The 72,089-nt window shown below is 36.5% G+C and overlaps 3 protein-coding genes and 3 pseudogenes across 3 annotated transcripts; 1 reads left to right on the top strand and 5 right to left on the bottom strand.

Annotated features, from left to right (window-relative positions):
• Positions 1–1,982: 1,982 nt before the first annotated feature.
• On the bottom strand, positions 1,983–3,620 carry LOC148586948 (ankyrin repeat-containing protein BDA1-like). The gene is made up of 2 exons (XM_088514411.1): positions 2,988–3,620; positions 1,983–2,756 (listed from the first exon to the last, which is right to left on the bottom strand). The coding sequence occupies exons 1-2, from the start codon at positions 3,618–3,620 to the stop codon at positions 1,983–1,985; spliced, it is 1,407 nt and encodes a 468-aa protein (XP_088370537.1).
• Positions 3,621–21,064: 17,444 nt separating this feature from the next.
• On the bottom strand, positions 21,065–22,718 carry LOC148586947 (uncharacterized; annotated as a pseudogene).
• Positions 22,719–39,317: 16,599 nt separating this feature from the next.
• Positions 39,318–41,956, bottom strand: LOC148586946 (ankyrin repeat-containing protein BDA1-like). The gene is made up of 2 exons (XM_088514889.1): positions 41,360–41,956; positions 39,318–40,262 (listed from the first exon to the last, which is right to left on the bottom strand). Exons 1-2 carry the CDS (start codon positions 41,954–41,956, stop codon positions 39,492–39,494), a joined length of 1,368 nt encoding a protein of 455 aa, XP_088371015.1. The 3' UTR covers positions 39,318–39,491.
• A 6,028-nt stretch (positions 41,957–47,984) lies between these two features.
• Positions 47,985–49,288, top strand: LOC148586945 (uncharacterized; annotated as a pseudogene).
• Positions 49,289–56,279: 6,991 nt separating this feature from the next.
• Positions 56,280–58,732, bottom strand: LOC148586944 (uncharacterized; annotated as a pseudogene).
• An 11,588-nt stretch (positions 58,733–70,320) lies between these two features.
• Positions 70,321–71,680, bottom strand: LOC132174186 (ankyrin repeat-containing protein BDA1-like). Its single transcript, XM_059585877.2, has 3 exons — positions 71,048–71,680; positions 70,425–70,820; positions 70,321–70,368 (listed from the first exon to the last, which is right to left on the bottom strand). Exons 1-3 carry the CDS (start codon positions 71,678–71,680, stop codon positions 70,321–70,323), a joined length of 1,077 nt encoding a protein of 358 aa, XP_059441860.2.
• Positions 71,681–72,089: the final 409 nt, after the last annotated feature.

The raw sequence follows: 72,089 nt of genomic DNA, 5'->3' as shown, positions 1-72,089 counted from the left end.
CTTTGGAATGATTTAAAGTCTTTCAGAACTAAAAAAGTTGGTGAATTATGTAAATTAATATTTGTTGCCATAAAGGAACTAGAGCCACAAAGTAGTACTCCAATAGAGAGATAAGAAAAGTGTCATTTTGCTACAAGGTAAATCTTAACAATGATAATAGTATGCTTTAATGTTCCCTGGTTCTGCGATCGATCGCACTTGGAGTGCGATCGATCGCAATTTTCCGAAAACCTACTGATGCTGCGATCGATCGCACTTGGAGTGCGATCGATCCCAAAATTTCGAAAACCTACTGATGTTGCGATCGATCGCACAAAAGTTTGCGATCGATCGCAGTTTTTTTTTTTTTTTTTTTTTTTTTTTTTTTTTTTTTTTTTATATGACTATTAGGGTCGACAAATGTGGACCCTAATGGTCTCCAAATTTTGAAAACCTACTGATGTTGCGATCGATCGCACAAAAGTTTGCGATCGATCGCAGTTTTTTTTTTTTTTTTTTTTTTTTTTTATATGACTATTAGGGTCGACAAATGTGGACCCTAATGGTCTCCAAATTTTGAAAACCTACTGATGTTGCGATCGATCGCACACTTGTGTGAGATCGATCGCAGTTTTTTTTTTAGGACCATTAGGGTCGACAAATGTGGACCCTAATGGTCAACTAATCAGCGTCCACTTCAAAGTGGACGCTGATAGTCAATTTTTTTTTAATATTTTTGGACCATTAGCGTCCACAAAAGTGGACGCTAATGGTTTAACTATCAGCGTCCACTTTGATTTGGACGCTAATAGTTATTATTATTATTTTTTTAAAAGGGCCATTAGGGTCCATAAAGTCGACCCTAATGGTTAACTAAAAGTGGACGCTATTGCTTGACTATTAGGGTCGACTTTCGCTTCCGTTTACATCATCTTTAGGGTCCAAACATTGCGACTTTTAGGGGCGATAAAGTGGACGCTAAAAGTGATCATTAGGGTCGACTTTTAAGTGGACCCTGATAATCAGACATTTGATCATTAGGGTCGGACTATTAGGGTCGACACTTTTAGGGTCGAAAAGTGGACGCTGTTGCCAACAGCGTCCACTTTAGGGTCTTTAGGGGCGACTTAAAGTCGCCCCTAAAGACCTAATTTCTTGTAGTGTATGTATGTAGCGTGATTTTCATAATAATATTTTATCCATGAAAATAATTAGTTTGTTGGTTGAAAGGAGCACGCCACATAAACTTTGATATTTCTATTATGTTATCTTGTTTTAGTCTTTTGAAAATATGTTTTTATATTGTTTTGGGATAGATGGGTTATAATTACTTTGAATCTTGCATTTCCTTTGTAATTTTCGATTCCAGTAATTCCATTTAATCGATCTATTCCATTATCCCAATTACTATATATTTCATAAATATAGAACTTTACAATTGGTATAAAAAGTTAAAAACCTCCGTTATCCTACCATAGTAGTGACCAGTGAGTGCACGTAATTGGCAACAACGTACAAGAATTGAAATCTTGACAAAGATTAGTTTTCGACACAAAAGAAATAAAAATAACTACTTTTTCTGATCAATAACGGGAAATGGGAAAAGGAATAATTAAAATAACTACGTTGCTTATTAGCTACGTTGGTGGAAAAGAATAAAGACAAAAATAAAAAAAATAATAATACTCAAGAAACATTCATTAAAGCTTCCTAATACAACACACACAAGTACATCAATCAACAAAAAAAAAATATCATTCTCACCAGAATATATAGCTCCCACGACTTCATGATCTTCCTCGCTTGTCACGCATAATAGTGGCAATCAAATGTGAGTTGTCACCGATTTAAGAAGTCAATTCAGGCACTCCTGTTAGTGGGTACGAGAAGATTAATGTAGAGATACGGCATGAGGAAGGTAATTTGGTTTGTGGAGAAGGGCGGTAAGACTGTGTAGAAAGAAATTAAAGCAACAATAATAAGACGAAAAGGATGGCGGGTGATTAATCTATATGTATATCAAATGAAGAAACACGTTTGACGCGCTTGCCCGGGAACAGAAAGATGAAAAGATAGAGAATAACTAAAACAAAATACACACCAATGGTGACTATAAGAGAAATTTTTATTAACGGACTTGAAACGCAATAGCAAAAAGAGAGGAGTACAAGGAGTGAGTAGAGCACGAGTCCAATAAAATCAGGAGGGACGAGGAAGAGAAGTGTGACGGTTGTTAGGAAATAGGTTATGGTATTAACCAAAAGGAAGGCATTCCCATTTAACATGTTCTTGTTGATGGCATTAGACGCTGCATTGATTGCGTTCCAATAAGCTCTGAGCGGAGCTGTGCTGTTGAATAGATGGGCGAGTGGGTCTCTGCTGGCGTTGATCGGGGCTGTGCCGTCGAACTGATTGGCTTTATCATGAGCTTCTGCAGGAGCGCTGAGTGCTGCTTGGTAGGTGACCGTTAATAGTAGTGCAGCAACAACCAACAATGCATTGCGCCTCTCTTCTGTCATAACTGTTTCCTGACGACGTATTCGTACGAAAAGCTTCCCACACAGACGTTGTACGAAATTTTGGAAAGGGCTTAAAGATAATTTAACTATAGCTATTAAACGACTGACACAACGACAACATGCACGTGGTCGTAGCCTATCTCTCATCCGTTGGCTCTCAACATGTGTTTGGCGTTCCAAGATGTCAAAGACCGTATCACCCTCTAAATTCTTGGCCTTTAAATCAACTAATTTTGTAGCCATTAACAACGACACTACCTGCAACATGTAGAGAATTGGAAAGATGAATAATTACTGATCCAAACAGTCGCCCCAAGAAAAAATAAAAACCCAAATATTGCTAAATAAAATTTTACAACTACCGACAAAAATAAAGGCAAATATCACACCGCAAAGCTTAAGTAAAATTTTCAAGACAATTTTTGATAGACCTCCATTATACCAACTCTATTCTCCTTTACTAGATAACTTTGAGTGAAAAGGACTTACCTCGAGTTGATTTCTGTATACTGCAACGTGCAATAGAGTGTTCCCTTCCACATCTTGCCAAAATAGCAATTTCTCCTCTAACAATTTGGCATCTTTAAACCAAGCCTGCCGAATCCATTTTAGCAGGAGCTTAAAAGCTTGGACCATGCCATATTTCAGGGCAATATGCAGTGCATTCTCTCTTCGAATTGTTACATCTTCAAGAGACTTTGGGCAGACTTGTAGAAATTTTTTCAAAAGAGGGAGGTTTCCTATTTGAGCTGCATAATGCAAAGGAGTCACGCCCTCCCTTCCTCGGATACGGACAAGGTCCTCATTATCGTCAAGTAGCCGGTGCACCAATAGGGTCTGGTGTCTTTGTAAAACACAGTCATTTTGTAACGCATAGTGCTTTTGCAAAGCAAGGTGCATGGGAGTGAAGCCATCTTGGTTAAGCTTCCTAGCAAATGAGGGCTTTAACTTCATGATCTCCATGGCAAACTGGATGTACCCTAAAGATGCAGCTAGGTGTAAAGGAGTTTCAACAAATGGAATGTCATCGATCCTATCCAAAACATTTACATCTTCCCGTATCAATGCGTATAAGGCGTCAATGCTTCCTTGCTCAACAGCATTCCTCAAACTTTGATCCATTAGAATTAAGAGGAAAGCGATAGTCAGGCTAGGAAATCAAAAGAAAATGTTGAAACCGACAACTAATGCAGATGAGGAGAGTTACTAGTTACTGGGGCAAATGAGAAGATTAGCTCGTCTTTCTTTTATAGGATTGGCTGAGTGAACAGTAATGAATCTAATTAATGACGCTAAGATGGATGGATATAGGGATTCGGGAACCGCTGTGACATCACCGACATACAAGTGGAAAAATACATGATACCTGAACCCACCTTCAGATGTGTACAAATCCAGCTTCTTTTAATTGTTTTTTCCGTCGATTTTCTTTTGTTTAACGAATGAACAAAAGAAAAACCGGATGTGCCCTTGATCATAAGCAGATATATATGTGAAAAGCAGTGTCAACAAACGGAATCTTATCCATCCTGTCCAAAACTTTTGCATCCATTGTATCAATTTGTACAAGTCATCAATGCTTCACTAAAACGAGTTGGATTTGGATCAGATCTGCACACGTCACTCAAGCAATGAGTTTTACGTTGTTTCCAACAATCAAGCGTAAAGTACATCCCGTGCGCTTTATGTTTTTTTAAGGAGTAATTTTACTGAAGATTTTAAATTTTTACTTGATTTGGCAAATCTTTTTAAATTTTTAAATTTTTCAATTTAGTCTCTAAATTTTTAATTGCAATCAATTTGAATCCCTTTATCTGATTGTAAACGTTAAATGACGTTTATACTCCTATTTTTTTTTTTATAAAATTTCAATTTTACCCTTAATTCTAAAAAGATTTTTTTATTAAAAAATAAAATAAAAATCAGAGATAATTTGGTCTTTTTTGGTATTTCTAATGGCTAAATTTGACGAAGGGGTTCAGATTGAGAGCAATTAAAAGTTCAGTAAATTAAATTGAAAGATTTTCACTACAAGAATTTAGGTCTTTAGGGGCGACTTTGAGTCGACCCTAAAAGTCCTAAAGTGGACGCTGTTGCCAACAGCGTCGACTTTTGGACCCTAAAGGTGTCGACGCTAATAGTCTAACCCTAATGATCATGTGTGATTATCAGCGTCCATTTAAAGTCGACCATAATGATAACTTTTAGCGTCCACTTTATCGACCCTAAAAGTCACAATTTTTTGACCCTAAAGGTGATGTAAAAGGAAGTCATAGTCGACGCTAATGGTTAACCATTAGCGTCGACTTAAAGTAGACGCTAATAGTTAACCATTAGCGTCCACAAAGTGGACCCTAATGGTCCTAAAAAAATTAAAAAAAAAATTAACTATCAGCGTCCAAATAAAAGTGGACGTTGATAGTTAACCATTAGTGTCCACAAAGTGGACCCTAATGGTCCTAAAAAAATAAAAATAAAAATTATCTATCAGCGTCCACTTAAAGTCGACCCTAATGATAACTTTTAGCGTCCACTTTATCGACCCTAAAAGTCACAATTTTTTGACCCTAAAGGTGATGTAAAAGAAAGCCATAGTCAACGCTAATGGTTAACCATTAGCGTCGACTTAAAGTGGACGCTAATAGTTAACCATTAGCGTCTAAAAAGTGGACCCTAATGGTCCTAAAAATTTTTTTTAAAAAATGAACTATCAGCGTCCAAATCAAAGTGGACGCTGATAGTTAACCATTAGCGTCCACAAGGTGGACCTTAATGGTCCTAAAAAAATTTTAAAAAAATAATCTGCGATCGATCGCAGTACCAGAAGGTGTTCGAGATTTTGCGATCGATCACACAATCGTGTGCGATCGATCGCAGTTCCAGAAGGTGTTTGAGATTTTGCGATCGATCGCACAATCATGTGCGATCGATCGCAGACCCAGGGAACCAAATTACTTACATATGCAAACCAGTTTCATTTCTGAATTTAAGGTCAAATTTCATACAAATTATTAACTTGAGTTATCAAGAATCTCACTAGAACTAACTACTGAAACTAGAAGAAATTATTAACTGAATGACAAACCCGCTCCAAACTATCTAACAACTGGGATGCAAAAGAAACTATTTTATGTCAAGAGGTTTAGTAGATTCAATCCTCCAGCTTGCAATTAATAGAAGTAAATGAGCACTATGACCCTTATTCAAATCTATAAGAATGCGTTCAAGACAAAGTAGTGACAAGTATTAAGAAAAAAACAAAAGAAATATTAAACCGGGTCATACCCTGATCATTAGTTCATGCAAATCAATTACATTAAAAGAAAGCGCAATAGATTATACAAGAAATGTGAAAATAGTGCTTAATTTTAAAAATTAGCTTGCATGAAACAAAGAATATTCACTGCTTATGCAAGGAAAGGAAAAAGGTAGAGTCACATACAGAACTGTTGGTATAATTGCCCATAATACTCCTAAATTACAGAAAGCTTTGTTTTTTACGGATTCTAGTTATAAATCAATCTAACAGTAATGGACGCTACCAACCCAGTTTGTAATGTAGAGAGCCTCCACCATCTCAACGGATCCGTTATGTACTATAGCAACCATCTGGATATGCACAGAAGTCAATAATAGAAAAGAGACCAAAAACAAAACTGGAGCACGTTATAAATTGTCTCATTAGAACAGAAAATTTTATTGTAAACAGTATTACAGGGAGAAAGCATGAAAAATGTTTGCATATGTATGCATAACCAAATTAGATATCAAGTTACACTACAAAAATTAGAAGCTGCTTATATAATGAAAGACAACCAATTATGGCTAATAAAGTAAATCCCAAAAGAGTAAATAAAACACAACGTCAAATAAAGGCATACCTTCTTCCAGTCTGTTCCATATTTCCGATAGGCTTCATAAAAATGCTCAAGCTCCTCCTTTCTCCATTGAGGTCCTAACTTATCAGAATATTTCATTTTCTGTGAATAAAATACAGCAGCCAAAATATTAAAAAAAAAATATATCCACACTTTGAAGCTTTAAAGTCAACTCAACTAAGCCTTAATCTCTGTATACTGGGTTGGTTTATGGACCTCAATAACAAATTATGTTTGCCCACATAAATACATTCCCATGCAAACAAGAGGCTCAATTGATGATCCTATATATTTTGTTGTTCTATCCTATCTGAAATTATCATTTCTATTGCCACAAAGATTGACTGTGTCCAATACAATAGGCCATCATTTTGAAGATCCTATCACATACTTCAAAAATTCATAAAAGGCCCACACTACATTCTACTCTCCATAAAAACCGACCAACAAAGGTTTATTAAACTTGGTTAACAAGTGTAACCAAACCAAGACATAGAGAGTCAAAGCACAACAAAGAAGAATAATGGTTACAAATAAATGAACAAATAATGAGTCAGATAGGTATTAATTAAGTTATAGGAAAAATAGAGGGAAAAAAAAACTTGTTTAGGATCCAAGAGAACATGTTTATTGATTTGGAATGTGCATCAATTCCTAGTCCTAAGTTGAATGTGAAAGCATATTTGATCACCTAATCCATATTGAAAAAGGATCTCTCTGCCGAAATTGTTTCCTTCTGCTGAAAAATAATGAAAGAAAAATGATTGTTTTGGATAACCAAAGCTAACATACCAGCTCAAATTGGCTTGAAATGCAATGCTCAAACTCCTCCACAACCTTACTTAGCACAGATTCAACCAGATTTCCCTCCCTGAAATTTAACAAATTTATTTTGAATTACTATACAAATTTCTATCCGTAAACCATATATGTTCTATCCTCAGCATCTGATGTATGTGAAAAATGGGCTAAAAGTAACAGAAATTTATATTTTAATGAAAAACAGAGATACTAAAGTCCCTAATTCTTTGAGAATCCTGATCCCTGAATACATACTTGTTCCAGATCAGACGCCTCAAACGTAGGAATTCCCATTTCCTGCACAGCCACCAGGAAATTCCTCACATTCTCAGAGTACTGAAATGCGGACAATGCGGCCCCATCAAGAACCAGAGCAGAATCACATGGACTTTCCACCACCTAAAAAGAAATCAAACTACTGCTTAAACATCCCAAATTGAAAAAACAAAAAAGACACAGAATTGAAATGAAGATAAGGATGAGGAAAAGGCTAACCTTGGGCACAGCTCCAGAGTAAACCTTGTTGAGCACATTGTAGAGAATGATCCCACTTCTCAATCCCAGCCTAAACTCCTGCTCCGACGGCTCCGCCGGCAAATCCTTCACCCCCACTACTCCCACCATCTTCCTCAGCCACTCCGCCGCTTCGTTCCTTCTCGACGCTATCAATCACCAAAACAAAACAAACCCATCAACCACTCTCTCCCATTCATTCACCACAACTAACACATCTTATACCTCTTTATCCTATAATTATGAAAATGATATAATACAAAGGGCAAACATATCATGAATAATGGCTTAAAACTATAAAACGACACCTATCATTGGAAACACAAGCAGAAAACCACAAATATTGGTAAAGTTTAAAAGTTTAACACCTTTTAGAAAAGACTACTATGCATTAACACTACTTCACTACATCAGACAACAATCTTCAAACTAATCTAAATGCTCACAAGCAACGTAACTCAAACTGACTAACCTCATCAAAATCATCAAAAATATGTGAGAACTACCCCATGAACCAAACCTGCCAAGGGAGAAAACTATTAAATATATGTTTTACAATCTATGGCCAGGAAAATTCCAAAACCCAAAATAAAGTATTTATCTGCATCCTCTTCCTTGCCAATTCACCCTCATAAGCAATTTGAGTAATCTACCACAATGAACCAATATATAATATCAAAGACAATGAGAATGAAACCCAACATGATAGAGAAAGATATACTAAAAATGTGTTTGTTCATGAAACATATTAAAGTGAGAACCTGCTTGGGTGGTTTAACTTTCTTGTACTCTTATCATCCTGCATACACTTAAAAATAAAATTTAGAAAGATATTACTACTCCCTTGCATTGTTTACTCAAAGTTCTTTAACCTTGATAAACATGTCAAGGGAGATTTACTAACTCAAAAGTTCTTGAACCAAAAATTTTGCGAATATCTTAACATAATATAAACCAAATAAAAAGTACCAACAAATATACATTACCAAACAGATCACGATCAACGAATACTCAAATACATAATAGCAAATAGAAAGTACCAACAACTATCCAAATACATAGTATCAAAAAATATATCTCAAATAGATGGTATCAAAAAGTACATCCTAAATAAATGGTTATTCCAAAGCTCCCTCAATTGTTGGCTTCACTTGATGCACCTCCAAGCAAGCTCCCTCCAGACCTAAGAAGAATAGAATTTCATATAATGATCAATAAGCTTTTTAACGATTACTTAGTATGTGTGTTTTTGTAAAATTAATGCATAGGTATAGTTTTACTAACCCTCCAATACATGACATTATTAACTCAACAGTGGCTTTCAATTTGTTGGTTTCCTCAACGTTGGCTTGCAAATTCTCCCTATACTGATGAAGTTCGATTCTAGTCTGTTGAAGCTCGCCTTGAGTATCTTCTTGTCTTTTCCTACACTCGTCATGGTTGTCGAAGTGGGTGAACGCTTGAAATGAAGTACTTAAAGGGGTAGGAATAAGACCGCATCCCATTCCTCTAACGTGACCAGATCGTCGGCCCCCTAGCACTTGTGTGACTATTTCTTGCATTCGGTCATCGACACTTGTCCCCTCCACACTACCTTCCTCTAAGGCCTCACTGGTTGTTAATTCTTGCATCTGAAGCTACACAAGTCATAGTTGGCCTTAGTTTAATATATACTTCATGCAAGTTCACTATTCATGTTCTTCACTAATCAACTTAATGATCGGAGCGTAAACATTTACTTACATATAGACTTTTGCATTTGTCGTTCACAAACTCTTTATCCTTTTTTCTTGTATGGGTAGCCTCATATAGTTCAACAGGATTGGGCTTCACTTTTGTTTCTTGTTCCTACACATAATACATATAATCAAAGTTTACGCTAAATAATGTTACTTTAATTAAATTATAAAAAAGAGATACTTACTTTTTTATAAATGACGTTAACAAATGAACAAGTCCTAACTGTGTGCTTTGTTTCCAATTTGCTTCTGTTTTTTATATTTCGTTCAGACTTTTTCTATAAAATTTGGAGAAAAAAAAAAACACAATTATTCATAAAATGTCTTCAGGTGCATGCAATTTATATCAATCTGAATTTTCTAATCAGTATAATAATATATATTTACCTTCCATTTATCGTTATCAAATGAGTCACATATTAGGTTCCACTGTTCAGGACCATATCCTGCTGGCACGTTTTCCCTCCCAATAGCCTTAGCCTTGGCAATCCCCTCATCATCGTCTTTATCAATGCCTTCAAAATATTTTTTGTAGTGGTCCCTATACAAGTTCGAACGAATCCTAGCATATGCACGACCCAATTTATTTTCAATAGCTTTGACGTGCTCGTATCGTCCCATATTCAGTGTAAAGTTTGACTGATACATAATAGATAAGAAAACAATGGTAAAAAATGTGTCACATTATTTTTTCATATAAAACATATTCTTAAACATTACATTGATATTCATACCTGAACATGAAATAATAACTTGCTCTTTTCCTCAACTGGGACATTTTTCCATTCACCGTGATGGAGTTCGTACATGTTACGAATAATCTCCCCAATCTTGCTTACAAACCATGATGCATTATCGCCTACAGGTGCCCGGTGTCTATTTGGGATGTTTAGCACTAAGGGACCATTCTTAAGTACGTGCTCACTCAACTTCTTACACTTGGCTTTACCCCTTACACTTCTGACAGATGTGGTAGCTATTACGCAAAACATGGTAACGTAGTAAGTTATATTGTCAAATGTCTATAACCATATAGTATGTTCAATATTTTTGACAAACATACAATAATCATGCTAGTAAAAAAAAAATCAAACACCACAATACATGTATATATATATAGAGAGAGAGAGAGAGAGAGAAAGAGAGCATCAACTTCATTAAATATGCTAATACACTTTGTACTTACACCAAATGTGAGCTTATGTTCAACACATATCATCATCAGATTCATATTCAGAATCTGTATCACTGTTATTTGAAGATGATTGTTCGTGTTCAAAGTCCTCTTCGTGTTTAGAGTCTTATCGTTGTCGCTACATAACTCCTCTTCCTCATCAAAGTTTGTATCATAGTCCTCGTCCGGTAAGTTATCGTTGGCAAACATGCTTGTATCAAGTTGAATATATAATTCATCAATTGCTATTGTCGCATCATCTCTACGTAATTGAGTGTAGGCTTCAACATTTGCTTCATCAACAAAGACCATATTACTCCCAACACATTCACCTTCCTGGTATACGTCATCACTGAGTCTTTCATCATCTTCTGTATTATCTCCCTTTTGTACTGTTGGAATATCATAGATGTCTCCATTGATCCACTTTTGCACCACTTTCCAATTACTACCCAATTTGGGATCATCCAAGTAAAACACTTGCGAAGCTTGACATACTAAGATGAACGGGTCGGATTCACACCATGTACGAGAAGTATTCACAATCGTGAAGCCTTGGTCCATTCGTACTCCTGTTGCACTCCCAGTGTCCCACCAATCGCACTCAAACAAGTACACGAGATTTTGGCCAGGGTAACGTAACTGTAGAATATTTTTTAACTCACCATAATACTCAGTTATTGAGGTTTTGTCCTCACCTAAAACAGAAACACCACTGTTCTGGGTAGTACGAGTTTCTGCACATTCTTTCGTGTGGTACCTAACCCCATTCACGATGCAACCTCTATACGATCTAACATGACGATCAGGCCCGCATGCAAGGTCATATAATTGTTTTGAGCCATTGTCTGCAGTACGCCCACTATTGTATAAACATTTATGGAACCAACGTTCAAAGTTAGCCTCATGCTTTTTATCAATGTCACGGCCGCCTTCTCTTTTGATCATATTATAATGTTCACTGCATGAAAAATAAACGTATTCGTAAATGATCATCAACGCTAAAATTATAACATCTCGTAACAGGTAAAACACAAAGACCATTACTAAACTTACTCCAAATATGAGGCCGTTTCATTACAGTTGGTAAGCACATACCATCGTGCCCTACCAAAATCATTAGCATCCAGTGTTACTAATTTAGCTACTCCTAACGACCAAACTCGTTGGGAGAACACATCCAAGCGCTGGCTCATTTCTACAATATCAACGTCAACATTTCTCCGTTCACGGTTCCATCTTGTCTCAATCCCCCGAAGATACCTAGAAAGAAGGTCAAGCTCTCCTCAGCTAGGTAACACTCGGCAATAGACCCCTCTGGACGCGCTTTGTTACGCATCTACTTCTTATATCTTCCAAGTTCTCTTTCGAACGGATACATCCAACGGTTTTGTACAGGACTGGCAAGCTCGGCATCCCGAGGTAAATGAAGTGCTAGATGGATCATAACATCAAAAAAAGCTGGCAGAAATATTTTTTCCATTTTGCATAAAATTATTACAATGTCGACTTTCATTTGTTTCAGGATATCAACTTTCAATGTCCGTTCACATAACTGCGTAAAAAAGGTATTCAACTCGGTCAATGTTGTTCATATTTCCGACGTAGAGAAATTTCGAATTGCAACAGGAAGCAAGCGCTGTAAGAAGACATGACAATCGTAGCTTTTCATACCCGAAATTTTACCAGGAAGCTTGTTCACACATCGACCAATGTTAGATGCATACCCGTCAGGAAATTTAACACATTTCAACCACTCACATAAACTCTTCTTCTCATCTCTTGTCAAGGTGTACTTCGCAAGTGGCATCCTATAAGTTTCACCATTCGGCTGCACATACAATTATTTACGTATATCCATCAACTGTAAATCTCTTCGTGCCTTGACTGTGTCCTTTGTAACATCCCCAGCCCGTTAAGGCTGAGTTTGCCACTTTTCTTCTTTCAAAAGTTCTTGCAAAGATCTATAAGGTCTATCAGAGTACTTAATTTTAAAGGATACGATAAATGTATAAAACATTATTCAAGAGATTTTATTACAAGCGAAATTAGAAAACATTAAACTTTAGTTGCAGAATATCATATTATTACAATAATTGATATGAAAAGACTTTGAAAGTTAATAATTATTCCCGCCCCATTCCGGCCTTCTATTCCAGCGTCCTTTCTACCTGAAAACAAGAAATAAAACTGAATGAGCCCAAAGGGGGCCCAGCAAGTAAAATCCACAACCATAAATAGTTTTGCTTCTTGTTCTCAGTTTTGATAATTGTTTTTACAAATAAAAAGACATCCAGCCATAATAATAATACATGTATGTACGGTTGCATCTTCCGTAGCATATACGTACTATTATATCTATTATTAGATCATCGTCATAAATCATCTTTATAAATCATCATCATAATGCATCGCTATAAATCATCATTGTAAATCATCATAGTATATCATCATTGAAAATCATCATAGTAAATCATCATTGAAAATCATCATAGTAAATCATTGTTGAAATTATATTATCATTTTCTCATATTAGGGCCCATGTACACTATTGCCCCTGTGTACGAGGGTTGCGGGTCCTTGTGACCATGGCACTGAACTGTGGCCTCAGCCATGCCCGACCGTCAATTAACTCTTTTCTTGGTGCACTCAACGGTCATGTTGATGGAATACCACCTTCTGGCATAGCCTCCTTCAGTGGTTTCGCCTCCATCCGAGTATCGGTACCGAACTCCTCTCATCCTTACTTATCTTGGGGCCAAAAATACTCTCCTCCATACATATGCCCTCATTTCATTTAACTCATTTCTTGTACCTCTCTTTGTACTTCTTTTGATGCATCTTAGGGCAACATGTAGGAGGGTTTATCATCATTCTTCTTTCTTATAATCATCATTATTTCTCAACTTTCTTTTCTCAAAATGGAAACATTTTCAAATATAAACTTGTTGTACTTATAAAGCGTTTAAAGAAATAGAAACTTTCTAGATAATTCTTTTAGAAATGCTTCATGCATGCAACATATATCCATGACAGGTAAATAAAATAATCATTTACAGTTTGATACAAGAATAAATAAATAGCATGACATGAAGTAATTTTAGAAGGGGTAGTGAATTTACTTACTTCTAGACTGAAGCTAAAAGTGGTCAAATGATCTAGTTGCTCCAATCTGATTAACACTACTAGTATATCTTTCAAACTAATTACTCAAGTCCGTTCTCTCTCGTGTTCCTTCTTTCTTGCAACGCTTTGTCTCGCCCTTTCTCTCTCTGTTTCGTGTAAACACTTTCAGAAAAAAGAAAGACCGAGTAGAAAACGGAAGAATGAAGAATATGTGGAAGAGAAGGGAGTGGAGTGGTGAAATTTGTGAAGGGTGAGGACTCTATTTATAGGAAACCATCTCCATCTACCAATCTTCATCTATAAACCTTCATCCACTAATCTCCATTTATAATTCTCCATCTACTAGTACTTATCTATAAATCTCCATCTGCTAGTATCCATCTATAAATCTCCATCTACTATTATACCTACCATTGATTATTCTATCTTCCATTTTACTATCATATTATTTCACCAATTACCATTCTCTAATTATCACTCTCGGTAATATCATAAATTTCCCAAGAATTAACATCATTGCCTAATATGAATATTAATATAATCATAGCATCAAATTAATATTTCTAAAATAAGATTTTCAAAATCTGAGGTGCTACAATCTTCCCTCCTTACTAGAATTTCGCCCTCGAAATTAAAACTTTAATTATCACAATATCCATGAATTTAGATTCTATCATATTCATCAATCAATTAGTAATTATGCTATTCTACGTACTTCATAAAATAAGACTTTACAAGAAACTTACTCAAACAAATGAGGGTATTTGTTACGCATGCTTTCTTCCAGTTCCCATGAAGCTTCCTCTGTTGAGTGATTGTTCCATAAGACTTTCACTACTGATATACTTCTGTTTCTAAGGACTTGATCCTTTCTATCGAGTATTCTTGTTGGTGTCTCCTCGTAAGTCATGTTGGGTCGGATTTGAAGGGGTTCGCTTTCTAAAACATGTGTTGCATCCGGAACATATTTCCTCAACATTGATATATGAAATACGTCATGAATCTCGCTTAAGTTCGAGGGTAATGCCAAACGATAAGCAACCGCCCCAACTTTCTCAAGAATTTCTAAAGGACCAACGAACCTGGGACTCAACTTCCCTTTTCTTCCGAATCACATTACTCCTCTCATAGGAGCAATCTTGAGGAAGACCTTTGTGCCAACTTCAAATTCTAGTTCTCGTCGTCTCGTATCAGCGTAACTCTTTTGTTGACTTTGAGCTGCTGCTAATCTTTGCTTTATTACCGTTATCTTCTCACATGTATCTTGGATGATTTCTGGCCCAAGTAGTTTCCGCTCTCCTACCTCGTCCCAATATATCGGCGACCTACTCTTTCTTCCGTACAATGCTTCATAAGGTGCCATATCAATGCTCGCATGATAACTATTGTTGTAGGCGAATTCTATCAATGGAAGATATTGGATCCAGCTCCCCTTGAAATCAAGAACACACAATCGCAGCATATCTTCCAAAGTTTGAATTGTCCGTTCCGTTTGCCCGTCGGTTTGAGGGTGAAATGCTGTGCTGAAAGTTAGCCTTGTACCCATTGCCTCTTGTAAACTTCGCCAAAATCTTGAGGTAAATCTTGGATCTCGATCTGACACAATGGATACGGGAACTCCATGTAGTCGTACGATCTCCTTGACATAGAGTTCTGCGAGCCGATCCATATTGTAATTCATCTTGATCGGTAGAAAGTGTGCAGTTTTAGTTAACCGATCAACAATGACCCAAACCGCATCTTGACCACTTTGAGCCTTGGGAAAACCAGACACAAAGTCCATCGAAATACGTTCCCATTTCCATTCAGGAATAGGGAGAGGTTGTAAAGGCCCTGCAGGTCTTTGATGTTCTGCCTTAACTTGTTGACACGTCAGGCATCGCTCCACGTATTGTGCGATATCCTTCTTCATTCCATTCCACCAATAGCTTTTGCGTAAGTCTCGGTACATCTTCGTGCTTCCCGGATGGACTGTATATAAGGATTGATGGGCTTCTGACAAGATGACCTTCTTCAGTTCTGCATTATTGGGAACGCACACTCGGTCACGAAATCTTAACACTCCATCCTTGGAGATTTGGAAATCTGGTTGTAGCCCCTTCTCCATTCCTTCACGAATTATAGATGACTCGCTGTCTGAAAGCTGTGCTGTCTTGATTTGTTCCAACAAGGTTGACTCCAGGGTTAGGCTGCTCATGCAAGATTGAATTATCTCAATCCCCTCCTTGTCCAGGTCAAGGAGTAACTTCTGATGCATCGTGAATATGGCTGATAATGTTCCCTCCGTGGTTCTTCTGCTGAGAGCATCAACGACTACATTCGCCTTTCCAGGGTGGTAATTAATCTTACAATTGTAGTCGCTTAGTAGTTCCAACCAGCGCCTTTGTCGCATGTTGAGCTCCTTTTGGGTGAAGAAATACTTCAGGCTCTTGTGATCTGTGAAGATTTCGCAATGCTCTCCGTACAGGTAATGTCGCCATATCTTTAAAGCAAAGACTACTGCGGCTAGCTCGAGATCATGAGTTGGGTAATTGCGTTCGTAGGTCTTCAATTGTCTTGAGGCGTAAGCGATAACCTTCCCTTGTTGCATCAGCACGCAACCCAAGCCTTTAAGAGAGGCGTCGCTATAAATCACAAATCCACCAGTCCCTGATGGAAGAGTGAGAACTGGTGCGGTGACTAGCCGTTGCTTCAGCCCTTGGAAACTTCGCTCGCAATCCTCCGTCCACTGAAATTTTTCATTCTTCCTTGTTAATCTGGTTAACGGTGTTGCCAACTTAGAAAATCCTTCTACAAACTTCCTGTAGTAGCTAGCAAGTCCTAAGAAACTTCGTACTTCATGGGCATTTGATGGTTGTACCCAATTGACTATCGCCTTCACTTTACTTGGATCCACTGCTATTCCATCCTTGGTGACAACGTGTCCCAAGAAAGTCACATTGTCTAACCAAAATTTACACTTTTTGAACTTCGCATAAAATTGTTGCTTCCTCAAAATGTCCAACACCATTCGCAAGTGCTCTTCGTGTTCCTCCCGAGTCTTTGAATAGATTAAGATGTCGTCGATGAATACTACCATGCATGTGTCAACAAGTTCTCGAAATACTCGATTCATCATGTCCATAAATGCAGCTGGAGCGTTAGTTAAGCCGAAAGACATTACTAAGAATTCGTAATGTCCGTACCTTGTCCGAAACGCTGACTTTTGAACGTCCTCCTCCCGAATTTTGAGTTGATGATAACCGGAACGAAGGTCAATCTTAGAGAATACTTACGACCCTTGGAGTTGATCGAAAAGATCATCAATCCTTGGGAGCGGGTATTTATTCTTGATTGTAACCTTATTCAATTCCCTATAGTCAATACATAATCGCATCGATCCATCCTTCTTTTTCACAAATAGAACAGGTGCTCCCCACGGTGATACACTCGGACGAATAAAACCTTTGTCGAGTAGTTCCTGTAGTTGATCCTTGAGCTCCGCGAGTTCTCGTGGTGCCATCCGATAAGGAGCCTTGGATATGGGTGCGGTGCCTGGAAGTAGGTCTATAGTGAATTCGATTTCCCTATTGGGAGGTATTCCCGGCAATTCATCCGAAAAAACGTCGGTAAATTCCCGTACAACGGGTATCTCTTCGATTTTTGCTTCTGCTTTCTCCTCTGTCACGCATGCCAAAAATCCTAAACAGCCCTTCCTGATTAATCGAGTTGCATGCAGAGCGGATATCAACTTAGGCGTGTTGATAGTTCGATCTCCATAAAATTTGAATTCTTCATTTCCCGGCGGTCTAAACATTACCTCCTTGTGGAAACAATCCACGCACGCATGGTACATGGATAGCCAATCCATTCCTAAGATCACATCAAACCCGCTCATCTCGAATATTACAAGATTTACTGGCATGACATGACCTTTAATTGATACAGGACAACGTCTAACTACCGAGGTACATACGACTGTCTTTCCTACAGGGGTAGCCACTGCTAAGCTTACATCTAATGATTCTAGCTTTAGGTTACTTGCTTTAGCAAAGGAGTATGACACAAATGAGTGCGTTGCTCTAGGATCAAAAAGAACGGAAGCTATACCATTAGAAATAGGGAGGGTACCTGCCACCACTTCATTGGACGCTGATGCATCACCAGGTGTTAGAGCATAAACCCGAGCGGTTGCATGGTTCTTCTGTTCCTCAAGGCGTTTCTGACCGCTTAGGTTGTTGGGAGGGGCCTTGCAATCTCGTAGGATATGTCTAGATTTCCCGCATCGGTAACATACCGGTTGCCCAAACAGACAATTCCCGGCATGAAGCTTTCCACATTTCTGACATGGTACACGGTGACCACCATTTCCTTGTTGACGGGGTTGTTGTGGTGCAATATTTCGTTGTGGGGTCTGGTGAAATCTCTTCTTACTGGGTTGCTCTCCTGAGTGGTTCCATTGTGGGACATTTTTCTTCCTCTGGTGGGAATACCCCGAATCTGCATTCTGGTTGGAATACCCCAAATTTGCATTCTGGGTCTGCTCGATTATCGCAGCTTTGTTGATGAGGTCTGATAAGTTTCAAATCTGGAATCCTACCACAAGGTTCATAATGCATGGTTGCAGTCCTCTTTCAAACTTCCTCGCTTCTAGCTCTCCAGTTGACACGAGATAAGGGGCAAATCGTGATAGTTCGATGAATTTGGCAGCATATTTCTCTACCGTCATTGACCCTTGAACTAGGTCCGTAAATTCCTGGGCCCTGGCTTGTCGAACTGTCTGAGGAAAGAATCGTTCATAAAATTCTTTCTTGAATTCTTCCCAGGGAATGGGATCCTCTTCCTTTATTCCTAATCGGCTTCGTACTTGTCCCTCCTTGGTTTCCCACCACCGATTTGCTTGATTAGTTAGGAGGTAAGTAGCATACCTAATCATCTTATTATCGGCGCAGTCCATCACCTTTAGCAGCCTTTCGGTTTGCAGAAACCAGTTTTCTGCAACTTCTGCACCCACATTTCCTTCAAAGGTAGGAGGTTGCTGCCGACGAAACTTTTCGAACGTGCAACCTTGTTGTTCTTCGCTAGTGGATCCTTTCCCGCGTCGGGCCTCGTCTAGCAGGTTCATGAGAGTAGTTGCCAACGTTGTCATAGGGCTTAACTCATGGTTGATGATAACGTTTTCTCCATCTCCGGAGTTGTTGAACCCGGTGTTGCCATCTTGGTTATTGTGAGGCGGGGACGCCATTCTTCACAATCGATAATATAACAACCATTAAACAATTTAGAGAAAAATCTATGGATTATCTAGTAGTGACTACAACGACTAACTATACTTGGCCGGAATGTGGCTTCCTATTAACCCCTTTTTTTTTTTTTTTTTTTTTTTTGAAAAGTCTGCCAGAACCTTATAACCTTTGCTCTGATACCAAAATTGTAACATCCCCAGCCCGTTAAGGCTGAGTTTGCCACTTTTCTTCTTTCAAAAGTTCTTGCAAAGATCTATAAGGTCTATCAAAGTACTTAATTTTAAAGGATACGATAAATGTATAAAACATTATTCAAGAGATTTTATTACAAGCGAAATTAGAAAATATTAAACTTTAGTTGCGGAATATCATATTATTACAATAATTGATATGAAAAGACTTTGAAAGTTAATAATTATTCCCGCCCCCATTCCGGCCTTCTATTCCAGCGTCCTTTCTACCTGAAAACAAGAAATAAAACTGAATGAGCCTAAAGGGGGCCCAGCAAGTAAAATCCACAACCATAAATAGTTTTGCTTCTTGTTCTCAGTTTTGATAATTGTTTTTACAAATAAAAATACATTCAGCCATAATAATAATACATGTATGTACGGTTGCATCTTCCGTAGCATATACGTACTATTATATCTATTATTAGATCATCGTCATAAATCATCTTTATAAATCATCATCATAATGCATCGCTATAAATCATCATTGTAAATCATCATAGTATATCATCATTGAAAATCATCATAGTAAATCATCATTGAAAATCATCATAGTAAATCATTGTTGAAATTATATTATCATTTTCTCATATTAGGGCCCATGTACACTATTGCCCCTGTGTACGAGGGTTGCGGGTCCTTGTGACCATGGCACTGAACTGTGGCCTCAGCCATGCCCGACCGTCAATTAACTCTTTTCTTGGTGCACTCAACGGTCATGTTGATGGAATACCACCTTCTGGCATAGCCTCCTTCAGTGGTTTCGCCTCCATCCGAGTATCGGTACCGAACTCCTCTCATCCTTACTTATCTTGGGGCCAAAATACTCTCCTCCATACATGTGCCCTCATTTCATTTAACTCATTTCTTGTACTTCTCTTTGTACTTCTTTTGATGCATCTTAGGGCAACATGTAGGAGGGTTTATCATCATTCTTCTTTCTTATAATCATCATTATTTCTCAACTTTCTTTTCTCAAAATGGAAACATTTTCAAATATAAACTTGTTGTACTTATAAAGCGTTTAAAGAAATAGAAACTTTCTAGATAATTCTTTTAAAAATGCTTCATGCATGCAACATATATCCATGACAGGTAAATAAAATAATCATTTACAGTTTGATACAAGAATAAATAAATAGCATGACATGAAGTAATTTTAGAAGGGGTAGTGAATTTACTTACTTCTAGACTGAAGCTAAAAGTGGTCAAATGATCTAGTTGCTCCAATCTGATTAAGACTACTAGTATATCTTTCAAACTAATTACTCAAGTCCGTTCTCTCTCGTGTTCCTTCTTTCTTGCAACGCTTTGTCTCGCCCTTTCTCTCTCTGTTTCGTGTAAACACTTTCAGAAAGAAGAAAGACCGAGTAGAAAACGGAAGAATGAAGAATATGTGGAAGAGAAGGGAGTGGAGTGGTGAAATTTGTGAAGGGTGAGGACTCTATTTATAGAAAACCATCTCCATCTACCAATCTTCATCTATAAACCTTCATCCACTAATCTCCATCTATAATTCTCCATCTACTAGTACTTATCTATAAATCTCCATCTACTAGTACTTATCTATAAATCTCCATCTACTAGTATCCATCTATAAATCTCCATCTACTATTATACCTAGCATTGATTATTCTATCTTCCATTTTACTATCATATTATTTCACCAATTACCATTCTCTAATTATCACTCTCGGTAATATCATAAATTTCCCAAGAATTAACATCATTGCCTAATATGAATATTAATATAATCATAGCATCAAATTAATATTTCTAAAATAAGATTTTCAAAATCTGAAGTGCTACATCCTTGGTCTTCCCATCAATATTCATCAACGTACCAAAGATACTTTCACATATGTTCTTCTCAATATGCATTACATCTAAATTGTGACGTACTTTCAAACTTGACCAGTAAGGGAACTCAAAGAAAATACTTCTGTTCTTCCAATTCAACACAACATCTGTGTGCTTTCTCTTTCTCCCGCTTGTTTTTCGAAATTGAAAACCCTCAACATCCCTTAGCTGTTTCAACAATTGACTTGCAGACAATTCTTCAGGTTCCAATCTATACTCCTCTGTACCATCGAACAAATCTCCTCTTTTGCGCCATGGATGCTCTTGAGGAAGCCACCGACGATGACACATGAAGCACACCTTATGCCCATACTTCAAATACCTGAACGATGTATCCTTATTACATACTGGACATGCAAGATTCCCATTTGTAGACCACCCAGATAATTTTCCATATGCCGAAAAATCATTTATAGTCCATAGAAATGTCGCATGCAATTGAAATGTCTCTTTCTTTGATGCATCGTACACGCGTATGCCTTCATTTCATAAATCTTTCAAGTCATCAACCAATGGGTGCAAATTTACATCAAGATTCTTTCCGGGATCTGAAGGCCCAGGGATAATAAGGGACAACATCAAATTTGGACTCTTCATACAAATCCACGGAGGGAAATTGTACACCGTTAACATTACTGTCCATATGCTATATGTTGTACTCATATTACCATATGGGTTGAAACCATCACTTGCTAAACCAAGCCGCACATTGCGGGAATAACTTGCAAACCACTCATGTCTTTTATCAAACTCTTTCCATACAATAGAATCGGCAAGGTGTCTGAGAGTATTGCCATCATCTTCTCGACCTTCTTTGTGCCACCGCATTTCCTTGGCCATTTCTTTTGTCATAAACAACCGTTGTAACCTTGATTTTATTGGAAAATACCGTAAGACCTTTTGAGGAATATTACTTTTTTTGCCTTTGCCATCAATCCATCTTGAATTGTTGCACTTTGGACATACCACTTTGTCTGCATGTTCTTTCCAAAAAAGCACACAACCATTCTTGCATGTGTGTATCTTATCGTAACCGAATCCCACGTGTCGCCTAAACTGTATTACTTCTCTATACGAGCGTGGCAATGTCTCTCCATCTGGGAGGGCCGTCTTTATCAAGTCAATCATCATATCAAACGCCTTGTTACTTATGTTGCAGAATACCTTTATATGAAGCATCTTCAGTACAAAAGCAATTTGTGTAAATTTCTTGCAGCCTGGATAAAGTTCTCGTAAACCATCTTCCCAAAATCGGTAGAAGGAGCTTGTTTGTTCGTGATCATCAGTTGTGGGGCCCTGTGAAGTAGAGGATTCTCCGATGTTAGCATCAACAAATGTCCCCATACATACATCGTCTAACAATTCTTCAACTGCATCAACCTCCTCTATCATTTCAGTTGTATGTGTGTGCATGTTTGTAGAAGTGTTTACCCTAAAATGATTTTCTTCCTCGTGAAATATCCATCGAGTGTATGTCGGAGTAAATCCATTCATATACAAGTGACCTTTCACCTCGCTAATATGAGAATAATATCGATTTGCACAATCACGGCATGGACACTTTGTCATATCACGTGAATCAACTGATTTAACTGCCATTCCCATGAATTCTTCCACACCTTTTTGAAATCGCTCTGAACATCGAGTACTTTCCTGCATCCAACTCCTATCCATATTGATGTCCCTATTAGAGGTTATTCGTTACATACATGTACTCACACAAGGCAATTAGAAGATCAGATTCTTAAGAATTAATAGAATTAAATGGGAGGTCTGTTCTCAAATATTGATGCTAGCTCAATGCCATGTTACCTAACAAAATATTCTAGAAGTGGGTTAGTAGTTTAGAACAAATTTCTATTTGTAATTTATTTACTTGTTTAGCTCAATGACAGTTTTACATTTTTTACCATTGTTGTTAGCTTTGATATTTAATATAGAATGTTGTCTTGCTTCAAGTTTACTGTGCTGCTTTCTTATTGAACTTAAATGGAAAAGACAATACAATCATGTACTATACCAACTTTGATAACATAAGTTGATGTGAACTAGAAAATTAATAACATAATCCTAATATAAGAATAAGACTTAATACTAATAAACAAGTAATAATAAGAGAAGAAGCAAGGGTTAATAGGTTACAAGAGAAGAAGAGAGGTTTAATGCAACCACAAGAGAAGAAGGGAGAGATGCAGTGGGAATACAAATTTTCAGACGATCACGTGTACGATCGATCGCACCACCAGAAAGATTTTACTTGTAGTGAGTGCGATCGATCGCACTATCAGGGGCTTCAGCACGTAGTGCTATCGATCGCACCACCAGAGAGGTTTTTACTTGTAGTGAGTGCGATCGATCGCACCACCAGAGAGGTTTTTACTTGTAGTGAGTGCGATCGATCACACCACCAGAAAGGATTTTACTTGTAGTGAGTGCGATTGATCACACTATGAAGGGCTTAAGCACGTAGTGCGATCGATCACACCACCAGAGAGGTTTTCACTTGTAGTGAGTGCTATTGATCGTACAATCAGGGCCTTCAGCACGTAGTGCGATTGATCGCACCACCAGAAAGGTTTTTACTTGTAGTGAGTGCGATCGATCGTATTATCAGGGGCTTCATCGATCGCACCACCAGAGAGGTTTTTACTTGTAGTGAGTGCGATCGATCGCACTATCAGCTATCCCATAAACAAGTACTACTATAATTATGCTTTACTCCAATCAACACATAGACATATCCACAAACCCCACATTTATACAGGTAAACCATTAATGACATGGCTATACATGACCGTGTGCATAGCTTTTAATCATCCAAGTACTACTATAATTATGCTTTACTCCAATCAACACATAGGCATCTCCACAAACCCCACATTTATACAGGTAAACAATTAATGACATGGCTATACATGACCGTGTGTGCACCCACCCACCCGTGCATATGAATACATACACATAAAAACATGTAAAAACCACTAATCAAACATTTACTTCTATACGTACATTTTTCCTTCTACCACTATCCAACAATCTGAAGCCAACACTTGTTCAGATTAAGACCCTCTATATTTTCTACCCTACAAGTGCTGCAAAGGGTAATATAGCTCTTATTACAAGTTCCTCACAAACTGATGTGGTGGTCCACATGGCACTTATATGGATTACCACATTAGTTACTAAATAATTAAATTTAGTTGTCAAATTTTGTTGCTTAATTTTTTCAGTCATGTTGGTACCACATGGCACTTTGGGTCTACCAAGTTGCTTTTTTTATATGTAATTCAATCTTATTAAAAGCGTAAAGGCAACAATCCTAGTACACAAAAAGTATGCAAGAGAAACCCCCTACTATAGTAAAAAAGAAGAACAAAACTCCAAAAAATCAAGATAAGTAGAAAATGGCAGACTATTTAATGCCGCCATCCATGTGTAAAGTGATTTGAACATAGTATTTTTCAGCTCTAACACCTAAGTATCTTGATCTTCAAAGCTCTTTACATTCCGCTCTCTCCAAATACAAGATTAAACATAAATGAGCCAACCTCCAAACTTCCAAAACATTACAACTTTCCATTTGTCCCCTCCAACTCACCAACAATTCTCTCACGCTTTCAGGCAAGACCCAAACAATGCCAAACAAAAGGAAAAGCGAACTCTATATTTCTCTTTCTATTTCAAAAATGGAGAAATAATATGATTAAAAGATCCCTCACTCTTCTTGCACATACAACACCAATCCAAAACCATGGTGTTCCTCTTTCTCAAATTATCCAAAGTCGAGATTTTCCCTAAATGCCGCCGTCCACACAAAGAATGTCACTTCTTTTTTTTTTTTCTAAGTATAAAAATTTAAAAATTTTAAAAGAAGTGACATTCTCCACACAAAGAATGTCACTTTTAAGAGACCCTCAACATACTCAAATACTCTTCCAAGGAAAATGAGAACTTACAAGAATGGATAACACATGATAGAATGACTTCAATTCAAACTTTCACCTTTTGGTGGTGATCTAACAAATTTCATCCTCTCCTCCTTGCTCACTCTATTAGAATACAACAGCTCAAAGAAAGAGTATTTGAGTTCCATATGTTATGGAAAAGTATATGTTCCAATGTACATTTCTTTTTCGGAATTGTATATTATCCACCACCCACTCATCCTTACAATGTGCAATACTAAACAAATCCGGATAGGAAATCTCCAAGGGTTGCTCCCCACACTAGAAGTCATGCCAAAACCTCACCTTGGACCCATCTTCCACCTCAAATCTAACAAATCTAGAGAAAAAAATATCATCTCCTCCTTATATATTTCCACACTCCCACTCCAAAGAGCCCCCACAACTTAAAAGCTATCCCAACCAATAACCTGTTTTTATTCTCTTTTTCAGTTCTGATGATTTGCTAGAGAATAAAACCATAGCCACAAAGACTAAGGCCTCAACATGACTATAGCAAATCTTACTAGCTTCCCATTTTGTTTTTCTATTACTATAACCAGCTCATTCATTTTGTAGAGCTACAACTATCTGTTCTCTTACATTTGGGCCAACAACAAAACTGTTCAAGATGTTCTTGGCATCCGCGAGGTATGTAAATATTTTAAAGAAAAAAATCAAATTAAGTTATTAGGGTTTTCGTGCGATTTCAATTTTGACAATTAAATCTTTAATTTTTTTATCTACTTTTAAATGTCTCTCTGTCAATATGTCATCCAATTAATTAACCATATGTTACATCAAACTAATCAAATAATACAACATGGCTCTAGTTTGACACTTTATACAACATGGCTCTAGAATGTTAATTTACAGGTAATGTCATAAATTTTATTTTTCATATATCCTCCCCAATTTGCAGTACTATTAATTACCCTGGCCATGAATAGTTAGGGGTGGCAACTTCTTGTGTTTCGAGTTCGGGTTGTGTCAAGGTATGCGTATAAGACTATATGGATCAACCCTAATTTTACACATTTAAGTAAACGAGTCAGACTCTTTAATTATAACTCGCGAAATCCATGTTGAGTTTGTGTCGAGTTTGCAGGTCGTGTCATAAATGAATGACCTTTATGAATGGGGATAATAAACAAAGTTTTAGATGTGTATTTTTCTTATTGCTTGTCTTGCATACTACACACTTTGTTCAAGAATGATCAATTTCTCTCTTCTCTTCCTACATTGTTAATGTTTTGGGTTTGAAGTTTAACAATCTCTAAGAAGGAAAAGAAAAACAAAAGTTTCGTAGTATATCTGTTTGTTCAATGAAATACATAGTTATATTAATGGTCCTCTATTTAATTGTTATCTCTTGGTTTAGAGTAATTTCCATCTAGTACATGCTTAAATATACTTATGTTTCACCTCTACCTTGTTTAGATTATTTAATGTGTGATCCCTTGAACAAAAATCACTGATTTGTAACACATAAATAGCAACCATTACACTAGAAAAAAACGTTGGTGCCACATAATTTACTGCATGTTCACGTTGTTTGTCCTTTAATTTAGTGACTTAATTGTGATGCAGGTTCATTGATTCATGATTTTAAACTGATTTGTTTCAATTTGAACAAGTATGCTTAGGATTACTGCATTTCTGTCATGCATCATACCAGACATAATTTATCTTAGAACTCCCGAATTTCAAACATAGGTGAATGTTATACTACCTTTGGGCAACATATGAATCATTTCAATTGTAACTTTCATGTGGTTGACCACAAAATGTAAAACTCTATTGTATAGATGATATGTGAACTTGTAGCCATTTTAGAGAGATTAAAAAGGAAAAATTCAGTTTGGACCCTTTGATAGATTAGAATTGATGCCGAAAAGAATGATGGAATATATAAGTTGCACTAGTTGGGTTGTTTTGGCATGGGGTTAGCACTTTTAGAAACAATTTAAAATCATATTGTTCTGTGTTTCACCTAGTACCTTACTCTCATTTTAGCTTTGGTTATGTGTAGTTTCTATCTTTTGATGGAACGGTTTGTGAAAAAGAAAGAAAAAAAAAATTAATAAAAAAACTCCAATTTTTTTTGAGTTTTGTATATGCATGCTTGAGATAGTTTTTGCTAATTCTTATTCCTCTAAACTATTGATAAATATGAATATTTTTTTCTTTATTTTTCTGTATCTCACATTTTAATTTAGCCTTTTTACTCTTATTTGTACTCTGTACCAATAAAGGGCTATACTCTACAGGTTAGTAAATATGCCATCAAGAAATCAATTGGATTTTCTCCAGAGACAGTATTGACAACAAAATGAAGAGCAAAATTGAATAAATTTACATCCAACACAAGCTTGAAATGATCAAATATTAGCCTCCTACTATGTTTGAAAATATCCCAATACTAAAAATCACAGGAAACAGTATAGAAACCACAAAAATCAACCATTTTAGATGCAAAACTGCAACCCATCAACAGCAGATGCAAAATAGAAAGAGAAGAAGAGAGGAGAAACTCATTTAAGGTAGAGAACCTTGCGCCAGAGTACTGAGTGAGAGAGAGAGCGAGAGTGAGAGTGAGAGTGATATTAGCTGCAGCTCATGTACGTGGTCGTGGGATTTGGTAAACAAATTTTCTCCGAAAATTTGAGCACCCGCCAGTTTTTAATAGATGGCGGCAAATTATTTGGTGCAACTCAATTAGTGGCTATTTGGGGCATTTTTCTTAAAAAAAAAAAAAAAAAAAAAAAAAAAAAAAAAAAAATTGAGAAAAATATATAAAAAAAAAGGCTCCAAAATAAATGAGAAAAATATAAAAAAACATGAAGCAAGTTGTAATTTATTTTTTGAAAAAGTTTTCGTTTTTTTTTTTCAATTATTTTATTATTTATTTGTTAAAATAATAGGGGTATTATATGAATATTAAAAATAAGTGGCATTTTTATACAATTTGGTTGTTTGGGAGGCTACTTTAGTAACTTTTTTATATTTTTCCCCAAAAAAAATTATACTACCAATTTTTTAATTTTTATTTATTTATTTATTTGTAATTTTTCTCTTATAATATGTTTTTATTATTATAATATTAACTAAAAATTTCCGTTTATAAAATTTTTATGATAAAGATCATTAAGTTGATATTTCTCTTATAATTAGTTATAAAATAATACAAAATCCAAAGATAATATAAGATCAATATAACTAAGGCACTAAGATAACATAAAAAGCTAATTGTTCAATTGAATGTTGGATGAAACCTTCAATTGAAAGTTCAATCTAAATGTTCGATTGAACCTTCAATTGTATCTAGTTTGATCTATCAATTGATCATACCACAGTCAATGGAACTAATTCATTAGGATCGCTCGGATGTTTGATCGAACATTTAATCCTATCACGATCAATCGAACTTCAGTACGATCGATCAGACATTTGATTCTATCATGATCAATCGAACTAATTCATTATGATCGATCAGATGTTTGATCGAACCATTGATCCTATCGCGATCGATCGAACTAATCTATTAGGATCGATCGGATGCTTGATTGATCATTTAATCATATCACGATCAATCGAACTAATTCATTATGATTGATCGGATGTTTGATCGAACATTTGATCCCATTACGGTCGATCAGACTAATATGTAATAGTATCGATCGGAATTGATTTTATCAAATGTTTGATTGAACCTTCAATCATGTCAAGTTGTATTGATTGTATCCCGATCAATTAAAGTAATGCACTAATATAATATAAAATGCTTAGACTTCAATTCAATGGTCGATCGAACATTTAATTTGTTTGAATTTTGTTCGATCATTTGATCTTATCACAATCGATCGATCGAATGCACTAGGTAGGACCAATCGGATATTATCAAACCTTCAATTTCAATTGTTTCAATCATTTGATCTTATCACGATCAATCGAAATAATTCATTATGATTGATCGGATATTCGATCAAACTTTCAATTTCAATTGTTTCAATCATTTGATCTTATCAGGATCAATCGAACTAATTCATTATGATTGATCAGATATTCGATCAAACCTTCAATTTTAATTGTTTCAATCATTTGATCTTATCACGATCAATCGAACTAATTCATTATGATTGATCGGATATTCGATCAAACCTTCAATTTCAATTGTTTCAATCATTTGATCTTATCACGATCAATCGAACTAATTCATTATGATTGATCGGATATTCGATCAAACCTTCAATTTAATTGTTTCAAGTTTCATCGATCATTTGATCCTATCCTGATCGATTGAACAAATGTACTATGATCAAACGGATGTTTGAATGAACCTTTAATTTCAATTGTTTCAATTTTGATTGTCACTTGATCCAATCATTTCATTGTATCACTATCAAAGTTGTTGTACATTATGCAATAAAAATTAAAATAAAATAAAAATAAAAAAATTATATATATATATATATATATATATATATATATATATATATATATATATATATATAATTTACATTCTGCCTCTCTTTTAACATTCTGTTACTGCGATCGATCGCAGTAACAGAAACATCACGCACATGCTGCCCGAATGCGATCGATCGCACAAAAGGTGCGATCGATCGCACTCGGATAGCACACCACGTGACCTATTTTAGGTCACTTTCCCCCCACACCCACATATTTTTCTTCTCCAAGCAGCACCCACCTCCGGCACTCCTCCACCGTTTTTCACCACTCCTCCACTCCTCCACCGTTTTTCACCACCTCTAACACACAGCCACCACACGGTTCTCTTTTCCGACAACCATACCAGGCATTTTTCACCACCTCTACTTTACATCTCATTCCCCATTCCCATCAACACCCCAACCCCGATCACTTCACCAACGGTTTTTTTTCCTCATATTTCTGCAATTGTGGGTGTTCATCCACCCACATTGCTTTGTTATGGTTGGATTTTGCTGTTTTTGTAGGGGGTTTTGAGCGGAGTTGCTTTGTTTTGCAATTTTGGCTATCTCTAGTGCACAACAGGTGTTTGTCAAAAGTCCCCAATCAAGCTCATCATGCCAAGAGCTCGAGCTTCGTCCTCCCGAGGGTCTGATACCCGAGCCATTTGCCCCCCGCCCAATTTTGAGGAGCGGGAGCTGCTATTTAAGACCACCTTTGCCATTCGCGAAGACTTTTAAAATCTTGAGGCGACTCAATGGGCGGTCACCGAGTTCAAGCGACGGGGACTCAACAAGCTTTTCAAGCCGGTCACCACCATTGCCTACAAAAAATTGGTGATCGAGTTCTATGCCAACCTGTCGCATGACTGCAACAACATGGCGGCCCTCTCTTCCAAAGTGAAAGGCAAAGCTATTGACGTAATACGAGCTGACAATGCTGCTGCCCTTCAATGCAATCATGAGCACCCTCCAGAAGCCGCACAACTTGCTGAGCAACCGGCCAGATTCTACGTAGTGGAAATCATTGAGGACATGTGCGATGGGCAATATGCCGATTCCCGTCATAATGCCGGCAGCCGATCGAAGCTACCTCAACTGCTTTGGTTTGTGGACTCCATATTACACCGTAATACTTTTCCCTTGGGCACAAATCTCAGAGGCGGAATCAATTTCTTCAAACACTCTACGCCTTCCATAAAGATGCTTGGTACTCCATTCCCGACATAATTTGGAACCAAATTCAGAAATTTTGGAATGGGGTGCATGTTGGAGGAGCGAAGTCCACACATTCATGGGGGTTGCCTTTCCCATACTTAATCTCGTACATCCTCCGGAAGAAAGGCATCAAGGGTACCGCAGCTAATGAGCCAGTCACTACTACTCCCATATTTGGCATTCGCCAATGGAACAAAAGCTTGTCCCACATGCCTCGGGGACCAGCAGCTGGTGCGGAAGAGAGTGAGGCCGAGCCGATGGCCGAAGATGAACCTGAAGTTGAGCCAGAGGCATCTGAGGAGGAGGCACAAAACTGCTCACTTATTGAAGAAATAGCGGGCCTTCGGAGAGAGTTGGTTGGCCAAAGAAAGGAGGCATCCAAAACTTTCCAATTGATGGACAAACGCCTAGACGCCTTAGAAGAATTGATGCAGTCCATTCTCACCCGGTTGCCACCACCATCTGCAGGAGCATCATCTTCTGGACAGCAGTGAGCAGGGACCACCGTCTGGCTGAAGACGTTAAACTTAGCACTCATGGGAGGCACCCCATAGTTTACCCTTATTATTTTGTTTAGTATGTTTTAAGTTAATCTTTTTATTTGTCTTTAGTTTTGTTTCTTTTTATTTGTCTTTAGTTTTGTTTCAATATATTCATCATATCATATATATACACTATTAGATCTGTAAAATTTAATATGAACTATGAAATGGGAATTAAGAATTAAGTTTTCATTCGGGGAATTAATTCCCATTTGGTTAGGAATCATTTGGGGAATTCACTTAAAACTGAAGTCTTCAAATTAGTCCGAATGAAAACTTTATCCTCCAAATGGAACTCCTAACCAAATGGCAAATATATACAAATTAAAATCTTTCTTTAGGAGGATGGAATTGAAATAGAAGAATTTTTCCTTTTTTTTTTAAAAAAAAAAACATATATATATATATATATTGAAACAACTGTACATATGGAATATTAAGTGAAAGGGAGAGCTTTACTTTTACGGTTAAAATTTTATTTTGTTATATTTAACGGTGCATATTGTGTCACTTTATTTGAAAATTTTAAACAATGCAGTGATATATACACAATTTTAGTGGATGCTATTGGGCATCAATTTTTTTTTATTTTTTATTTTATTTATTTTCCTACCTACTCTTTAGGGTTGACTTTGTGAGTCGACCCTAATAATGGGTCTTCAGCGTCCACTAAAAGTGGACGCTATTCGTAATGAATTTTATTTTTTTATTTTTTTTAATTCCTCTACATAGTCTTTAGGGTCGACTTTCAAAGTCGACCCTAATAATGGGTCTTCAGCGTCCATTAAACGTGGACGCTATTGCTCACGAATTTTATTTATTTATTTATTTTTTTAATTCCTCTGCATAGTCTTTAGGGTCGACTTTGAAAGTTGACCCTAAATAATGGGTCTTCAGCGTCCACTAAACGTGGACGCTATTGCTCATGAATTTTTTTTTATTTTTTAGTTCCTCTACATAGTCTGAAAGTCGACCCTAATGATGAGTGTTCAGCGTCCACTTTTAGTGGACGCTATTGGTGATTAATTTTTTTTTTTTTTTTAATTCTTCTACGTAGTCTTGAAAGTCGACCCTAATGATGAGTCTTCAGCGTCCACTTTTAGTGGACGCTATTAGTGATTAATTTTATTTTTTTATTATTTTTTTAATTCCTCTACGTAGTCTTGAAAGTCGACCCTAATGATGAGTCTTCAGCGTCCACTTTTAGTGGACGCTATTGGTGATTAATTTTTTTTTTTTTTTTTTTTTAATTCCTCTACACACTCTTTAGGGTCGACTTTCATTGTCGACCCTAATGATCGGTCTTCAGCGTCCACTTTTAGTGGACACTATTGGTGATTAATTTTATTTTTTTTTATTTTTTTTAATTCCTCTACAAACTCTTTAGAAAGTCGACCCTAATGATCAGTCTTCAGCGTCCACTTCTAGTGGACACTATTGGTGATTAATTTTTTTTTTTATTTTTTTTTAATTCCTCTACACACTCTTTAGGGTTGACTGTCAAAGTTGACCCTAATGATCAGTCTTCAGCGTCCACTTCTAATGGACGCTATTGGTGATTAATTTAATTTTTTTTAATTTTTTTTTAATTCCTCTACACACTCTTTAGGGTCGACTTTCATAGTCGACCCTAATGATCGGTCTTCAGCGTCCACTTTTAGTGGACGCTATTGATGATTAATTTTATTTTTTTTAATTCCTCTACAAACTCTTTGGGGTCGACAAAGTCGACCCTAATACTTAAGTATTTGAAACTCAACCCTAATGATCAGTCTTCAGCGTCCACTTTTAGTGGACGCTATTGGTGATTAATTTTATTTTTTTTAATTCCTCTACACACTCTTTAGGGTCGACTTTGAAAGTCGACCCTATTGATCTTTTTCCCGCCTCTTGAATATTTCCTGCGTGTATATTAGGGTCAAGTTATTAGCGTCCACTATTCATCTTTTGGGTCGGCTATTAGCATCCACTTGGATGTGGATGCTAATACTTAACTATTAGGGGCGACTTTTGAAAGTCGCCCCTAATAGTTGAGTATTAGGGGCGACTATAAAGTCGCCCCTGATGAGTTAGTTTCTTGTAGTGTTTGGAGTTTAATTATGAGGGTTTGTCAAATCGAGTGGAAGTTTAGGGGTCTTCAGTGAAATTACCCATTTTTTTAACATCGTAATTGGAATCTTATGAGTTTGTCCAAATTAAGTAATTAGCTTTTGTTTGGTTTTTTTTTAGTGTCTTTGTCCGCAAAAAGATAGAAATCCTTTTTATTTCCCAGTGAATGAGATTAGAGGTGTTAAGTGAGCAAGCCGCGAGCGAGGATTGGCTCGTACAAGCTCGACTCGATTATTAAATGAAACGCTCCGTGAACACAAATTTTGGCTCGAATATTAAACGAAGCAAGCTCGTCTCGACTCGGTTAGGCTCGTGAGGAAGCTCGTATAAGCTCGTGTGTGTGTATATATATATAAACTAAGTAACACATAATTAATTATAAATCTCACAATTATTAAAATCTTAAAATTGCATTTATATTTAGGTGTTAGAAAATAAAAAATTCTAGACCCTTCGTGATAAGAGAGAGAGAGAGAGAGAGAGAGAGAGAGAGCAATCATTAAAAATACCTCGATTCAATTAGAGCAGACCCAAATGAATGGAAGAAGAATCAAGCAGAAACTATTGAGAGAGATTGCGAAAGGTAGAAACTATTGAAGAATCAAATAGACCCAAACACTATCACTACCTGTCTGGTGAGCGAGAGTGAGAGAGTGGGAAATGAGAGTTCAGGTGGAAGATGCACTATGACTGGTGAGGGAGATTAAGAGAAAGACATTGAAAAAATATTTTTTTGTAGAGGGCTTTGTCCCAATGCAGTCTGAATACAACCTGTTAACTTGTCCCACATTTATAAGAAAACACCAATCCCCAAGTTTGCTTATCTATAAAATGATGCATATCCTCTCCTTTGAAACCAAGTGCCTTCCTGTATTGACTCACGCTCTATACTCGACTAGCCAAGCTAAGCAAATGCTCATATGCAAGCTGGCTTCTTAAGCCGTTTAAGAGTACTTGAAGTTAATTTTTTTAAAATATATATATATAAGAGCCAGCTCACGAATTGGCTCGGCTCGACTTATTATGAGTTCGAACGAATTATTATTATTTTTTTAATTTTTAATAAGGCAATGCTATTTATAGAAACGTTTCTCACTATAAATTAGTCTATAATGCATTTTTAATAGTATCTTCAAATTTAAGACCGTTCGTAATTGACTGACACATGAACACCGTGGTGGCATCATAAAAAAAAAAAAAAAAAATTGTCAAATTTGAAACAACAAAACGAGCTTTCCAAACCAAACTATTTAAAATCTGATTTTTTATTTGTTTTTAATTTCACGAGTTATTTCCTTTGCCAATGAGGGAATGAATGAAAGATGGGTAAAGTTCATTTAACCCCCTCAAATTATCACTCCAATGACAATCTATTCCAACCCCCAAATTATCAATTGCGACAATTTATCCCCCAAACTACCAAAACAATGACAATGTACTCCCAATTTTTTAAAAATGACGAAATTATCCTTACTAAAATAAAAACAAAAATATTAAAAACTAATTTTTTTTTCAAAATTTTAAGGGTATTTTTCTCTTATTGAAAATTCTATAGGAGTAATTTCGTCATTTTGCTAGCATTGGGGGGGTACATTGTCATTGTTTTGGTAGTTTGGGGGGTAAATTGTCGTAATTAATAGTTTGAGAGGTAAATTGTCATTGGGTTGTAGTTTGAGGGGGTTAAGTGAACTTTACCCATAAAAGGAAATAACTGTCGCTTGGGAAGGTCTGGGCTGGTCCCATTCAAGTCCGGTCGGGTCCCCGGCAGGTCCTGGCAAGGTCCCGAGCGAGTCTTGGCGAGTCCCGGTCAAGTCTCGAACGGATCTTGGGCAAGTTCCAGCAAGGTGCTGGGCGGGTCTTGGGAAGGTCCGTCGATTTGAGAATGAGATGCTCAAAGTCAAAAAATTGTTTACCGTTTTGGTCAAAAGGAAAATATTTGTGGTTGGCCACTATTTTACGTCGAAATAAATACCGTAAAATGTGGAAATCATTTTCTAAAAACGGAGCCTAGCTAATTCACTATATATATATATATATATATATATATATAAGTTATCATCTTTCACCATTATTCCCTATTTTTTTTTTTATATTATATTCAATATAACATTCTGTGTTTTATTTTTGACACTCATGTAGCATAAGACGGTCACTTTGCTCAATACAATACAGAGAATCCAGACGACGTACAAAAAAAAAAAAAAAAAGGTGGAAGATGTTGTGTTTGGCAATGGAAAGGAAAAATGGAGTGGAAGTGTACTGTAACAGATTTGATGGATATGAAAGAAAAAAGTAAGAATATTTTGTACATAAAAGTGAAAAAAATTTATTTTATAGTAATTTTTTTATTTGAATAGTAATAAAAAGTAATTGATATGATGTCAAAAGTAAAAATATTGAAATTTATTTTAAATTTTTTTTTTAAACTTTTAGGTTCAGTCCGATTCGGCCCTTTGCCTAACGGGAAAAGAACAGGGGAACCTCTCCATGTTGCGTATAACAGGAACCCAGTCACCAGACCTACAAAAATGAAAAGAAAAAAGGGAACCCATGGGAGAATTCAGAGGAGGCAGGAAGTATATTCCTATAATTAATAAGCATTTGCATCCCTCCTATCAAGTCAAATAGACAGACGGTTAAAGGAAATGGCTTTAAATGATTAGAAGATTGGCCTTACAGTAGTAGTACTGTATTTAAAGCAACGTGCATGTTTAACGTTGTTTGCTGGATGGAGATGGAGCTCTTTCAGAATGATATCTGCGCCTGCGATTGTGTCTGGTGGCTATTGTACTTAGCTTCTTTTCCTGGGCAAAGTTGAAAGTTCAAACCATGGAATAATAGCCAGAACACCACCGTAACAAAAGAAAGAAAAAGAAGAAAAAAGAAAAAGGTAAGCACCGTGGCACAGGCGAAACAAAAGTGGGTTTCGTGAGGGAATAGAAGGGTCCCAAAAAAAAAAAAAGTGGGCTTGTTATGAAGAAATCCTTTTCAGTATTTTTTTGACCCAATTTATCATGACACTACTTTTTTTTTTTTTTTTTCCTCCGGGTGTGGCCAAAAGAAGATATACATCTACTGATTTACTTCAAGTGTTGCTTTGAATGAACATGCACGATCTATGTAATGAAGTTGATGAATACCATCACACCTTATATTAGGGAGCAAGTAAACCTTCATAGACTATTCTGATTTCTGCTCAATGATAAATTGAAGTAATCTGCCCACAAATTTAAACTCCATCCATAAATGCCACGGCAGTCGGCAGGCAGATGTGTTTAATTTGGAAAAGCACCAAATTGTTTATATTAGGATTAGCAGAGGAAAGGGGTGGTATATGTATTCTCTTAAACTTTTTATATTAATTTTTAATTTTGTAAAACTATTTAAAATTTTATGAGTATAAAGTATTCCAAGTTTGTGGTTAATATACTTTTATTTATTTATAAATTGAAAGCCCTATTGGGCCAAGTCCGGCCTTCATTGATGGAGCAATAGCTTAATTAGGAGGAGCTCGGCCTTCATTTAGGGCCTAGCAGGGCATTTATTTAAAACCTGGCAACTCAAGCCAAGTAAGGCCCTTTTTAAATCAAGTCTCAGCTGAGAAAATGCTTAGGCCCGAACCAACTATATATATACCAAGCATTTTTCCTATTCATTTTACCTCAGTTTCTCACCAACCTCAACCTCCATGGCTCCTTATGGCCACTGGGATGGGCTCCATGGCTCTCCAGGGGAAAGGTTTTTTTGTTTTTTTTACTATAATTAATATTTTTTATAAGTATTTTGTTAGAAAAAATGGTTGAATATAGAAAAAAGTACATCTATTTGTTAAAGTATTCAATTACAAATATCTTTTTTTTTTTTTTTTTACAAATATCTATTTGAAAGTACAATAAGCTTCTTTCATGAACAAACTAACCAACTAGCTAGCATTTTTAGCAGCCTCATCAACCTAGTTTTTTTAACTATTTTGGTGAACCAAATCACTAAAATTAACAAAACACTACTCAGCAACCGCAACAAAATAGCTAATGATTTTCGTTTGGTTCACTCACCAAATAAATAAAAAATAATAAAACTTTTCTCTCTCCCTCCCTCCCTTGTATTTATAGTAATATCCTAAATATCCTAGGATGGCCGACCCTCCCTCACTTGGCCCCATGAGATTTTGATCAGTTTTGATAGGTTAACGTAAACATTGTAGATGAGGTATTGATCGAGAGGAGTATGTGTACTTTTTTCTTTGTTTAAATATTTTTTGTCTAGTGAAAATGAAGGTTAGTTAAATTTATGAATTTGTACAATTAGGATAAAAGAAAAATGACACAAACTATTTATGATCATTCCAGCTAGTTTTGTTTTGTTATTATTGTTCTTATACACTTTGTAAGAGATAAATATTGCATTGATGATGTTTGTTATTATTTTTAGTGGAAGCATTTTTTGTTTTATTATTCTTTTCCTATACACTTTGTAAGAAATAAATATTGTATTGATGATGTTTGTTATTATTTCTAGTAGAAGCTTTTTTTGTTTTATTATAGTAATTAATGTCATTTTGGTTAGTATATATGTTAAAGTTGGTACGGTGCCCTTTTTTGTGTTTGGCTTAGGATCTTGATAAGAATGGTACGTATTGGGTGCTGATTGTTTGTTTCATCATTTCCAGGTAATGCGGAGAAGTCGTACACAAAGAGGAAGCTATTGTACCGGAATGAGCTTTGTCTGTCAGTTTATAGTTGGTAAACTTATAAATATTTTATTCTTGTTTTGTTGATGTTTACCGTTACATGTAATTATATCTAGATTCGGGGTAACATATATAGTTTGGTTGTTTGTGATTTTTGTATAAATTGCATGTTTGTGATACTTGATGAAACTTGCATGTTTGTGATTAATATAGATGTTCATTTTTTATGGATGATTAATGAAAAATTCGTTTAGGGTTTAATGAATTTTTGATGGATGGTTCATTTCGTTTAGTTCGCTCCATCAAGTTTCATTTTTGATGGATGATTAACGTTGTTTCATGAATATATAGTTCGTTAAATGTCTATTAGGTAAACTCCAAAATTCTGCGATAAAAAGTAAATTCAAAAGTGGCCTTTTAAAAAATGAAACGTAAATTGACCCTAAACGCATGAAACAAACATTACAAAAAAAAAAAAAAATCCCCTCGTGACTTAATTTTCTGATGTGGTAAAGTGCCACGTTAGAATATTTTCTGACGTGGGAGAAGTCCCACGTCACGTTTCTGACGTGGTAAAAGTGCCATGTTAGAATATTTTCTGACGTGGGAGAAGTCCCACATCACGTTTCTGACGTGGTACTTTTGCCATGTCAGAAAATTTCTGACGTGGCAAATAGTAGCACGTCAGTAAATTTTGACGTGCTAAGCAGTAACACGTCAGTAAAAAAAAATTGCTAACTCCTATCTTTTTGACCTTCAACACACGTCAGAAACGTTACGTCATAAAAGTTTTCTGACGTGTTAGACACCATGACACGTCAGAAAACTCTGGTCAGGAAAAAATTGATTTTTTGTAGTGATACCCCTAAAAATTTTATAAAATTCCAAATTTACCATTAATTTAAAATTACAAATTAAAAAAAAAAAAAAAAAAAAAAAAAACGAAAATTCAAGAGTAATTTAGTCTTTTTAATCGTTTCTTGCATTAAGAGTTAACGTCAAAAATTGATCAAGGAAGATGTATATTGCATCAAATTAAAAGTTTTTAAAATTTAAAATGATCTTTTCAAAACATATAATAATTCAAGAGTACTTTTTTAAGTTTCGCATAAAAAATTAATTATTAAGTTATTATTCATCTTGTATTGTAATATTGACAAAAGAGATTAGGTTTCCATACAAAAGAATTAAAATGACTGCTTAGCTCGTTCGTAGAAGAAGTTAAAAAGACAAAATAATAATAATAATAACTTAATAAACATTATTCATTAAAGCTTAATTACTAATACAACATACAACACACAAGTACATCACTCCTCACAGAACAACTACTGCCCACAGCAAACAAGCTAAAACCAGCCCAAAACACACCTATACAATAATACAAACCAATCAAAAGAGAAAAACAAAGGAAACAAATACTGCAGATCGAACCCATACGTACAGTAAACAACGAACTAAGTAGCTAGCTAGATGCTTGACTCGGCACCCATCTATGTAAGAGTTGGGTCAAGCACTTTGACTTTGGGTAGAAAGGCCTCAAAAAGTTTCCTTCGCCTAAACCTCACAATGCCTTCCAAAACCGGAACCAACAGAGGAGAAAACATGAAAGCAACTACCTGCAGAGCATCTAACTCAGAAACGAAGTCTAATGGAGATGTGATCAATAATGACGCGACAAAACACAGAGAGAAGATATAAAGGGGTAGGAAGAACAGACCACTTCGAAAACCACTAGGGAGGAGAACGAATATGGTAAAGACTGTTATAAAAAAGGATATCAAATTTAAAACCGCAAGTACAACGAAAAGGTATCCATCCATGATTGCTGTCCCCGCAATGTGTGCATCTTCAACAATAGCACCGGTGGGGGCAATGGTATCGGCCAACTTGTTATCTTGCCAAACTCCTCCAGGGGGGCTGAGGGTTGCTTGAAAGGTGACTGTTACAAGTAGCGCAGCAACCACCAATAAGATATTGCGTGTGTCATTTGTCATTTTTGTTCTTTGACGGAGAAAGAATATGTATATCTTCTCGTCAATTTGGACTGGAGATTTCAAGTAGTCTGCAAAAGATTCAACTCTCGAAAGATGCAAAATACTAAAACATTTGGCACAACGTAGCATGTACTTGATCTGTTGGTTTTGCTTGTCCGGTGTATTCCCTTGTAACATGTCAGACGCTGTGTAACCCCTGAAATTCTTGGCGCTTATGTCAACTTTACAGCGGAAGAAGGACTTAAAATTCAATATCAATCGCACAATCTGCATGATATAATAATGATGCACAACCATGATCTCATCAATATATAATAGCCTATTATACGGCTATACTATTCAACCCCCCAAATGTTAAAGCAAACTAGAAAAGGGACCAAATTAAACAAAAGGGAAAAATATAAAAAAGTCCTACAAACTATCAGCCGTCTACAATATAGCCTCACAATGTTCAAAAAGTACTAAAGTAGCCCCTCAAACTACTAAAATATCACTTATTTTTTTTATATTCCTATAATACCCATATTCATTTAACAAATAAAATAATAAAATAATTGTAAAAACAAACTAAACAATTTTTTAAAAATACAAAAAAAACCAATGGGTGAATAAATACAAAAAATATATATATTTTTGGAATAAATAAATAATTTAGGCCAACTACAGTAACTATTCATGTCGTATTAAAGTAAAATCAAATGAACGGTTCTTGAGATATTCCTAAAGATAAAAAAAAATAAAAAAAAATAAAAAACAATTTAGTCCATGGAGTCAAATTCTGTTAAAAAATTATTTTTATTTGCCCATTGATTTTACTTTAATACGACAAGAAGCAGTTTGTAATTTAGGCCAACTAGAGTGACTAATTATTTATTTATTCCAAAAAACTTTTTTTTTTTTTTTGTATTTATTCGCCCATTGGTTTTTTTGTATTTTTTTACTAATTTTTTGGTTTTTTTTTTATAATTATTTTATTATTTTATTTGTTAAAAGAATATAGGTATTATAGGAATATAAAAAAATATGTGGCAATTTTGATACATTTTGGTAGTTTGAGGAGCTACTTTAGAACCTTTTGAACTTTATGGGGCTATATTGCAAACAACATGTAGTTTGGGGGACTTTTTTATTTTTTTTCCTAAACAAAAGCAAATTATATAAATTAAAGAGATTAAAAAAAAAAAAACATAAAACATCCCTGGCTAGCTACCAAGTTCAAGTAAAATCATTTTAAAGACACTTTTTAGCACGTTTTTGTGATTGAATCCTTATATATAGTAACCTCTTCGCACGTACGTACAGCAAGATATACCTTCATTGTACTAACTCTATCAGAGTAGAAAACATGAGTGTATAGAACTTGCCTGGGGTTGATTTTTTGATACAGCAATGTGCAACACAGTGTTGCCTTCCTCATCCTGCCAATTCAGTAACTTCTTCTCCCACAATGAGGCATTTTTAAACCAGGCCCGCCGAAGCCATCCCACCAAGAGGCGAAAAGCATTGAACATGTTGTGTTTGAGGGCAATATGCAGGACAGTCTCTCTATGAATTGTTACATCTTCAATAGATTTGGGGCAGACTTTTAGAAATTCAGCCAAAAGATCAAGTTCTCCTATTTGAGCTGCGTAAAGTAAAGGAGTCCCACCCTCCCTTCCTTGGACACGAACAAGGTCTTCATCCACATCAAGTAACTGGTGCACCACTTGAGTTTGGTTGTTTTGCAAAGCAAGGTGCATGGGGGAGAAGCCATCTTGATTAAGCTTTCTAGCAAATGATGACTTTAATCTCATGATCTCCATGGCAAACTGGGTGTGCCCTGCAGATGCAGCTATGTGCAAAGGAGTATCAACAAATGGAATTTTTTCAATCTTATCCAAAACATATGCATCTCTCTGTATCAATGAATACAAGGCATCAACACTTCCTTGCTGAGCAGCATCCCTCAAACTCTCATCCATTTTTTCTTAGAATTATTACTAACTTGGCAAAGAAGAAGAGTATTGGCCGTCCACTTTTTATAGGATTGTGAAACTATTTTTTTTTTCTTAAAAAATAATAAAATAAAAATTACTATTCATTTCATTTTTCACATATTTCCGAATATTAAACGAGTGAATCCTATTTAATCGTAAGTATTCCAAAGAAGAAAAGTCGAGAACAAAATAATCATTGAACTTCTCATGGCATATGTTTAAGAGAAAATAAAATCAAAGGTGAAAAGTGGGGACTGAAGCGCCACAAGTGTCATGTGATCAGTTAAACATGGTGAATGTCATATCAAATAGTCATGACAAAAAAAAGAATAAATATAAAATCATTCAATTCAAATTAATTAATTTAAACTTTTAAGATAAAATATTAAAAAGGGAAAAATATTTGTTAGCCTTCAAAATTATCATTTATTTATATTTTAATCTTTTAATGTTTAAAAAGTGATAAAGTAGCCCCATAAACTTCTAAAATAGATGCAATTTAGCCACTCCGTTTGTCAACACTGTCAAATTAGATGAAAAATGCAAAACGACGTCGTTTTGGCAAAGTTAAATTACTAAAATGTCATTTTTTTTTAAAAAAAATCAATTTAAAAAATGCCTCCCCTCCCCCCCAAAAAAAAGGACGTTGTTTCGAAAAAAAAAAAAAGAACGAAAAAAAAACCCGAAAAAACTACGTCGTTTTGAAAATCAAAAAAAAAAAAAAAAAAACCCAAATTACGTTGTTTTAACCTCAACAAAACGACGTAGTTTTGAATTTTTCATCTTATTTGATGGTAATGACTAATAGATTGGTAAAATTGCAACTGTTTAGTAGTTTGAATGATTAATTTATTACTTTATGATCATTAAAGAGCTAAAACGAAAATAACCAATAGTTTGAGAAATTTTTTATATTTTTTCCATATTAAAATTGTATCTCAATATGAAAGTGCTTATATTTTATTTAAGGAAAATGTTAAGGTCACAACATAAATTCAACTTATGACCAACTTCTCTCCTACGTGTCATTTAAATAAAAAAAATTGATAGAGAGGATTTTGAGATGGAAAATGTTAAGGTCACAACATAAATCTAACTTATGGCCGACTTCTCTCCTACGTGTCATTTAAATAAAAAAAAATTGATAGAGAAGATTTTGAGATTCTGAAAATTTGGAAAAAAAAATAATTTGTTTGGCTTAAATTTCAAATTTTTTTTACACGTATGAGAGAAGTTATCATGAATTGAATTTGTATTGTGTCCGTATCAAACCTCTTTATTTAATATTGTAACTCGACTTTGTGGGTATCCATGAAAAAAGGACATGTCAACATTTGCATCCACTTTGGGATTTGATGTTTGTCCTATTGTGCACGATAGACCACGTGGGACAGGTTTTTGGCAACAATGTGTTCCTCGATGCAATACATTATTAATTGCCTTACAGGTTTTTTTTTTTTTTTTTTTTTTTTTTTTTTTTTTGTAACAATTGCCTTACAGTTGAGTAATACTAAAAGGTTGAATTTTTAAAATTATAATTCAACTGTAAATGGTTATTATTAAAATTTGATTTATTTATAATATTAAAAAGTACAGTATATTTGAGTATTATATTTGAGTAGACTTTAGTCTTTCTTATAATTTTACTTTTTATGATGGTTTGGACTAGGATCTTTAATTTTAATATATGTCATTTTTATAAAATATATTAGAGAATTTTTCTAACCTAATTTAGAGAAAAATTTTATCATATTTAAAAATAGATGCAATATTTTATTCAAAGAGGCTTGTGTCTTCTAAAGTATTTCATGATTATCTTTGTTAGACAAAGTAGTGCTGATCAGAGTCACAATTGGAAAGTGGAAAGTTTAGTACACAACTTTATAACTAATTAAAATAAGCTGATAAGCTGTTACCCTTTTATTGTGTGAATACCCTCCTCTCCAAGTCTCCATTGTGACAAAAATATTTTTCCATTATGATTAATTGAATATTTTTCGGTTCAAATGAACTGAAGACGGTCCTAATTTTTTTATTGTGTGGGTATTAAAAAATTTTGGTTCATATATATAGTGCAGTGTTTTTTAAAAATATTTTTGCTAGGGCAACCAGTTCCAACCAATCTGATTCTCATACTTTCTTTTCTTTCTAGCATCACTCAGCACAAAGCACTTGAGCTAAGAAATGAAACTCCACGTGGGCATGCAACTATTATAATATGAGCAATGATATAGAACACATCAGCGTGAATGAACAGTATTTACATTGGTATACTTTATAATATTATTTTTTTTAATATTACTATTTTAATATTTTTTAATATTATTTTTTATCATAAACTACACCCGTGTAAATACTGTTTAATCATGTTGGTGTGCTCTATATGACTACTCTTATAATAATAATGATGATAATGAGTGCATGTGACGTGAAATCTAATCACTATTTTTTTTAATATTATTTTTTATCATAAAGTACACCCGTGTAAATACTGTTTACTCATGTTGGTCTGCCCTATATGACTACTCTTATAATAATAATGATGATGATAATGAGTGCATGTGACGTGGAATCTAATCACTACTTTAGCAGGGTGGAAAGGCCAAGGCTTTGCGGCCCCCCACGAAGAAATTTTGTGACCATGACGCACTTGGTTGTTGGCACAATGACGCACTTAAATTGAGTGCATGGGACTGGATATTAATCCACGTGCCTCATGCTCAACAGTACTGCAAAGCAAATTTTAGGAGCTGGTTGTGGTTTCCGATGATTACCACTCCTCCTGGCCTATACGCTCTCTTCGCATTTTCTTTTTAATTTTTTTCATTTTTCTTGATGAAAATTTTAGTTCCAAGTGGTTGATATCCAGTTGGGGATGCTCTTGAATTGAATATCTAACAAAGAAAGATAATAATAAAATGAGATGTTGTAAGTCGGTCATAGTTAATTTTGCACTGATCAATTGGGCTTTCGCAATATGAATTTTCTCTTTTGCTGTTGAAAATAGGATTATCATCTTGGGTTTCTGGCAGGGATGGAACTAGACATTCTTATGGGGCCAAAGAATACATATATGAAACAATATATTAAAATAAACGGCCAACGTTTATGAACTATATATTAAATCATCAATAATTCTAAAAGCTTATGCTGATAGAAATATGCAAATTTAATTATTTAATTAATACTTTAACATTTTTAATAGATAAATTTTAATACTTTGAAATATTCAATTTAAATAAAATTGAATTGACGGAATTAGAATTGAAAATTAAAACCTCTAATTTTGATACTCTGGTAAATCATCACTTCTCCAATAATTAAAAAAAAAACATACATTGAACTGCAATTTCATTTCTCATTTTGATATCCGAATTGAATGTGAATTATTGGGATGGGCCTTGGCTTTGGGAGTCCTGTTGTCTCTTTCATTTTCAAACTTTAATAATTAAACAAGGAAACCAAGTCAGAAGACAACATAAATTGTTGCTTACGAGAATGTCCTTCGTGGATAAATTATTGCTCTTTAAGAACAGCAACTTTTGGAGAGAGCTTTTGTTTTGGACTAGCTATATGTGTGTGGGTCATAGCCGTTTAATTGACATGGCGACTATTTAATGTCCATGTGAATAATAATGTGATCATTGAATCAGGACAACTTCTGGAAATTAAGGTGTAACACGACACTTATCCAAAATAAATAAATAAAATAAGGATAACATGAAAATTCGTATGTTTAAAAAGATAGGTTTTCGATCAGTTTGATGCAGTTTTTCAAAGATGTTAAGAAATCCAATTCCTTTGCTGAATTACTTTCAAGATTATTTGCACCAACACTTAGTATCTGAACATTTAATTAGCAGGTTTCCTAGATCAGTTGGAACTTGTCCCACAAAATTGTTTTGGGTGAGAGAGATCTCAAGTATTTGAAGCGAAGAGACATTGGAAAGTGAAATTGGGAATGGACCAGAAAATTCGTTAGCATTGATTTGACGTTCAAAATTAGGAGATTAGAGAGAGTGATGCCATTAATGAAGTCGGTTGCCTGCGATTTCAATGATCCTCAAATTAAGTTGATATGTTGTAAAGGGAATAAGCAAGGGAACATACCTGCACACGTCACTCAAGCAACGAGTTTAACGTCATTTGCGAACAATAATGAAGCGTAGATCAAGGCGTCCATAGATTAATTTTTCACTCGTATGGTGTGGCAGTGGCTCCATTAGAAATAGACAAGACTTTTTTCTACAATTAAGAAGAATCTTTACGCTTTCATGTTCCCTCTTTTACCATCTCTCTTTCCCTTTGCACTCATACGAATCTTATTTGTTTTTTTAATTTATGAGATCTAGACCAATAAAAAAGAAAAGAATCATTTATTTATATTATATTCATATGTTATTTTTATTTTATTGAACTGACGTGCTCGTACCAATCCGCCCTTGACATGTTATACTGTGATTTATTTCTTTAACATCTTAGTGTAAGAATTTAATATCCCACACGACATGGCACATATGAGTATTTATTAGACTCCTTAAGTTATGAGATTATTTAATCCTAATCCTTAATAAACTGTTGGTTAATTAATTAAGAGAAGTGGTTTCCTATTGAATTAACTCTTACTTTGATGGGAAGTTGAGTTATAAAGGAAAAAAGGAAACCGGTCCTCTCTCTGCCCTATAAATGTACGCAATTTCCATCATCTTCGTGTACCTTAAGTGGGTCAAGCGAGAGAAACCGATTTCTGGTGTTTATGCTTTCAAAAGAAGAATTAAAAGAAGCAATGGATTCTGGTATGTTTCTTTATTAATTTATTGTGAAATTCATGATAGTTAAGATCTTGTAAGTTATAGTATGTTATGTCAATTTTATGTTTTACATGTGGTATCAGAGCTTGAGTTGTAACTTTCATGATTTTCCATTTAGAAATATGTTAAATATATATAGTTAACCTCTTAATTAAATCTATATCTATCGTAATTTATTTTTGCATATGCCAATGTGATGTTTTTGTATTTGTCACTTGTGTATGCAAAACTAAAACGACTAGATGCTAAATTGAGGTTTCTATAATTGTAGTACATTGTATTTGGAATCTATCTTTATTTATGCATGTCATGTACACCTGTTTCGTAATTATGATATATGACATGTGATTGATTAATGATACTCTTCATGGAACGTCCCAACATATAGGTATATTGGTGATCTCTTTTAGGTTATGATTTCTAAAAGAGTTTTTGTGTGGACAATAAAGAATTGAGACCCTACTACACGAATTGCACTTGCTATTAATTGTTTGTATCATTATGGTATAAAATAAATATTTTGCTGTTACGGTTTCTGCCAGTTTGCTAATATATTCAGAAGCCATTTTGGTACGTGTTTGACATTTATGATTATGAGTTTTTGATTGAGTTTGGCATAAAGTGCATAATTACAGAACATATGCACCATTAAAAGCATGAACTCGTGGTTGTTATGTGCAATAAAGGTTAGTTCAGTCTTTATTGTGTACGTATGAACAATAAACCTTATCAATGTTTATTGTGTACACATGTATGTCTTTATTTTAATATGATTAATCGAGTTCTTTCTTTTATTGTGCAAAACTCTTGGTGCACAGTTTAGAAATATCATTTAGTGCAAATTATAAATATTGACAGATGCAAAAGTTTTATGTAAATATATTTGCTATTCGCAAAATTCATTGCTCCAAATTTACTGCTGCTTTAAAGAATTGAATTAATGTTATGGCAGTAAATGTTGTCTTTAAAAGATTGGTTATTTTATTTCATGTATTACTTTTGTTATCTATAAACATGAATATTTATGTGAATCAATGTTAAAAAGGCATATTATGACTATTCGGTTTGCATTGTCATTATTTCGAATTGAGATCTATATTATGAAATAGTTTGGTGATCACCAAAGTGACCCAACTAAAAGGATACATAGATTTCAAGTCGTATGTTTGAAACTTAATACCCATATCCCAAGTATTAAGATAATGGCATTGCAAATTTTTGACGGTTTTTCTAATCACATGAATATTTTGGATAGGCTCAAAGGTGCACCACCTTTCAAGTGATTGATAAACTGAGATAGGATAATTAATGTGCATCCTTAATTGAGAGTTGGAACCGGATACCCAAAGGTAACGAACCTATCAAATTACGGATACATTATTAATTATTCCTATAGGTGAAAGGGAATCACCATAATGATCATATATATATTTTTAGTATATTGTAATTTCCACCCAAAGGTGAATTGCGGTAGTACTACTTAAAATATTATTTTATGATAACTCATAGCATTAATATAGTGAGCATTTATTTTATTGCAGTGTCAGTTCCTATTTCGCTACATTCGCATGCTTCATCTGTTCCGATTCTTAATGGAACAAATTTCTCTGACTGATCTGAACAAGTTCAGTTTCACCTTGGTGTTCTGGATCTTGATTTGGCACTCTGGACTGAGAAACCGCCTGCTATTACTGATTCAAGCAGTGCGGAAGAAGAGGCATTATACATGTCATGGGAAAGATCGAACAGATTGAGCATTATGTTTATGCGAATGAGCATAGCGAATAATATTAAGTCAACACTTCCTAAATGTGATAGTGCTAAAGAATTCTTTACAACTGTGGAAGAACGTTTCCGTTCAGCTGACAAGTCTCTTGCTGGGACATTGATGGCTGAACTTACCACCATGAAATTTGATGGTACACGTGGGATGCATGAACATATCCTTGAAATGACAAATCGAGCTGCTAAACTAAAGGCTCTTGGGATGAATGTGGATGAATTTTTTCTTGTGCAATTGATCTTGAATTCCTTTCCTTTTTCAATATGGGCCATTTCAAATTCATTACAACACTATTAGAGATAAGTGGAATGTAAATGAATTGGCCAGTATGCTTGTTCAAGAAGAGGCAAGGCTTAAGCAACAAGGATATCATTCTGTTCATCTTGTAAGTCATGGAGCCAAAAAGAAGTGGAAGAAGCATAAAAAGGGCAAAAAGATAGAGTCACCTAAAGTTAATGGACCTCCTCAAGTAATTGAGGTTCATTAAAAGGGACTAAATAGTGTTAAGTGCCATTTCTGCTGAAAGTTTGGGCATGTTCAAAAAGATTGCCTCAAACGTAAGGCATGGTTCGAAAAGAAAGGTAAGCCTTTAGCTTGCGTATGTTTCGAATCAAATCTTACTGTTGTTCCTTCCAATACTTGGTGGATTGACTCAGGTTCTACTGTTCATGTTTCTAATTCGATGCAGGGCTTCCTTACAATCCAGAATTTAAACCCAAATGAAAATTTCATAGTCATGGGAAATGGGGTTAAAGTTCAAGTTGTTGCCATTGGAACCTTTCGTTTGTTTCTAGATACTGGTTGTTACCTAGATTTGTTTCAGACTCTTTATGTTCCTTCTATTTCTCGAAATTTGGTTTCTTTATCTAAACTTGATCTTGATGGTTAGTCCTTTACATTCCGCAATAAAAGATTCAATTTATTTAAAAACACCTCTTTTGTTGGTTCAGGGAATCTATGTGATGGTCTTTATAAATTGAATCTTAATAGTCATTTTGCTGAAAGCCTTCTAACTCTGCATCATAATGTTGGAACTAAACGTAGTCTGATTAATGAAAATTCTTCCATCTTGTGGCACAAAAGACTGGGTCATATATCCAGAGAAAGATTAGAAAGATTAGTAAAAAATGAGATTCTTCCGAATCTAGATTTTACTGATTTTGGTGTGTGTGTGGATTGTATTAAGGGAAAACAAACCAAACACACAAAGAAAGGTGCTATAAGAAGTGGAGGACTTCTTGAAATTGTCCATACAGACATTTGTGGACCTTTTGACTCACCATCTTTTAGTAGAGAAAAATATTTTATCACCTTTATTGATGATTTTTCATGTTATTGTTATATCTATTTGTTGCATGAAAAATCTCAAGCAGTAAATGCTTTGGAGGCATACATTACTGAGGTTGAAAGACAATTAGATAGAAAAGTGAAAATTGTCAGGTCAGATAGAGGTGGCGAGTATTATGGAAGGTATGATGGATTGGGTCAATGCCCTGGTCCATTTGCTATACTCCTTGAAAAGCATGGCATTTGTGCACAATACACTATGCCAGGTTCGCCTCAGCAGAATAGAGTAGCTGAAAGGCGTAATCGTACTCTAATGGATATGGTTAGGAGTATGTTAAGTAATTCCTCTTTACCCATTTCATTGTGGATGGAAGCCCTTAAGATCGCTGTATATTTATTGAATAGAGTCCCTTCTAAAGCAGTTCCAAAGACTCCTTTTGAATTGTGGACTGGAAGGAAACCAAGTTTAAGACACCTGCATGTTTGGGGTTGTCCTGCGGAGGCTAGAATTTACAATCCACATGAAAAGAAATTGGATTTGAAAACCATTAGTGGTTACTTTATTGGTTAGCCAGAAAAATCCAAAGGGTATAGGTTTTACTGTCCTACACATGGTACGAAAATTGTTGAAACTGGTAATGCCAGATTCCTTGAGAATGGTGAAAACAGTGGGAGTGATAAATCACAAAATGTGGTTATTCAAGAAGTTAGGGTCAAAGTCCCACTACCTATAACTTCTAACGAAGCTGTTGTTCCTACAGTTGTACAATTATTTGACAATGTTGAACAACAAGTTATTGATCAATCACTCCATGATGAGATTATCACCAATGAACCAATTATAGAAGAATCACAAGGAATAGCATTAAGAAGGTCTCAAAGAGAACGAAGATCCGCTATTTCAGGTGATTATGTTGTTTATTTACAAGAATCTGATTTTGATATAGGGACAAGTAAGGATCCGGTTTCATTTTCACAAGCCATTGAAAGTAATGATTCTGTTAAATGGATTGATGCCATGAATGATGAGTTGAAATCAATGGACCAAAATAAAGTCTAGGATCTCGTTGAATTGCCTGAAGGATATAAGACAGTCGGGTGTAAATGGGTCTTCAAGACCAAGCGCGACTCACATGGCAATATCGAACGATATAAAGCTAGGCTTGTGGCCAAAGGTTTTACTCAGAGAGGAAGGATTGATTATAAAGAGACATTCTCTCCTGTGTCTAAGAAGGACTCACTTAAAATCATTATGGCTTTGGTAGCTCATTATGATTTAGAGTTGCATCAAATGGATGTGAAAACTGCATTTTTGAATGGGAGTTTAGAGGAGGAAGTCTATATGGACCAACCTGAAGGTTTCTCAATAAAGGAAAAAGAGCACTTGGTTTGCAAATTAAATAAGTCAATATATGGACTTAAACAAGCTTCCGGACAATGGTATCTTAAGTTCAATGATACCATTACTTCCTTCGGTTTCAAGGAAAACATTGTTGATCGGTATATATACTTGAAGGTTAGTGGGAGCAAGTTTATGTTCCTAATTCTATATGTTGACGACATATTGCTTGCTAGTAGTGATCTTGGTTTGTTGTACGAAACCAAGGAATTTCTCTCTAAGAACTTTGAAATGAAAGATATGGGTGAGGCAACCTATGTGATAGGAATAGAAATATTCCGAGATCGATCACGTGGATTGTTAGGGTTGTCTCAAAAACAATATATTGAAAGAGTTTTAGAGAGATTTGGCATGGAGAACTGTTCAGCTAGTGTTGCTCCAATTCAAAAGGGGGATAAGTTTAGTCGCATGCAATGTCCACAGAATGAATGGGAACGTAAACAAATGGAAAGAATTCCTTATGCTTCAGCGATAGGAAGCTTGATGTATGCACAGACATGCACTAGGCCAGACATCAGTTTTGCAGTTGGTATGCTGGGCAGATACCAAAGCAATCCTGGAATGGATCATTGGAAAGCTGCAAAGAAAGTGATGAGGTACTTACAAGGAACAAAAGATTACATGCTCACTTTTAAGAGGTCTAATCACTTAGAGGTGATTGGCTACTCCGATTCAGACTTTGCTGGATGTGTTGATAGTAGAAAATCAACTTTTGCTTATCTATTTTTGTTAGCTGGAGGAGCAATCTCATGGAAAAGTGCAAAACAGACCATCATTGCTTCATCCACAATGGAAGCTGAATTTGTGGCATGCTTTGAGGCCACTATTCATGGCTTATGGTTGCGGAACTTTATTTCAGGACTTGGAATTGTCGACACTATTGCCAAGCCGCTGAAAATTTATTGTGATAATTCTGCAGCTGTGTTTTTCTCCAAGAACGACATATATTCTAATGGTGCTAAACATATGGAGATTAAATATTTTGTCGTTAAGGACGAAGTTCAGAAACAAAGAGTGTCTATAGAACATATTAATACAGAGCTCATGATTGCAGATCCATTAACAAAAGGGTTATCACCAAAGACATTTAAGGAACACGTTAACAGAATGGGTCTTAATTGTAACCCGTTGTGCCCATAATGTTTATGGATTGCATAATGTTTGTTTATGTTATTAGACATTTTTGAGATCTCATTAAATAAGTTTATGATTTTCCTGTTTTCCATTTTGTACATACATATAAGATTGGATGAATGACAACAGGGATAGTCTTTGAAAAAAGACATTTTTGTGGACCATTTTTAGACACTTCTCATTTATGAACCGTGATGGAATAGGTTGCTAGTGTTGTGGTACATGGAAGGGACTATGTCGCCTTTTAATGTACAACTGCAATGACTCACACTAGTAGGTTGTTTAATTATGGTATTTAGGATTGCCAAATTAAATAAGGATGGATTAAATTTTTGTGCACCTAATGTTAACCTCATTGAGTCTGAAAAAAATTTAATGTCCCACATGACATGGCACATATGAGTATTTATTAGACTCCTTAAGTTATGAGATTATTTAATCCTAATCCTTAATAAACTGTTGGTTAATTAATTAAGAGAAGTGGTTTCCTATTGAATTAACTCTTACTTTGATGGGAAGTTGAGTTATAAAGGAATAAAGGAAACCGGTCCTCTCTCTGCCCTATAAATGTACGCAATTTTCATCATCTTCGTGTACCTTAAGTGGGTCAAGCGAGAGAAACCGATTTCTGGTGTTTATGCTTTCAAAAGAAGAATTAAAAGAAGCAATGAATTCTAGTATGTTTCTTTATTAATTTATTGTGAAATTCATGATAGTTAAGATCTTATAAGTTATAGTATGTTATGTCAATTTTATGTTTTACACTTAGAATCTTATGGGTTTGTCCACATTAGCTTTTGTTTGGTTTTTTAAGTGTCTTTGTCATTAGTAACTAATTGCTACTTTTATTATTGTATCAAGTCTGAATGAGATAATCATTGACAAAAAGATAGAAATCTTTTTTCTTTCCCAGTGAATGAGTGTCTCCTTCAACAAAGTTCTTTTATAAAACAATGCTATTTATAGAAACGTTTCTCAATATAATGCTTATTGTTAAAAAAAAAATAAAAAATTCTAATCGTGTTCGATTTATGACCATGGTGGCATTGAAATTAAGTATCCTTTCATACATTTCAGCATTATTTTTGACACTCGTGATATATTTATAAGCAGTATTATTTTTTACACTCATGCAGTATAAAAGACATCTTTCAAAGTAAAAAACTCCCCCAAACCGATTAGAAAAAAGAAAAAGTAAAGAACAAGGAACCTCGCCACATGCTTATAGGGACCTAGATGTACACAAATGAAAAAAAAAAAAAAGAAAGTTGAGCTCAATTAGTGCGCTCGAACAAAATAAAAGTGGGCTCACAAAAAGAGAAATGGAAAAGTAAGGCACTATTGTCTTCTCCGGAGTGACGTTCTTGTTCGTTTTGTGGCCAAAGAATATAATGGATCGAGTTGAATGAATACCATCACACCTTATTACGTCACATTCACATATGTCATGTAGATAGACTACTCTCTGCTCAAGGATAAAGTGAAGTAAAAAGCCATTCCCCTCATGGTGTAAATGAGCCGAGCTTGAGCGAGCTTCCCTTGTTCAGGTTTAGCTCGCTTAAATTTTACTCGATTTCGAACTCAAGGGCGAGCCAAAAAAATCGAGCTCGAGCTAATAATAAGTCGAGCTGAGCCAGCTCTCTTATATTTAATGTTTTTTTTTTAACTTCAAGTACTCTTAAATGGCTTAAGAAGTTAGTTTGCATATGAGTATTTGTTTAGTCTGACTAGTCGAGTATGGAGCCTGAGTCAATACAGTAAGACATTTGGTTTCAAAGAGAGAGGATATGCATCCTTTTATAGATAAGCAAACTTGGAGATTGATGTTTTCTTAACAATGTAGGACAAGTTAACGGGTTGCATTCAGACTGCATTGGGGCAACGCCCCCTACAAAAAAATATTTTTTTAACGTCTCTCTCTCAATCCCCCTCACTAGTCACAACGGATCTTCCACCTGAACTCTCATTTCCCACTCTCTCACTCTTGCTCACCAGACATGTAATGATAGTGTTTGGGTCTGTTTGATTCTTCAATAGTTTATGCCTTTTGCAATCTCCCTCAATAGTTTTTACTTGATTATTCTTCTTTTCGTTTGGGTCTGCTCTAATTGAATCGAGGTCTTTTTAATGATTGCTCTCTCTCTCTTTGACCACAAAGAGTATAGAATTTTTCATTCTCTAACGCTTAAATATAAATGCAATTTTAAGGTTTTAATAATTATGAGATTTATAATTAATTATGTATTACTTAGTTTATATATATATATATATATATATATATATATATATATATATACACACGAGCTTATACGAGCTATTCACGAGCTTAGCCGAGTCGAGCCGAGCTTGCTTCGTTTAATATTTGAGCTAGGATTTGTGTTCATGAAGCGCTTCATTTAATATTCGAGTCGAGCACGAGCCGAGCTTATGCGAGCCGAGCCCGAGCTTGCTCGCGAGACGCTTCGCTCACTTAACAGCCCTAATTTCCCCTCCCGACCCCCATCCATCTGAAAAAAAAAAAAAAAAAAAAAAAAAAAAAAAAAAGGGTAAAGAGCCCATAAATTTAAACTCTAGAAATGTTGGTTTACGTTTTTTTTTTTTTTTTTGTCCTTCTTCATATAAGAAATTTTTAAATCTGTGAAACTCACCGTGAATTTTTTTATATAAAAAAAAAATTATTGAACAAAATATGTATAGAATAACACCAAACACAGCCCTTATTTACATGAGGATTAGAAGAGGATGGGTGGTATTCTGGTTGGCTTGGGAAGTATAGCCTTAAGGTATACAATGGAATTTTCTTCCTCTCAAAGGAGATCAATTGTTTCTTTTGGTTGGATGATTCTCCTTGACTACTCCATCATTTTCTTCGCTCTAACTGCCATATGACACTTGAGGCAAAACACTATTTTACATATTTTCATTAGTGTATCAGCCTTCTCTCACTACAAAAAATGATTTTTTTTTTTTCTTTACAGGCTATTTTTGACGTGTAAGGTGGTCTGACACGTCACTAAACTTTATTGACGTGTGTCGGGCGTTAAAATTATGGGTATAAAAAACGGTGGTTTTTTGACGTGTCATTGTTTAACATGTCAATAATTTTTGACGTATCAAAAAGTGGCACGTCAAAAATATTTATTGACGTCTTATTTTCTGACACATCAAAAATTTCTAACGTGTCAAATTGCCACGTCAACAAACTATTGTCAAATTGCCACGTCAACAAACTATTGACGTGTCAATTTAACATGACAATAAATTTTCTGACGTGACAGTATTGACACGTCAAAAAAAATTTTGACGTGCCACTCCTGCCACGTCAAAATTTTTGCTGACGTGCCAGCGTGTCAAGAATGGCATGTCAGAAATTTACTGATGTGTCAAACATTATGACATGTTAGTAAATTGTGACGTGTCATAACTTGACACGTCAAAAATAATGGTCATTTTTAAATTTGTTTTTTTGCTTCCCCCTATATATTTTTTGAATTTTTTCGGGGCTCTACCCGAATTTTGGATTTAACCAGACTAACCTGATATACAACTTACATATGTACTACAATGGAACTATCTATCGATCCATGCAAATAACATAATACATATCCATCAACGCCGATCACAAACATACAAGTTCGATGTACATCTAACAAACTATCAGCCAAAACCAGCTTCAAGATACAATAAAACTATTTCTATTATCACAAATAAAGACATATACACCAAGTGTGAATGGCCAACCACAAAAACTATACACTACAAATAAAGACATATACACCAATAAAACTATTTTTGTTATCATATATATCTAACTACATCAAGAAAACTATCACAAATACAATCACATCAACAAAAAAATTGATGTAAACCAAGTGCGAATGGCCAACCATTTGTTCAATTGAAGTCATCATTGATATCAATAGCATCCTCTCCATGATAGCCACTAGCTGCAAATGATAAAACAAATAATCACCAAACAATATTCTAGAGTATTATCAAGTCTTAATCATTAAGCAACGTCACTATGTAAACAAAGGTCATCATACTCAACAAATTTAGATTTATATCTACACCCCCAACATATTTTCGTGATCAAATCAAATGGACGTCACATTCTACAAGGACCATAGTGGTCCATCGCATGATACCAAACACTTTAAATGCAAAGCTCTAATTCACATCCACTACCAAACCAACCATGATATAAACCAAATTCAATAGGATTTACAACATCATTAATGAGAATCACTACAACATATCCAAACTCTAAATTTAGAAGTGCACATATATATAGGGACAATTCTAAAACCACATTGACCATGAAAAAATGTCATTACCTGATCTACTATCGACCGACAATCTCACAATCGCAAAGGGTGGGGAAGCTTTGTCTGGCGCTCCCTTGTATTGAGTCACCTCGGGCACGGAGCTTGACCGTATCATTTCCTCGAGTTGGCGAAAATAGGCCTCAAACATTGCTGTCATCTGAGCTTCCTGTTTCGCAAGATGCACTGCCATTTGAGCCTCCTTTTCAGCCAACTGCGCATCTTTCGCAGCAATTTGCGCAGCCACCTGCTCTGCCACTTGCAGAGCTACCCGCGCAGTTGTTTGCTCCCACTCTGCGGCCAACCGCGCATCTGTCTACGCCCGCTCTCCGACCAACATCGCATCCATCTGTGCCTTGTGCTGTGCCCTCTCCGCCTCAAGTGCTATGTCAAGAAGTTCTTGTGAGACCGTAGAGTGCCTAGTGTTCTGAGACCGTGCCTGTGACGGTGTATAGTATGAGTGTATGGTGCCCTGCACAGGTAGAACATTTGGTCCAACCTGCCGAACCCTACCAACGTACTTAGGCTTATTTCCAATCGCCTGGGCGTACACATCGTTCGGCACCCACCATGCAGTCCCCTCTGTCACGCTCGACGATGTTGTAGGGTCGGTGGGTATAAGCTCCTCCATCCTCTCCTGTATGTTACATTAATTACTGTTAATCGCAAATAAATTATCACACATATATAAGCAAAACAACATATAAAAGGTGAGTAGCGTATACATCTCTTCTTGACTATGTCATTCGGATATCGATCATCCTTCTTCTTATGTGTGCGGATGTAAGACTATGCTCGCGTAGGAGGAGTGCCCACACTTACGATCTGCCGAAAAAATAGAACATACAGATATGTTTTTATATATATATATAATATCAAATGTTTACATCTATAAGTATAGGGTAAATTACACACATACTTCCACATGTGTCACCCTGGCGTAGGGTAAATTACAAACATACCTCCTCATGTGCAACCCTGGCGTAACTCTTCGACCGGGTGCAATGGGGCGTATTGTTCAATGTTCGCAAGCTCTTCATATGCGCAACATACTCCTGCACAATTAACATTCTTAATATGTTAATACCAACACAATTACAATTAATGAAACTACACAAAATTATAATATAACTCATGACCTACCTGGTTCTTCTTGCTACACCATTTATCCAACAAGATCTCCAAGTCGAAGGGGTCATACTCGGAGAGCCTTTCTTGCCCCACTCTCGCCCATATGGTGTCCGGAGTATCATCCGGCTGAATGGTAAGATCTTTTTTTAACTTGTGCCTCCAAGTCCACAGCTTGGTGTTCATATCTCTAAACGCGTCATTCTTTACGACAACCATATTGCACTGGGGCATGACGAAAAAATCTACCTGCACAAGTTCAAAATTGATAAATTGAAAAAACCAAAAATATGTGTAAATGTATATACATATAAACACACATATATATATGTACAACTTAGAGCATATATATACATGCATTAGGAGTGTTTGACATAATAAAATACGCATGCTATCGTATAACATCTAGTTAAAATATACCATCAAGGCTTCCCATATATCTTCTTTCGTACGCTCCGATACCTTCGTCCAGTCATCCCGTATTCGGACATAATTTTCGCTCCTTACAATCTTACCGGTCATTCGTCTAAACCTCATAGCGCTAAATCCTACGGGTTGCCATGAACTATTGTACTCGAGTACGATCCTTTTTCCGGCAGGGACCCCCGGCAACCTGTGCGAGTCGTTAATAGTGAACATCTCTAAACATGTGTTTCCATCTACATTGATACCTAACAGATTAATAATTACCAATGGAAGTTATTTCGAATTGAATACTAACTACAAATAATTAAGACTTATATGTTTGTATTTTGGGCATATACACTTACTTATCGTCCGGAATTGGCAAGGGCCTAACCGGCCGGCGGGAGCAGTGTCACTGGGCTGCGAGTCATTCATGGCACCTGTCCCACCAGTCATGTCTTTTGGGGGCTGTGTCTCACTATCGTCCATACCTACGCTAGGTTGGCCATATAGCTGCTCCACATGGCCATGAGAACTCAGCCTAACTTGCTGCACGTCGGCCAGCAAGTTGGAAGAAATAATGCATTTGTGTCGTACAGAGATGACTCATGCCGATACTCCATCTGGGCCAAGCCTATCGTACCGTATGGATTAGGGACAAGGATCTCCACTTCCACATCACCTAGAAGTAATGGTCGATACCTGTCCTGCTGCCTCATAAGCTGAGCAACGTCTTGTTGCTCGTTGTCATCAAGGTGGTCCAATGGAGACCCATGCGACATAGACTGCCGCACTGAAGACGAGGGCCTCCGTGCTCTTGTCTTCCTCCTAGTACTCATGGCAACCTACGAAAAATAGCACGCACCCAATTAATTACGTATACAGTGCATGAAATATTCACTACCATATGTAAATGACTCACATATTAAAAATAAGATATATACCAAATTTTACCTAATGCACAAATTAATTAATTGTGTTAATGTAATGTGTAGTGAACAACTACCAATCAATATATATATATATATCTCCAGTCATCCTGGTAAATTAAGGTTAAGCAAAAGTTTCTAGCTCACCACATACACCTCTATATTTAAGAGAAATCAACCACTACAACAACGCTAATATAATTAAACAGCTCTCTCTAATAGAAATTAAGCACACCCAAAGCAAATTAAGCTCCCACAACCATAACAAATGAACAAATAAACTCAGACATCCTTAACTAAGATCTATATTTATATATAGCTGCCATTTTCTTTATAATTCTAGACAGTAGTTGATTCGTTTCTCATGCATGTGAGCTTGATTTTTGGCACTCTTCTTAGGAAGTGAAGGGAGAGAATTAATGGCTTCCTCAACATTTTAGATACGCCACAAGAAAAAGGAAAATATATATCCATGGGAGTTGAGTTTCCCCCACCCATAGCCATATATATATATATATATATATATATATGGGTGGGGGAAACTCAACTCCCATGGACTTAACAGAGGGCATGGCTCTTAATGGAGCTACATTCTAATGGATTTACATGCTGTCTACAACTGGAATTGCAGCTTTATTGAGTTGGGTAAACCACTGCTAGCACTATATGTCATTTTAGACAGCTTTCTCTTTCACGTCAACAAGGAGAGGATACTCCTATTGCAGTTTTATAATTCACATTCTACCATAACTAGATAAGCAATATAACCTTTCTAGACTCTCTTTCCTCGTCTATGATAGTGGAAACTATATTAAAAGAATCAATTTGCGTATCCCCACTTTCCTGGGACTCAACCGCTAACATTCCCTAGTTCTAGTTCAGATTTATTAAAATTACTATTAATAAATCTTTTAAGAAAAAGGTCAAAGTGTTGCATTTTAATAGTACTTCAGCTGAAAAAGTAATGCCTAGTTTTCACAGTCAAATAAATTTTAATACTACTACACTAATAAATTTGACGCGGACCTCTTAAGCACACTAATTAGTTTGAGTATTACTATCTTTTATTTGACCTATTGTTTTTTTATGGATTTCTTGTTTTTTTTTGTAAAGTCTTAATGTTACTAGTTTCCTTTTGTTTTTTCTCTAGTTGCCTAGTTGACTAATGGCCTTTCTTTGTTCTGTACGTAGTTACTGAGATTAAGATATATTTGAGAATTCTTGTGCTACTGTGCATATATGCTCTGCCATAGGCCCATAGCCTCTTGGAGAGGTATTTCCGATCTTGTGCATGTGAAAAAGTGCTAGCATGTTGGAAAGGATAAGACAGCAAATAGCTCTTTTTTTTTTTTTTTTTTCTTTTGTTTTTTTCAAGGTACTTAATGGCAGGGGTGAAAACTTTTCTTCCAGTAAAACCTGACCGGGCCCTTATAAGGACATAATACATATAAAAAAAATAATTTACAAGGATTTTAAAAATCCTTGGGATTGCCATGGACCCCAAGGCATGTTTTAGGTCCGCTCAGCATAGCTATGTTTGGCAAGAGACTGGGCCGGCATTGTAGCTGGAACTGTTCCAGCTACAGTGCCATATGACATGTGGCAGCAGAAATTAATTTTTTATCATAATTTTTATTTTTTTTGTTCTAAAGTAAAATATTAAAAAAAAAAAAAAAACAAAGAAGCAGGAGAACGATGGGGTGGTTCCAGCCACCCCTTCGCCAAAATGGGGTGGCCGGACCACCCCATTTTTGGCCAAGGGGGTGGCTGGAGCCACCCCTGGCCGATCTGGGGGTGGTCGAACCACCCCCATGGCCAAGGGGGTGGTCCGGCCACCCCCTTGGCCAAAAAAAAAAAAAAAAATGGGGACTGGGTGCATTTGGGGGTGGCCGGACCACCCCCAAGGGGCTGGGGTGGTTTCGGCCACCCCACACCGGCCGTATGGGGTGGCCGAAACTACCCCAGCCCCTTGGGGTGGTCCGGCCACCCCCAAATGCACCCGGTCCCCATTTTTTTTTTTTTTTTTTTTTTTTGGCCAAGGGGGTGGCCGGACCACCTCCTTGGCCATGGGGGTGGTCGAACCACCCCCAAATCGGCCTAGGGGTGGCTCCAGCCACCCCCTTGGCCAAAAATGGGGTGGTCCGGCCACCCCATTTTGGCCAAGGGGTGGCTGGAACCACCCTCAGCGTTCTCCTGCCTTTTTTTATTATTATTATTTCCTTATTAAAAAAAAAAAAAAATTCAAAGTCAATTTTTGGCACTGTTCACGTCAGATGGCACTGTAGCTGGAACAATGTCGTTCCAGCTACAGTACTAGCCTGGTCCCTTGCCAAACATAGCTCATGTGATCAGTTAAATATGGTGAGTGTCATATCAAATAGTAATGGCAAAAAATATATATATATATAAAATCATTCAATTCAATTCAGTTCATTTATATTTTTAAGATAAAATATTAAAATTGTATCTCAAGATGAAAGTGCTTATATTTTATTTAATATTGTGACGTGACTTTGTGGGTATCAAGAAATAGGACATGTCACATGTGAAATAAAAAGATAAAGTCGGTTTGAATTGAATGATTTTATATTTAAGATATTTTATTTAATATTTAATATTGTGACGTGATTTCAAAGCCGCTTTGAATTAAACTTGACAAAGTCGGTTTGAATTTAAGATATTTGTCTCTGATACTATGTTAAGGCACCACTTCTCCTAAAAGATTAACAAATAAATTTACATGGTCATGGTGAAAAAAAATCACACAAAAGACAATAGAATATAATAGCTTTAATATTTCAAATTCTTCAATTAGTTGTTTAGACTTCTAATAACCAATTTGTTGTGTACTATTTGCGTTATTATTATTATTATTTTTTTACAATTTATTTCTTTTGGTTGTTTCTTATGAACTAAAAATCTCTCTAGACTATAATTATCAAATAATAATTTAAAAATATTGTAGTTTGCAATCAAATAACTACAATAATCAAATAACAACCAAATAACTATAATTTCTTATGAACACATTTCATAACAGAAAAATAATTTAAAACTAACATAAAAAAGTACAACCTTGATTGATAATCTGTGTAGTTTTGCCATATGTGAGTTGTTATTTTGTACGGGGAAAATATGTAAACAAACAAATAAATAAGACTTTTGCTCCAAACTTTGGATTGGGATCCTCTCATACTAGAGAGGCCTCCGTTAATGGCCAAGATGGCCCTAGGATATTTCCTAGGGCTATCATGCTGCCACGTGTCTTATTATTAAAAAAATAATAAAATATTATTTCTTATTTTTAAAATAAATAAAAATAATAATATAATATTATTTTGTTTTTGATTTTTTTATATGGCCCTTGGGGTGGCTGGACCACCCCGAAGGGCCAAAATGAAAAACAAATAAATGGATTTGGCCCTTAGGGGTGGCCGAACCACTTCCAACCGCCATTTGGGGGTGGCTGAAGCCACCCCATGACCCTTGGGGGTGGATCGGCAATCCCAAGGGCCAAACCCATTCATTTTTTTTTCTTTTTGGCCTTGGGGGTGGCCGAAGCCACCCCCATGTCCCAATGTGGTGGCTGGCCACCCCCTGTGGCCAAGATGGGGTGGCCAGCCACTACTTAGTTTTTTAATATGTTTTTAAAATTTTTAATTATTTTTAAAATCAAAATAATAATTTATTTTTTTTAATGGGACAAATGTCCCCTTGATGGCCTCAGGATATCTCTAGCCATCAGCTGGATTATCTCCAGTCCATTTTGGACTTGAGATGATCCTATTCCCCAAACTTTGTGTCGGTGTCTCTCTTTTCTTCAATATTTGATTTGGACTTTGACAGTGCATTTACCACTTTATATTCTTTCGGATGGTTGTTGCTATTTTCTAATGTGATTCAAATATATTTGCCTTAATCTATGCTCATTTTGTTTTTGTAACCGCTTTATACGGCTCATTAATTAAGAAGACCGTGTCACTTGTTTATCCTATTTCCTTCCATTTGTTTGTATTTATGTATTGTTTTATTTCATTTTAGGGCTATTTTTTGGGAGCCCACTAATTATTCAATTAGTTTTGTAATTTCCTCATTCAATTAGTTTTTTTTTTTTTTTTTTTTTTGAATAGGTAAACTACTTCACATTCCATAAAAGATTCAGAGCATAAAGCTCTCAAGAACATAGGCAAATGCTATATGGTTACAAAGTTGTAGATACATCGAAAAATCTAACAATCAAAATGTATCCATAACCTCTGTTTGGAGATAAAACAATTATAGAGTTTTTACCAAGAGTACAGTAATATACATAATTGAACATAACTTTAGTCCAAAAGCCTAAGCTAATGGGCTAAGGTCCACTTAGGTATATTAAGCACTCTATTCTTTTATATTTTCTCAATGTGGGACACGACACTCACAAGTGCACTTACAACAATCTAATTGTTGGAATAAGTGGCGCATATTCTACTACTGTCCCATTAAGTGTAATTAGTTTATGTTGGCCTAGGGACAAATAAGTTGTGGGAGGTATTTTGAGGTTTTCCAAAATATTTACAATTAGGGTTTTCCTATAAATATGTTATGTTGTAACCCTAAATCATTGAATAGTAAAATATAGCCGCACTCTCTCCTGTGGATATAGGCACATTGCCGAACCACGTAAATTTATGTCTCGACTCTCTCTTGATGTCTCTCTTTTCGATTCCATATTTTTTATCATTATTGTGCACGGTAACAGCAATTGGTATGAGAGCCTAATTCTATGATGGCTGTGATTTGCACATCTTCTACGAAATTTAACGTGATGAAGTTCGAGGGAACTAGTAATTTCGGGTTATGTCAGAGACATATCAAGGATTTGTTGGTGCAACAAGGGATGGTGAATGCGTTATATGGGACAAAACCAGAAGGTATTGCTGGACATAAATTGGAAGGCACTTAAGGCGAAAGCGGTGGCTACTATTTGGCTTTGTCAAGGAGATGATGTGATGTATCATGTCATGGACAAAGAATCTCCGACGGCAGTTTGGTTGAAATTGAAAAGTCGGTATATGTCAAATTTGTTGATGAACAAGCTCTATGTAAAGCAACGGTTGTATGGCTTGAAGATGGCGAAGGGCTCGGATCTGAGTCAACACATCAACGTATTAAATCAGGCAATCGGCGATTTGAAGAGGGTTGATGTGAAGTTCGAAGACGAAGACAAGTCATTGATGCTATTGAATTCACTCCCAACTTCTCCTACGTATGAGAATTTGGTTATAACTCTAACATGGGGAAAAGAGTCCTTGGAGTTAGAGGACGTTACAAAAGCTATGTTGGCTTTTCATCAAAGGAAGAAAAACATTGATGAAAATTCTTAAGGAGAATGGCTAGTTGTAAAGGGCAACCAAGAGCGTGGAAGAAGCAGTAACAAGGGTGGTTCAAATGGCAAGAATTCTTGGTCAAAGTCTAGGAAGAGGAAGGACGTCAATTTCTATAAGTGCAGGAAGAAAAGGCACATGAAGCGAGACTGTCCAGATCGAAAGAAGAATAAGGACAATGAGAATGAAGGTTCCTTAAGTTTTGTGAACGTAGTGGAGGCAAATTCAGACGATGTTGATGGTGATATGCTTTCTGATGCATCTATTTTAGAGTATCCTGTGGATTCTTGGATTCTGGACTCAGCATGTTCGTTTCACGTGACGTCCAACAAAGATTGGTTTGACACCTACAGGTCAATTAATTCTGGTATAGTTACTATGGGTAATGGTGCACATTGCAAAATTACTGGCATAGGTAATATTAAAATTAAAATGTTTGATGGTGTAGTTAGAACGTTATGTGATGTTAAACATGTACCAGATGTAGAAAAGAATCTGATTTCATTAGGTACCTTAGACTCAAACGGTTATAGTTATAATTCTGAAGGTAGAGTAATGAAGGTGACTAAGGATGCGAAGGTAGTGATGAAGGGGCATAAAAATTTAAAGAATATCTATAAACTTTTGGGAAGTACAATTGTAGGTGGAATCACCTTTGTGGAGTCTGAGTTTGATTATATTGTTTTGTGGCATATGCGTTTGGGTCATATGAGTGAGCGGGGCATGTTGGAGCTTCATAAGAAAAATCTGTTGAAGGGTATCAAAACGTGCAAACTTGATTTCTATAAATTCTGTGTTCTAGGAAGCATAATTGGGTACAATTCAAGATAGCCACACACAAGACAGATGATATTTTGGATTATGTTCATTCAAATGTTTGAGGACCAGTGAGAACAGCGTCACGGGGAGGACATATGTATTTTGTGATCTTTATTAATGATTTTTTCAAAAAAGTTCGAGAATACTTCATGCAGCACAAATCAAAGACGTTTGCCAAGTTCAATTTGTGGAAAGCTGAAGTGGAGAACCAGACTGGGAAGAAAGTTAAGTGCTTGAGGATAGATAATGGAACTCATTAAACAAACGACAAGTTCAGAAATTTTTGTGAGCAGCATGGTATAAAAAGACATTTCACAGTACGCAAGACACCACAACAAAATGGTGTGGCGGAAAAGATGAACATGTCTATTGTAGAGAGAGCATGATGTTTTAGGTTGAATGCTGAACTTGCAAAGATTTTCTAGGCAGGTGTAGTGAGTATGGCATGCTACTTGATCAACAGGTCACCGAGGGTAGCACTAGATGGAAAAGGTACAAAGAAGGTGTGGACAGGTAATGTGGTAGATTACTCTGGTTTGAGAGTATTTGGTTGTCCAGCCTATGTGCACATACCTAGTGAAGAACGATCGAAGCTAGATCCAAAGTCTAGACAATGTGTCTTTCTCGGATATGGGAAAGGGGCTAAGGGTTACAAGTTTTGGGATCCGAATGCAAACAAGGCAGTGATCAGTAGAGACGTGGTATTTGATGAAAATTCCATGTTGAAGAGTACTCAGGGTGAAGAGCAGCAGTAGCAGTGATAAGCAAGTGGTGCACGTGGAGTTAGAGACTTCTGTGCAGGAGAACACTTCTCAGGGTACAGGGACCTCTACTTCAGGAGTTAAGGAGTATCACACTATAGCCACAGACAGGCCTAGACGCACTATCAGGCCATCAACCAGGTATGGTTTTGAAGACATGGTTTCTTGTGCTCTTGTCAACAGCAGCAGAAATCCTACTATTTTTCAAGAGTCTATCAATAGCCAAGAGAAGAGTAGATGAGTAGGTGCTATGGCGGAAGAGATGGAATCTCTGCATAAAAATCAGACGTGGGATTTGGTGGAGCTACCAGAGAGGAATAGGGCAATAGGGTCCAAATGGGTGTTCAAGAAAAAGGAAGCAGTATCAAAAAAAATGGAGAAACGTTTTGAGGCTCGCCTAGTAGCAAAGGTTTACCCACAATAGAAATGGGTTGATTATGAGAAAATATTTTTCCCTGTGGTCAAACATACTTCCATCAAAGCGGTATTGGCATTGGTAGCTCATTATGACATGGCATTGGAGCAGATGGATGTGAAGACAGCATTTCTCCATGGTGATTTGGAGGAGCAGATTTACATGGAGCAGCCAGAAGGGTTCAGTCAACCTGGACAGGAGCACTTGGTCTGTAATTGAAGAAGTCACTTTATGGGCTGAAGCAGTTTTCAAGGCAGTGGTATAAGCGGTTTGACTCTTATATGATCAAAATTGGCTACAGAAGATGTGAGTATGATTGTTGTGTATATGTGAGGAGCCTTGATGATGGCTCATTTATTTTTCTGTTACTGTATGTGGATGATATGCTTATTGCAACTAAGAGTATAGTGGATGTCAACAAACTGAAGGTTTTGCTGAGTAGAGAATTTGACATGAAGGATTTGGGCACAGCCAAGAAGATTTTTGGGATGGAAATTCCCAGGGACAGGGATGCCAAGAGATTGTGGCTATCTCAAGCCGGCTATGTGAAGAAGGTGTTGGAGAGGTTTAGCATGGAGAATGTGAAACCGATGAGTACACCTTTGGTGAATCATTTTCGTTTGTCTACCTCACAGTGTCCAAAGACAGTTGAAGAAACTGAAGACATGTCTAAGGTCTCATATGCCAGTGAAGTGGGGTGTCTGATGTATGCTATGGTATGTACCAGGCCAAATTTGGCTCAAGCAGTGAGTGTTGTGAGCAAATACATGGCAAATCTGGGGAGACAGCACTGGGATGCAGTTAAATGGATTTTCAGATACTTGAAAGGTAATACAGACTATGACATCACTTTTGTCAGACAGAAGAGTGATTTATCAGTTGTGGGATATGTAGATGCAGATTATGCAGGGGACTTGGATGACAGGAGATTGACCACGGGTTATGTGTTCACTCTTGTAGGAGGACCCATATCTTGAAGGTCTATGATCCACTCTACGGTTGCAATGTCCACAATTGAGGTAGAGTACATGGCGGTGGCTGAGGTTGCAAAGGAAGCTTTGTGGCTCACATGGTTAGTCAGAGAGCTTGGCATTTAGCAAGGTGGAGTTTCGTTGTATTGTGACAGTTAGAATGCCATTTATTTGGCAAAGAACCAGGTGTATCATGCGATAACCAAGCACATTGATGTGAGGTTTCACAAGACCAGAGAATTGGTTGCTACAAGTAATTCTCACTTGAGAAGATTCACACTTCTGAGAATGCAGCGGACATGTTGACGAAGTTTGTTACCACAGACAAGTTCAAGCATTGGTTGGACTTGACAAATGTCTCCAAGTGCTAGAAAGGAGAGGAGAGGAGACGGCATCCCCAAACCTATTAGTTATAGGTAGAGACCTAATACTTGATTATCTTCAAAGAGGTGAATACTCGCCAAGGTGGAGATTGTTGGAACAAGTGGCTCATATTCTACTACTGGCCTATGGGGTGTAATTAATTTATGTGGGCCTAGGGACAAATGAGTTGTGGGGGGTATTTTGGGATTTTTCAAAATACTTACAATTAGAGTTTTTCTATAAATATGTTATGTTGTAACCCTAAATCATTGAATAGTAAAATATAGCCGCACTCTCTCCTGTGGACATAGGCACATTGCCGAACCATGTAAGTTTGTGTCTCGACTTTGAAAGCTAGAACAACATAAACAAACAAAAAATAAAAAACCACAAACAGCAATGGCAGGCTCACACAAAAGCTCGTGAGAATCACGCGATCCATGCTCCGGCGCGTTAAAACCACAATCGTCGCGTGCTGACTAAAGGGAAAACGTCTGTTGTCTACAGGACTCGTTGGCGCCGAGGAAGAATGTGTAATGACACGTATAGGACTTGGACCGGCAGCGAAAACGTAGATCTGCTTTTGAAAAAGCCGATCTAAGAACCCATACAAAAACAGACAAAGCCAAAAGATCGAGGAGAAAAACGAACGGCAAGGTGGAGGAGGCTGGGCACTGCTGCTGGAGTCTAAACAAAAACAAGGAAAAGGGGAAGGAAACCATCCTTCCTCCCTTTTTTAATTGCATTCAATTAGTTTTATTAGTGTTGTAATTAAATTAATGTATATCACTAATTATTATACATTAGTTTTGTAATTATATGCTTAGGCTCCGTTTACTTCGACGTAAAATGGTTTTCGTCGGAAAATATTTCAAGGAAGCCATTTTCCCTGAAAATGTTTTCTATCGAAAACATTTTACGACATTTATAGTGCGCACGGAAAATATTTTTTTTAAATATTTTTTTTCCAATAAGGTCCCCGCCGGGACTTGCCCGGGACCCCACCGGGACCTCATCGGGACCTACCCAGGGCTTAACCGGGACTTACCCAGGACCCTGCCGAGACTTGCCCGGGACCCCGCCATGACCCACCCAAGACTTGACCAAGCCCCGCCCGGGACTTGCTCGGAAAGATGCCTGGACCCGCACGGGACCCACTCGGGACCCTGTCGGGACTTGATCGGGACCAGTCCCGATCCAATCCCGAGCAGGTCCTGACAGGGTCCTGGGCAAGTCCCGAGCGAGTTCTAGGCAAGTCCCAAGGGCGTCCCGGTTAAGTCCCGAGCAGGTCCCGGGCGAGTCTCAGTCAAGTCTTGGGCGGGTCCTGAGCAGGTCCTGGTCTGCTCCCGGTCAAGTCCCGAGCAGGTCATGATTAGGTCCCAGGCGGGTCCAGGGCAGGTCTCGGTCAAGTCTTGAGCGGGTCCCTGTCAGGTCTCGGGCGGGTCCTGGGCAAGTCCCGGGCAGCTCCTAGTCATGTCCTGGGCGGGTTCCGATTAGGTCTCGGGCGGGTCTCGGGCAAGTCCCGAGCGGGTCCTCGGTGGGTTCTGGTCAAGTCTCGGCGGGGTCCTAATCAAGTCCCGGGCAAGTCTCGGCGGGGTCTCGGGCATGTCCCGAGTGGGTCCTAGGCGGGTCCAGGGTAGGTCCTGGTCAAGTCCCAGGCATGTCCTAGTCAAGTCCTGGCGAGTCCTGGTCAAGTCCCGAGCGGGTCCAGTTCAAGTTCGGTCAGGCCCCGGGCAGGTCCCGAGCGGGTCCCTTTCAGGTCCCAAGTGGGTCCTGGGCAAGTACCGGTCGAGTCTCGAGCAAGTTTTGGGCAGGTCCGGGCGGGTCCCGTTCAAGTTCGGTCAGGCCCCGGGCAGGTCCTGGCGCGGTCCCGAGCGGGTAATGGGCGAGTCCCGGTCAAGTTTCAGGCGGGTACTGGGCAAGTCTCGGCGAGATTCTAGGCGGGTCTTGGCAAGGTCGGTCGATTTGAGATGCTCAGAGTCGGATTTGGGAGTATAATCATTACTTTATAAGTATTTTGTTAGAAGGAGAGACTGAATGTAAAAGAAATTATCTATTTCACAGTCTTGGATTACAAAGAAATATTGATAAAACTGAAATGAAATACAATAACCTTCCTGATAAAAGGTGAAAGCATATAGGAAATAATTTTGATCTTTTCCATGAAATCTTCTTTTACCAGCCGACTAACCAATTGCTTCGCTTGCACCTTACTTCTGTGTAGTCTAACATCATCGGTTCAACGTAAAGTTTGGGCCAGAAGGGAATCCTCTACAAGTTATTGGTAGCTCTCGAAAAAAGTGCCACTTAGAAACAACGAAAGTAGGACAGACAAACTTCACCACCAACTACGATCTAGTTTACTAAATCAAGATGGAGTCACGATATCAAGTGCAATCGCATAGCAAAAAAAGAGGAGAAACATGGGTAGTAGGAAAACTAAACTAAGAGGACTACTCCATGGGAGGAGTACGATTAATAGGCCCATTGTTATACAAAAGCTGATAAAATTAAAAATATCATAAAGTAGGAAGAAATAGTGGTCATCCATGATTACCTTCCCTGCCTGGTGTGGGACTGTGCAATTACCGACCGGATTGTGTTGAGGATCGCAGTTATCTTGCCAAAGTCCTCCCGGGGGGGTGAGTACCAATTGGAAGTTGATTGTTAAATAAAGCACCGCAACTACCAACAGGATACTACGCAACTCATTCGGTAGACGCATTTGTAGACGAAGCATAAACGTCTGGAAATCACGATCAAAGTTATATCTGAGGTAAACTTCATGAGTAATAGCTCTACGACTAGGAGAAAGACGTAAAACTTCTCTAGCTTCATGTAGCATATGCTCCATCTCACGGCTGATTGGCCTTTGCCCTTGCCAAATGGTACAGCCCTCTAAATTCTCAGAGTTAATTGTAACTCCATCACTATTCAATAATCGTTGCACGACCTGTATGACGCAGTCATGCACAATAAGTAATCCCGTCACTTTAAAATGGAAAATGTACAATAAGGTAATGTTACAAATGAAAGAAAAAAAAAATCATTTGAAGTCAATTTTTAGCATGTTTCTAAAATTGAATCCTTAATATCATTCATTCGAGCAACAAAATAGAGCACTAAAATGCCGACTCAATATTTCTTAATATATAGAAACTATGAGTGGAGAGAACTTGCCTGGAGTTGATTTTGAGATACTGCAACGTGCAACAAAGTGTTGCCTTCCTCATCCTTTGAATTCAGCAGGTCCCCTACCCCCGACAATAAGGCATCTTTGTCTTGTTTGTTATGTGAGGCCAACTTATCATTAAACCTGGTCCTCTCATACCAGTTCATAAGGATGTTAAATGCATCTACCTGGTTGTTTTTCAGGGCAATATGAAAAGCAGTATCTCTTCGAATTGTTACATTTTTGATAGACTTGGGGCAAACATTTAAAAAATCAGCCAAAAGAACAAGGTTTCCTGTTTGAGCTACATAATGCAAAGGAGTCACACCCTCCTTTCCTTGAACACGAACAAGGTCTTCATCAACATCAAGTAGCTGGCGCACCACTTCGGTTTGGTTATTTTGCAAAGCAAGGTGCACAGGGGTAAAGCCATCTTCATTAGGCTTCTTAGAAAATGACTGCTTTAACCTCATGATCTCCGAGGCAAATCGAGTGTGCCCCGCAAATGCAGCTACGTGTAAAGGAGTCTCAACAAACGGTAACTCGTCGATCCTATCCAAAACTTTTACATCCATCCGTATCAATGCGTACAGGGCATCAATGTTTCCCTGTTGAGCAACATCCCTCAAACTCTGATCCATTCTAGAAGAGGTGAAAGTCTGTCGGACAAAATTAAGAAAATGGCTTTAAATGAGAAGATTATGAAGTGTAAAGGACTGTGCTTCTATTCCGCGAACCTGGGCTTTGTCAAGTTGTGTCAGTTGTACGTTGATTTTTTTTTTTTTTTTTTGACATCTTGGAATCTTATTGGCTTTTGTTTGGTTTTAAGTGTCTTTGTCAGCAATAACAAATTTGCTAATTTATTATTGTACAATCTATAAAGTCTGAATGAGATGGATGAAAAAGAAAGAAATCTTTTTTTCTTTCCCACTGAAGGAGATTTCGGATCCTCTAACAAAGTATTTTTTATATGAGAAATGATAAATGCACAATTTTTTTTTACAACTTTGGCCAAACTTTTTTCTTTTTTAAAAATAAATATAAAATATA

The sequence above is a fragment of the Corylus avellana genome, chromosome 3 (genome assembly GCF_965113065.1).
Source record: "Corylus avellana chromosome 3, dhCorAvel1.hap1.2, whole genome shotgun sequence".
Lineage (NCBI taxonomy): Eukaryota > Viridiplantae > Streptophyta > Magnoliopsida > Fagales > Betulaceae > Corylus > Corylus avellana.
The sequence above is the reverse complement of the archived record's forward strand: the minus strand, read 5'-3'. Positions and strand labels throughout refer to the sequence as shown.

Bases quoted from the DNA above. Each gene is read 5' to 3' on its own strand.
- LOC148586946 (XM_088514889.1), bottom strand. From the start codon at position 41,956: ATGGATGAGAGTTTGAGGGATGCTGCTCAGCAAGGAAGTGTTGATGCC. The intron at 40,263-41,359 runs GCAAGTTCTATA...TATATCATGCAG, and splicing joins TATCAAAAAATCAACCCCAG to ATTGTGCGATTGATATTGAA.
- LOC148586948 (XM_088514411.1), bottom strand. From the start codon at position 3,620: ATGGATCAAAGTTTGAGGAATGCTGTTGAGCAAGGAAGCATTGACGCC. The intron at 2,757-2,987 runs GTAAGTCCTTTT...TACATGTTGCAG, and splicing joins TATACAGAAATCAACTCGAG to GTAGTGTCGTTGTTAATGGC.
- LOC132174186 (XM_059585877.2), bottom strand. From the start codon at position 71,680: ATGGATCAGAGTTTGAGGGATGTTGCTCAACAGGGAAACATTGATGCC. The intron at 70,821-71,047 runs GCAAGTTCTCTC...TGCGTCATACAG, and splicing joins TATCTCAAAATCAACTCCAG to GTCGTGCAACGATTATTGAA. The intron at 70,369-70,424 runs GTAATCATGGAT...TAATTTTATCAG, and splicing joins TCCCACACCAGGCAGGGAAG to CTTTTGTATAACAATGGGCC.